This window comes from Nicotiana tomentosiformis, chromosome 1 (genome assembly GCF_000390325.3).
Source record: "Nicotiana tomentosiformis chromosome 1, ASM39032v3, whole genome shotgun sequence".
In the NCBI taxonomy this organism is placed as follows: domain Eukaryota; kingdom Viridiplantae; phylum Streptophyta; class Magnoliopsida; order Solanales; family Solanaceae; genus Nicotiana; species Nicotiana tomentosiformis.
Window position 1 is genome coordinate 12416885 of NC_090812.1, and position 72089 is coordinate 12488973.

At 40.4% G+C, this 72089-nt stretch overlaps 2 protein-coding genes and 1 non-coding gene across 5 annotated transcripts; 2 read left to right on the forward strand and 1 right to left on the reverse strand.

Annotated features, from left to right (window-relative positions):
- Window positions 1-249: 249 nt before the first annotated feature.
- Window positions 250-5344, forward strand: LOC104084747 (transcription factor UNE10). Of its 3 annotated transcripts, none has more exons than XM_009588696.4 (6): window positions 251-646; window positions 873-1527; window positions 1737-1838; window positions 1996-2061; window positions 4235-4627; window positions 4952-5344. In XM_009588696.4, the coding sequence occupies exons 1-6, from the start codon at window positions 546-548 to the stop codon at window positions 5036-5038; spliced, it is 1404 nt and encodes a 467-aa protein (XP_009586991.1). In that variant the 5' UTR covers window positions 251-545; the 3' UTR covers window positions 5039-5344. The 3 variants fall into 3 exon arrangements, with proteins under 3 accessions (XP_009586992.1, XP_009586991.1, XP_009586993.1); XM_009588698.4 differs by having other exon boundaries at window positions 251-504; XM_009588697.4 differs by lacking the exon at window positions 1996-2061 and having other exon boundaries at window positions 250-646.
- Window positions 5345-28151: 22807 nt separating this feature from the next.
- On the reverse strand, window positions 28152-29663 carry LOC138900517 (uncharacterized). The gene is made up of 2 exons (XM_070187448.1): window positions 28791-29663; window positions 28152-28700 (listed from the first exon to the last, which is right to left on the reverse strand). Exons 1-2 carry the CDS (start codon window positions 29661-29663, stop codon window positions 28152-28154), a joined length of 1422 nt encoding a protein of 473 aa, XP_070043549.1.
- A 620-nt stretch (window positions 29664-30283) lies between these two features.
- Window positions 30284-30390, forward strand: LOC117273853 (small nucleolar RNA R71). Its single transcript, XR_004503877.1, has one exon. It is a non-coding gene; the product is annotated as a small nucleolar RNA R71 (small nucleolar RNA).
- The last annotated feature ends 41699 nt before the right edge of the window (window positions 30391-72089 follow it).

The following is a 72089-nucleotide window of genomic DNA, read 5'->3' on the forward strand; positions in this document are numbered from 1 at the left end:
ATAACAATTAAACTGAATTATTTTAATGTCAAAGTGAATAATTTAAAATATGCAAGAGAATATGAACGCATAAAAGATACACTTGGTTGATAATATAGTTGAAGCATCTAATGATTGTGCAATATAACCTTTTTATGTGTGGTACTTTTCGCTTTTAACTAGCGAAATTCCTCCGCCCACAAAAATGACTTTAAACGATCCCTTCTATATATATATCTTCCAATCAGAAACCGTCTTTCCCATGGATCTCACTATCTCTCTCTTTCAACTTCACTGTCTTCTTATCTCTGTAGCCTATATTGCATTAAATTATATACTACCAGTTCTCTTCTTGTTTTTCATGTTAGAAAAGTCTCCTTCGTCCACACCCACATATATTGAATCTGACCTAAAGTTAGCCAACTGTCAACCCATTTAATTTTCTTATATCTACCCTCTATTATCTTCTTCCCCAAAACGGGAAAATTATATTGAAGCTAATTCTTCAACACCAAGAAAAATACTGTATTGTTATCAAGAAAACATTCCCTTTAATCAATTTCGAAATGAATCAATGTGTACCTAGTTGGGAACTTGACGACACTCCCACTCCTCCAAAGCTTCCTCTTCAAACCCAATCCAATTCCTTAGCCCCTGATGTCCCATCGTATGTACTCTTTTTTACTCTTTCACCATATATTTTTTTCAAGTTCAAGATTTTGATTCAGTTATATACAAAAGCTTGGTACAACGGGGCGCACCAACACCTTTTGTTTTCCAACTCTATCTGCATGAGCATAAATTTGATTTTTTAACAAATATATATACACACACACATATTATCAACTTAAATCATACTTTGGATTTACCGACTTAAAATTTTAAATTTGCAGATTGGATTATGAAGTAGCTGAGCTAACGTGGGAAAATGGGCAGCTAGCAATGCATGGATTAGGTCCTCCACGGGTGCCTAATAATAAGCCCATATCCAACTATGGAGGCACCCTTGAATCAATAGTGAACCAAGGCACCCGATCCGTCCCTCACCACCACCAGAAATCCGCTCTCGATGGGAGCGGACACGGTGGGGATGAGGTTGTCCCTTGGTTCAACTACCACCATGTCGTCGCCGACACTCCTCTAGTTCCCGGCTCGCTCACTATGGCCAAGGATGCCTTAGTGCCATGTTCCGCAAATTCCAACTATCACCGCCGACCACCATCCTCCGTGCAGGTGCCGGGGCTTGACGGCTCCACACATGTGGGGTCATGCAGTGGCGCCACTAACAACAGAGACTGGATGGCGGCGCCACTTGTGGGAACGGAGCCCACACACGAGGGGAGCAGCCGGGCAGATATGAGTGTAAGTGGAAGTGCAACGTGCGCGGGAGATAGCCGCCAATTGACAGTTGACACGTATGATAGAGAAATGGGTACAGGAATGTACACTTCTACATCTATGGGGTCACCGGAAAACACCAGCTCCGACAAGCAGTGCACCAATAGGACGGGGGACGACCATGATTCCGTTTGTCACAGCAGATCTAAGGCATAATATATGAGCTTCTCTTTGTGCATGCATATTATTCTCGTTGTGTTATTCTGCATGCTTTTCTAATTAATATCTTTTTTCATTCAATTCAACATGCATGATTCTATTTTATAACTTAATTTTATTATGATAATAGTTGAGATGAGATTATTTTTTTAGAGTTTTATCTATTTAATTAATCTTTGTGATTATTTATTAACCGACAGAGGGAGGTAGGTGATGAAGAGGATGAGAAAAAAGGATCTAAAAACTCCTCATCTTCCACAAAGAGGAAGAGGGCAGCTGCCATCCACAACCAGTCTGAACGAGTACGAATCTCTCTCTCTTTTGTCCTTTTTTTTTCTCTTCCGGTGGACCAAGGGTCCGTTGGGGGGGCGGGGGTGGGGGTGGGGGTGGGGTGGGGGCGATAAATAAAGGAAATAAAATACATATTTTGACTTGATATGTTTGTTTTTTTTTTTATAGAAAAGAAGAGACAAGATTAATCAAAGGATGAAGACACTGCAGAAGATGGTTCCAAATTCGAGTAAGGTAATGGAATTGAGAGTCTATTAATCTCTTTACGTGTGTTATTTTCTATTTCGTGCTGAAGAGAAAATTCTAGTAGATAGAAGTTCATTCTCATCTAATACCGTCGTTGGTCCGATATATAATCGTTTTGACTAAGTGAATTAATTTGTTTAGAGGTATTTGCTTGTATGGAAAAACTAAAAATAATTTATAGTAGTACTTTTTTGTTTTTTCCCCTCCGCCTATATGGTTTCAATTAATAGATTACTAATTAAGCAAATATTTTAGAGAGAAATAAAGTATAGTAGATAATTCGCTTAAAATATGGATTGACGGTAACATATACATCTTCTATCATAATTTATGTGATACATTTTTTTTAATATTAATTTTGTATAAAAAATTGATTTATTTTAAAAATAATTCAACTTTAAACTTTCTATTTTATTTTTAATGATATAATTTATAATAATAAAAATATCTATGCTTTAGATCATAAGATTTTAAAAAATAATTTTTAAAATTTTGTGTCAATCAAATATCTTCACATAAATTGGGACTAGGAATACACGATTTATATCACATAATTAGCATATTATTCCTTTCCCGTTCGGAACTCTAAATTTAAGAAACTTGCTCATTCTTGATGAAATTGCTTCCCTCAAACTTAACTTTGTTGGAAATAGTAACATGTTTGGCCAAGTAGCAAAAATCAACTTATTTTGAGAATTGTTTTTTCTGAAAAGTATTTTTGGTGAGAAGCAGTTCGTGATTGACTAATTAATTTGAAAATCACTTCTAAGCCAAGCTTTTAAAAACTGTTTTAAGTGTATTTTTCTCAAAAGTTCTTTTCAAAAAAGTATTTTTTGGAGAGAAGCTATTTTTTTCTGTTTCTCCAAAACTGCTTCTGATTCTCTTCAAAAGTATTTTTTTCCAAAAGTTTGGCCAAACACTTCAACCCTTTGTAAAAAAAAGTACTTTAAAAAAAAAATCTAGAATTGAAGAAACTTAACCAAAGTCAATTAGGTATAAATGGAGCTAATCATAATTCAAAATTATGTACAATGTGTAACTAAAAGTGAGCACGAATTCTTATAAATTTGCAGATATAGTATGTGTCCTGATCCTTTTTTTGTAAGTATCAATGGTAGGTAGAAATGTTAGTTTACCCCTTAGGGGAAAAAAGGAAATTCAAGCATCATTGGAAGTCAATCGAAACCAAAAAAATCAACTCTTTTTAATGGAAGTGTCAGTGAAGATTGGCTATAAGAGAGCAGCCTTTAGAAACAATACAAAAAGGTTGTAGTCGTAGCTAGTTCAATAGTGGAGGTTAATGAGCGAAAATAATGGGACTGGAGACAATTTAGTGGAAAGTGGTCCTAAAACTTTTTGGGCATTAAATATGAGTGTGAATATATGGGAAAGGACCCAAATTCTAATGATCTAAGTCCACATATATACTGTCCCGAAGGAGACAACTCGACAAATGTTTGTTAGTTGAGAAGACAATCTTGTTCTACCACATAGAAAATCTGAGGTAGGGACCTTAAACAACCCTCTTTAATTTGTGGTTATCTTGTTTCAACCATTTGTTTTGCTGAGCTTTCTACATTTATTCCTTTCCAAAATACATATGGCATCTTTGGCTAGCTAGAAATTTTTTTAAAATAAATTTTAAAAATAAATCTTTTTTTTTTCATATTATCTTACTTTTAATATTCTTGCACACTCTTTAAGAGACATAAGATATTCCGTTATAAGTCTATCCAACATGAATCTAAATTAATTGACTAATGATTTTCAAAGGGTGGTTGACAGGATAATTGAGACTTATTCGCTCCTAATTAGAGGTTTTGGTAATAAGAAAACATTTTGACAGGGAACATATTATTCACTTAGTGGTCTTGGTTACCAGGATTAAAATACTAATCTCTATAGAAAGTTTGGAAATACAGTTGGTATTTGATTACGGGTATTAACTAATACCGATATAAATACTATACTGATATAATTCTACTATTATTTATGAGATAATAACAGGATAATTTTGTTAGCAACCAAACGACACCTTAGTCGTATATCTATCTAACATAATCCAAATTAATTGACCAATGGAATTCCGGTAAAGGATAATTAAATTTTAAAAAAAAAAGAGAATTAATGTCATATTTGGATCTTTTTTATTTTATTGCAGACTGATAAAGCATCAATGCTAGATGAGGTGATAGAATATCTGAAGCAACTGCAATCTCAAGTGAATATGATGAGCAGAATGAACATGTCACCGGCCATGATGTTACCCTTGGCCATGCAACAACAGCTTCAGATGTCTATGATGGCTGCACCCATGGGCATGGGTATGGGTATGGGTATGGGTATGGGCATGGGTATGGGTGTTGCCGGAGTTTTGGATATCAACACCCTTAGCCGCCCCAATATCACCGGACTTCCTCCCTTTCTCCACCCTACCGCTGCCGCCGCCGCCGCCTTCATGCAGCCTATGACCTCCTGGGATGGCTCCACTGACCGTCTCAATGCTGCTGCTGTCCCCGATCCTTTAGCTGCCTTACTCGCTTGCCAATCACAGGTAAAACACTAAGGAATTTAACTGATATACACTGACCGCTTAAAAAAACTTTTAATCTTATACTATCAAAGTCACTTTAAAAAATAGTTATAGGTAGTTGTCGACAATAAATAGAGTTAATAATCTATAAAATAATGCAAATTACATGTTATAATGGATCAAATGTCATTAATTTTCTAAACACTTTTACACTATCAGTAGAGAAGTTAAATCTACTGCCAAAGTGTTTCATTGGATTTAAAAAAAAATTGGGACTTATAGTGGAGATTATTTCTGTTATATTAAGTGTTTTCCTTTTAAAGAATGGATTGTAAAAATTTGCAGCCAATGACCATGGATGCGTATAGTAGGATGGCAGCGTTGTACCAGCAATTCCAACAGCCAGCTGCAGGCTCTGGTCCTAAAAATTGATATATATTTGTCATTTTTGTAAAGTTTCAAGCTTCTCTTGATTAATCCTTACCACTGGATTTGCCTGTTATATTGAAAGTTTAAGGGACACTTGGACCTTTAGTTTTTGGAAATATCAGTTTAAAAGTTGAATTGGTTGTTGCTTCTATAAGCAGGAGAAGTATGTAATTAAATTGAGTTCTTGTTTTCCGTCATTTTCTCCGTTATTTACGGTTGAAAAATTGTATCATTAACTTATACTCAACTGCTAGTTAACATATGATAGCGAGTGTAATGTAAATTATAGATACCGGACTATTCCAATTACGTCAAACTTCCAAGTGTCTTTTCCATGCATGGATAGAGATTTTGTTGTAACTGGCTTCTTAATTACTTATTCTACTTTTAAAAAGTGCAAGAAAGACATCCCCATTTAGGTCATTACCTTAGGGCCCTTATTGCACACACCAAAAGAGGGGAAAAAGAGAAAAGGAAAGGACGGTTATATGTTGAAATGAAATCTTTTGTCAACTTTCTTTAAAGATTGTCGGTCAACTAGAGGGCGGGCTGGTTTTTTCTCAAGAGTTTTCTTCTAAAATTTAGATGTAAATATCTTTGAATATTTTCCCCACATAGTTAACAAAACAACTATTACTAAGATAACGATTAGATTAATATTCTAACTCGTTAAAAAAAATAGTTCAAATTACGACTTCTTAATCACTAAATTTTCCTTTTCGAGCAAATGTTTTGGATCGTTAGTATTTAGATAGCATATTAGATCTCTTTAGACGGTAGTCCACCAGCTTTATAAAATATCACCAAATATCTTGCCGTATTTCAATAGATTATTATTAGGTCTTTTATTCCGGTATTTTCCGTCATGTATTAAGGAAAAAGTGTTTACTTTAGGAGGTCCAACATTAAAAATAATATATATAAATTTTTAAATCCCAAAATATAAGAAAATAAATCTTTTAAGCCCCTAAATTCTTACACCCGACCGCATACTAATTACAACAGGCAGACGGCAAATAGCTAGCAAATGCTTTAGTGTATATGATCACTTTTTCTTTGTTTTTTTTTGTTTTGTTTTTCTAAAAGAAAAAAGAAGTTTATAATGATTAACTAGGTTAATTCTGACTAGTCATATCTACTACTATATATTTGTTTACCCGTAAAACGGTACAGTTGAATTTATACGTGGTTTCTAGACAAATGAATTAATTTGATCCTGAAATAATAAAATAATCGAAGAATTATGCAATACTTAGCTTTAGGATATAGACGAAACAGTAGAAGCAACAGTTCGGGAACAGAGTTTTCGGGCACAACAACAACGAAATCAAAAAGTAAGAAGATAAGATTGTATTGAGCTTTGTATAGAACGTAGCGTAAGCTTGCCAGAAAATTCGTGTCCTTTACAATGACAACTGAGCTCACTATTTATAGCTATGAAGGAGGTCCTAGGATCGTGCCCTTCTTTAATGTCAATTATGAGGGACATTGATGAAGATGTAACGGTGAACATAAATGCCAAATTTTCTGTAACGGGTAATTGCTCTTAATGCCATAGAATATTCTCTATTAAATGCTATCGGGCGAAGAGTATTGATCACATCTTTATGAGCGTTATTCTTTCCGGTAAAAAACGAAACAATTGCCTTCGGTCTTTGGCCATTTCCCGTCTTGGGTTCCACGTGTCCCCTTTTTTGACGGCCACACGTCATAGCATATTTTACCCTATACAGATAGTCCCCCTGCTTTTCGGTGACATAACTTTGTGTTACCGGGAAGTAGGTAGAAACACTCTTTTGGCGAAAATTACTATAATTCCCTCTGAAGGCTTCTGACGGTTGATTAGACACAAGTCTCTCCGTATTCAACTGTCTGTGGCCTTGATGTTAGCCTCAAATCTTCAAGGTCCGCCCGAGAAAACCTTTATGTCGAGGTAACCCAACTTAAAGAAGAACTTAAGCGTCGAGCGACTTCCCTCATTGTTGAGAAAACCTACGCTATGTACAACATGAGGAGAAAAACCTTGGAAGAAGCCAAAGCCGGTGTCATTGATTTTGATGCCGAAATTGCTAAGGCCCGTGAGCTTGAGTTAGCTGCTAAAAGTGGACTCCCAGCGAGGTCTGATACACCTGGTCCTTCTGGTTCCGGTTCCGAGTTCTCAGGAAGTGAAGAAGAATCAGAGGATGATGATGCTGAAGGCTAAACTATTGAAAATATTGAGCCATCGGTAGGTCCGTCTACTTCTCCTGGAAGCGGGGATACTTCTCTTCCTCCTGATTCCGGAGATACTGCAGTTTAGCTTTTCTTTTCTTTTTTCAATTCTTGTACTTGTTTCGTTTTGACATGTTTTTGTAAATAAAAATATCTTTTGCTCAAATATTGTTTGAGTCTTCCTTTCGTTTGAATATTCATGCAAGTCTTTAATCTTTGTATTTTCTTTCTTTTGCTTAAGAATTTTGCGCAAGCTTTTCTGTTTTGGGTTTTATTATGTGAAGCCTTGGGTGTATTCTTCTCGAAAGCTTTTTTGGCTCTGGGCATCAACCCTTTTTCGTGAGGGCTTTGATAAGTATTTGCGCAAGTTTACTTTTTGCGTCCTTTCGTATACGACTTCGGGTGTATCTTTCCCCGAAGGCATTTTGATTCTGGGCATAAATTCTTCGGGAACCAACCCTTTAACGTGAGGGTTTTTATAAGAGAGGTCCTTCTTATGTTTATGGTATTCTTGAAGAGAACGTCTTCTGTTCATTACGACACTAGCATTTGAAATACTTGTTTAACTTTCAAATGACAAAATTAATTCATCGTTCAAATAAGAAACAAGATAAAAACAAAAGGATTTCATTTTATTCCTTCTATTTTCAAAAATTACATAAGCATTTTCTATGCTGAAAAGAAATTGCCATTACTTGTGGCTAACTTGTACAACTTGTTTCTACAGGGCTGGCTGCGCAGTCCCTGGTCCCCATGATGCAATTATATTTTTGGTTTTTCATTTTTCGATCTACGTGGCAGTCATTGTTTGCCGTATCCTCATATCATTCCCCCTAGTGTTCGAATGCAAAGAGTGCGAATTGGAACACTGGAAGTCTTGTATCTTCGAAGATTCCACTAATGCATTGCTAGATAATCCTTAACTTGGTAACACACTTTCCTTCCCCTTAGGAATTTATGCTATCGAGTGAAGGACTATTTAACAACCCTCTAGTGGTTTGTGCTCGTGAATGATCAGGTAACCTTTGCTCAATAGCAAACTTAACTTCCCGGTGGGAATTTGCCATGGAGCAAAAGATTATCTAACCATTCCCGAGTGGATCTTTGCTTGTATGCCTTGCTATTAAATGTCTTATTGTTGTTGTCTTCGTAGTATGCTTTCAGTTGCTGCCTCGTTAAAAACCTTGCCAGAAAAACCCAATTGGGACAAAAACTGAATGAAGAGAAAAAGAGTGCAGCACATACTTTCTGATCGGATGATGTTCATGAGCAATAATATTTTTTAAGGTGTGCCACGTTCCAACTGCTGGGCAACTTTTCTCCATTTTGGTTTTCCAACTCGTATGAACCTTTCCCGGTGATAGCTAAAACCCGGTATGGGCCTTCTCACGTTAGACCTAGCTTCCCCACGTTGAGCTCCCGGGTGTTTTGAGTTACTTTTCTTAGGACCAAGTCTCCTACTTTGAAATAACGGAGGTTGGCTCTTTGATTATAATACCGCCTCATTCTCTGCTTTTGAGCTACCATTCTTACATGCGCCAAGTCCCTGCATTCATTGAGAAGTTCCAAGTTTACTAACATTGCTTCGTTGTTCGATTCTTCATCTGCCCGAAAATATCTCAAGGTGGGTTCCCCTACTTTCACCGGGATTAAAGCTTCTGCACCGTACACGAGGGAAAAAAGGGTTTCCCCTGTGCTCGACTTGGCCGTAGTTCGGTATGCCCATAGAACTCCGGGTAATTCCTCGGGCCAGTTACCCTTAGCCGCTTCCAACCTTTTCTTGAGGTTTTGAATAATCACTTTATTCGTCGACTCCGCTTGACCGTTTGCGCTCGGATGATAGGGTGAAGACGTGATCCTCTTTATTTTTAATTCTTGGAGGAACTTTGTATTTTTTGCGCCGATAAACTGTGACCCATTGTTGCATACTATCTCTTTTGGTATTCGTGAACCTGTAAATTATATTTTTTCACAAGAAATCCACCACTTCACGTTCTCCGATATTTTTATATGGGCCTACTTCCACCCACTTAGAAAAATAGTCAGTCAAAATTAAAAGAATCTTACCTTTCTGGGGGCCGGTGCCAGTGGTCCGACGATGTCCATCCCCCATTTCATGAACGGCCACGGGGACAGAACCGAATGTAAGGGTTCTGCCGGTTGATGCACCAATGGTGCATAGTGTTGATACTTATCACATTTTGTTACGAAGTCTTTGGCGTCTTGTTCCATGCGGGGCCAATGATATCATGCCCTTATCAACTTTAGCACTAAGGAATCTGTGCCCGAGTGGTTATCGCATATCACTTCGTGAACCTCTCTCCTAACATAGTTAGCTTCAGATGCCCTTAAGCATCGAGCCAACGGGCTTTGAAAAGATTTTCTATACAATTGGCCTCTCTTGAAGTTATATCGCGCTGCTTTAGCGCGCAGTACCCGGGATACTTTGGGGTCTTCAGGTGGCTTCTCGTGTTCGAGATAATCGATGATTTCATTCCTTTAGTCCTAGACTAGATTAGTCAAATTTACCTCATAGTGACCATATGTATCTAGGACTGAGTTCATCAGTTGTACTACCGTCCTGGACTCCGATCCCTTTTTTTTTCGTCAATGATCCCAAGTTTGCCAATGCGTCTGCTTCTGCGTTATCTTCCCTTGGGATATGAGTAATTGACCACTCCTGGAATCGCGCCAACAGATCCTGAACCTTTACCACGTATTGTTGCATGAGCTCCTCTTTGGTTTTGAAGATCCCGTAGGCATGATTTACCACCAGCTGTGAGTTGCATTTGATTTTGATGACCTCAGAGTCAAGTTCCCGGGCTAATTCGAGCCCTGAAATCAAAGCTCCATATTGTGCTTCATTGTTAGTTAAATGGACCATCCTAACGGCTTGCCTTAAGGTTTCCCCCGAAGGCATAATTAAGACTATACCGAGCCTGGACCTTTTTACGTTCGAAGCTCCGTCCATAAATAAGGTCCAAACCCCTGATGTCGATTCTGATACCATTACTGCCTCCTTAGTTACCAGAGGCAATAATCCCGGACTGAAATCGGCCACGAAGTCAACCAAAACTTGCGACTTAATTGCAGTCCTTGGTTTATATTCTATGTTGAATTCATTCATTTTGACGTCCCATTTGGCCAATCTACCCGAGAGCTCGGGTTTATGGAGGAAGTTCCGCAAAGAGAAAGTCGTCACCACGACTATCGGGTGGCATTGAAAGTAGGGCCTCAACTTCCGAGCGACGACTACGAGAGCTAAGGCCAGTTTCTCCAAATGTGGGTAATGAGTTTCTGCTCCCGTTAAAATTTTACTAACATAATAAATGGGAGATTGCGTACCTTCGTTCTCTCGGACTAAGATCGTACTTACCGCAACTTCTGAGACCGCAAGATAAACCAGCAATGTTTCACCTTCTTTTGGTTTTGAAAGCAATAAAGGGCTTGATAAGTATTTCTTTAAATCCCTCAAAGCATGCTGGCACTCCGAGGTCCATTCGAAATTATTTTTCTTTTTGAGCAGTGCGAAGAAACGATGACACTTTTTTGATGAACGGGAAATGAACCTGCTCAAAGCTGCCAATCTCCCCGTAAGCCTTTGGACTTCCTTCACATTTGATAGTTGGTCCGGGATGTCTTCTATGGCCTTGATCTTATCGGGGTTTACCTCAATTCCCCTTTGTGATACCAGAAATCCCTTAAACTTACCAGAGCTGACCCCGAACAAACATTTCTCGGGATTAAGTTTCATATTATGCTTTCTTATGATGTCGAAAGTTTCTTGCAGATGTTTAAGATGATCACCTGCATTTATAGACTTAACGAGCATATCTTCTATATAAACTTCCATAGTCTTTCCTATTTTATTTTCAAACATCCTGTTCACGAGCCGTTGATAAGTGGCTCCAGCTTTTTTCAACTCGAAGGGCATCACATTGTAGCAATATATATATCGAAATTCGTTACAAACGAAGTTTTTTTTAATCCTCCGTGTTCATCTTAATTTGGTTGTACCCGGAATAAGTATCGAGGAAACTAATTAACTCATGCCCGGCCATGGCATCAATCATTTGATCGATGTTTGGCAGTGGGAACTAGTCTTTCGGGCACGCCTTGTTAAGATCTTTATAATCTACACACATGTGAAACTTATTGTTCTTCTTAGGAACTACTACTACATTGGCTAGCCAGTCTAGATATCTTACCTCTCGGATCGAACCGATATTAAGTAAGCGGGTTACCTCTTCTTTGACGAATTTATTCTTGGCTTCGACAATTAGGCGTTTCTTTTGTATTACTGGAGGTATGTTGGGATCCAAGCTTAACTTGTGTACGGCTACCTCTGTCGGTATGTATGTCATATCCTCATGCGACCATGCAAAAAAATCGGCATTAGATTTAAGGAATTTAATAAAGTCGGACCTGGGTTCTGGGTGCAGTCCAGTCCCCAAGTGGAATTTCCTTTCTAGGAATTCTTCGAACATTGCCACTTACTCCAGCTCTTCCGCTGTGGACTTTGTTGCATCGGTCTCTTCTGGAACTTGGAAATATCTCGGCATCTGATAATATTTCGACGCCTCTGCCCCCGAGCTAACTTCATCTAGTTCGGGAGTAGGTGTTGGTCCATGTAATTGCTATACCACGTGTTCCTTTCCTTTGCTACTAGAGACCGAAATTGCATTCATCTCCCTTGCCGTCGGTTGATCACCCCTTATCTGCTTAATTCTTTCTGGTGTTGGAACCTTCAGCAATTAATGATACGTTGATGGTACAACTTTCATATCATGCAACCATGGCCTTCCCAGAATGATGTTGTATCCCATATCACCATCTACCACTTCAAAAAGAGTTATTTTCATTACTCCTTCAGCGTTCGTGAGTAATAAAATTTCTCCCCGGGTTGTCACACTTGCGAGGTTGAATCCGGCGAGGAGCTTTATGGCCGGAATAATGCTTCAGGTGAGTTTAGCTTGCTCTCATACTCTTTATTATATGATATTAGACGAACTTCTTAGATCCACTAGAACACGTTTAATCTTAAAATCTACTACATTTAAAGAAATTACCAGTGCGTCATTGTGTGATAGCAACAATCCGTCTGCGTCCTCGTCCGTAAAAGTGATATCATCTTCCCAAAGTCTTTTGCTATGCGTTATGTTACTTTTATCTTCTTTGCTGCTGAAAAGGTGACCCCGTTAACCTCGTTCCCTCTGAAGATCATGTTGATTGTTTGACGTAGGGGGTCTTCTCTTGCTTTCGAGGGTTCCGCTTTGTCACGATTACGACCATAATTGTTCTTACATCGGTTACTCAAGAATTCTCTAAGGTTACCATTCTTCAATAATGTTGCCACTTCTTCCCGGAGGTGTCGACAGTCCCCTATCCGATGGCCATTCGTCCCGTGGTATTCACACCATAAGTTGGGATCCCTCTGGCTGGGATCATATCTCATCGTTTTCGGGAACCGTGTTTCTTTGATGTTTCTCGTGGCCGATCCCTACTCCACTATCCCGTGACCCTGACACTTCTTTATCCTGCAGTGATCGATTATTTCTACCACGATCAGTCCTCCTGTCAACGGTGAACCTGTCCGCTGTCCGGAAACCTCTGATGCGGCCTTCGGTTTGTTCGTAGGGCAAAGACCGGTCCCTCATAGTCCATCTAATCGCGTCATAATCATCCTTTGATTTTTCTCTGTTCTTTTCTCGTTCTTTGGTCGACGATGGAAAACCAACCTGATCATCTTCGATCCTTATTTTTTTATTCGTACCGGTTGTGGACATCTGCCCAGGTTGTTGCTTGAAACTCAAGTAGGCTTATTTTTAATTTTCGGGATGCGTCTGAACTCCTCGAATTCAATCCCTTGGTGAGTGCTTCAGGAGTCCATTCATCCGGGATAGACGGGAGCAACATTCTCTTGTTCTTGAATCAGATAACGAACTCTCGTAGCAGCTCGGACTCTTCTTGCACAATCCTGAATATGTCAGCCTTTTGGGCATGTACTTTTCTAGCCCCTGCATGAGCCTTGATGAAATAATTCGCAAGCATTTCAAAGAAGTCTATGGAATACTTGGGTAATAATGAATACCACGTCAAGGCTCCCATCGCAAGGGTTTCTCCAAATTTCTTTAGCAACACAGATTCAATTTCGTGAGGAGCTAAATCATTTCCCTTTACCGCCATTGTGAAGGTGGTAATATGCTCCTGGGGGTCTGAAGTTCGGTCATACTTTGGCACTTCAGGCATTTTGAACCGCTTCGAGATTAACTCTTGTGCCGCACTTGGTTTGTATGGAAATTGAGTGTACTTTTCGAGTTCGCACCTTTCAGCACTGGTGGCGCGCCCGGGATCTGGTCCATGCGGACGTTCACTTCCCTCATAAACTGTAAAAGTTTATTCTTGAAAGGATCATTCTCGTTGTTGAGGCCGGATTCGCTCCCCCCTTGCCCATCGGTGCTAATTTCTCCTTTGGGAGTGTTGTTGTCGACCTTCTGACGTTGTTTGATTTGCGAGGACCCCGAGAGGAATCAGATCTCGTTTGTTTGCATTATTTGAAGCTCCCGATAGCCCCTGCTTCAACTCTGTCATAACCTTATCCTGTCACATGAGGTGGCCTAGAATGATCGTCTGTTACTCTTGCAAGACCCTTACCGCATCAACGACATGTTCCTCATTAGCATCATCGAGAGTTGTCTCCTGAACATGTCAGGGATATTTCCTGTCATGCACCGGTGTAGCGCCATTTCCCTCATTATGGGTGTCACTGATTGAGTCCTCGAAATGAGGTTGATCCCCTCGAATCTCGGGGTTGTGCATATTGTTAACAATGTTATCTGCCATTTCTTAAAATTTTTTCTAAGACAAAATAATCAAAACACGTTAGTTAAAAAGGCAATGACCAATTTAATTACACGGTTGTCTAGGTCCCACGATGAGCGCTAAACTATTTACCCGTAAAATGGTACAATTGAATTTATATGTGATTTCTAGACAAATGAATTAATTTGATCCTGAAATAATAAAATAATCAAAGAATTATGCAATACTTAGCCTTAGAATATAGATGAAACAGCAGAAGCAACAGTTCCGGGAACAGAGTTTCCGGGCACAACAACAACGAAATAAAAAAGTAAGAAGATTAGATTGTATTGAGCTTTGTATAGAATGTAGCGTAAGTTTGACAGAAATTTGTGTCCTTTACTGTCACGACCCTAAATCCATTAGTCATGATGGTACCTAACCCAACCCGCTAGGTAAGCCAATTAACCACTAACTAGTTCCAATAACAATTAATAAAGCGGTTAAGTAAAGAAATATTTGAATCTTATACATTCCCCAAGAACTGGTAGTACAAATCATGAGCTTTTAAGAATAGAATTTACAAAGCTGAAATGAAATAAATATATCGTCTGTTTGAAAAGTACATAAACAGAGTTTCATACACCTTAAGCTACCACGAACAAGAGACAGCTATAACTGGGACGCAGGTTCATCTTCAATCTAGCTCCCATCGAATACCGCAACATCAGCAACCAACATCTGCACATAAGGTGCAGAAGTATAGTATGAGTACAACCGACCACATGTACTCAATAAGTAACAAACTTAACCTTAGGTTGAAAGTAGTGATGAGCTAACACGAAGGCCGTGTCCAACACCAATATTCCACCACAGTTCATAACAGCATAGCACAAGTAATGAAAGAGGTATCTCAGAAATAAAATGCTCAGTTCGTTCACAGTTCCAGAAAAATAGGCATCTCTTTTCAAGTATCTGAGTGAAAACCCAAATCTTTTACAGAAAATGCCAAAATACGAGTATGTTTGAAAACTGTGATTTTTTCCAAAACTCCTTTCAATAATAAGTAAGATCTTTCATTTTCAGATAGCGTGAGGAAAGTACGTCTCTATGCCTACATGTCAAGATATATGTAAAATCATAAATGTCACCAACATCGGGTAGCAGAAGGAAATGCATCTCTATACATGTATCTCAAGTACGCATGTCAAATGCAATGCATCTCAATGATGAGGTCATGTACTCAGACTCTCAAAGTACTCAATCTCACTGTCTCGCATTCTCTCTCACTATGCTCAATGCTCAGCACACTCAATCACTCATCGTTGTATAATACTTGTTGCGGCGTGCAGCCCGATCCATTTATGACCATAAGGCCCCTTGCGGTATGCAACCCGATCCACATATATATAGTCGACTAAGCTCACTGGGGGGTGTGCTGACTCCGGAGGGGCTCCTTCAGCCCAAGCGCTATTTCGCCGCGGCGTGCAGCCCGATCCCATAACATATAAATAGTCATAAGGTTCTTTGTGGCGTGCAACCCAATCCATATATATATATACACACACACACACACACACACACACACACACACATCCCTAAGGCTCGTTGCGGCGTGAAACCCGATCCATATAAAATATAATCAATATAATATGTTGCGGTGTGCAGCCTGATCCCAAAATATCACTCTCACTCAGGCCCTCGGCCTCACTCAGTCATCAATCTCTCCAGTCTCACTCACGGACTCACAATGTCATGAAACTAGCCCGACAATAATGATATGATGTATCAATAAATAATATTTGAGACTGAGATATGGTATGAATGCATGGATATGACTGAGTTTGAAATATCAATGAAATCAGTGAGATGACAGTAAGAAACGTCCACTATGGGTCCAAACAGTATCAGCATAATTCCTAAACATGATATCTAGCATGATTGACAGCTTAACTACTTTATCACATGGTGAAAACATGGATATCAACAAAGTAGGACCACTATACAGTGCCATGGGAACCATAGAGTCTCAATTCACAAGGTGCACGCCCACACACCCATCACCTAGCATGTGCTTTACCTCAACACTAATCACATAACACATATTTCGGGCTCATACCCTCAACTCCAAGATTAGAAGCGTTACTTACTTCGAACAAGTCAATCCCAACACCGAGCAACCCAAGCGATGCCCCAAAATGCCATCCCATGCGTTCCGACCTCCGAACGACTCAAAACTAAACAAAAACAACTCAAATACATCAAACAATGCTAAAGGAACCAATCCAGATCGAAAAAGATCAAATCTTGAATCAAAACCCCAAAATCGGCCAAAGGTCCAACCCGGGACCGCACCTCAAAACCCGATAAAATTTATAAAATTCAACAACTCATTCAATTACGAGTCCAACCATACTAGTTTCACTCAAATCCGACTCCAATTCGATTTTCAAAACTCAAAAATTCATATTATGAATTTTTAGGCCAAAACCCCAAATTTTCTCTTTAAAATTCACAATCCAATTACCAAAAACGAAGGTAGATTCATGAAATATAACCAAAATCGAGTAGAAAATACTTACCCCAATCCTTGTGATGAAAATTACTCCAACAATCGCCTCAGTCCGAGTCCCACATCTCAAAATATGAAGAAAGAACCAAAACCTCGATTTATAGCTTCTGCGAGCATTTTTGCACCTGCGGCACATTAGCCGCTTCTACGACATAACCTCCACTTTTTGCTGAATCAGCTGAGGACTCGACCCTCGCACCTGCGGACAACATATCCGCTTCTGCGACATCGCAGGTGTGAGCCACCATCCGCACCTGTGAAATACCTCGCTCATGCGCTCCATCACCTCGCACTTGCGCATCCGTATATGCGCCCAAATTTCCGCTTCTGCGGTCTTCCTCACCCCGCACTATTTCCGCTCCTGCGACCCCTTCGTCACTTCTGCGACCCTCGCACCTGCGCAAACCAGTCGCAGATGCGGTCACACCAAACCAGCAATAGCAACATGAAGTAAAAAGGATCCGAACCTCGTCCAATCCTCATCCGAGCCACTCGGGACCCCGCCTGAATATACCAACAAGTCCAATAATATAACACGGACCTACTCGAGGCCTTAAATCATGCATAACAACATCGAAACGACGAATCGCACCTCAAATCGAAATCTATAAACTTTAAACTTTCAAATTCAATAACTCGTGCTGAAACATAGCAAATCAATCCGGAATGACTTCAAATTTTGTGCACAAGTCCCAAATAACATAACGAAGCTATTCCAATTCCCGGAATCACAATCCAAATCCGATATCAAAAAGTCCACTCCCGATCAAACTTTTCAAAATTTCAACTTTCGCCATTTCAAGCCAAATTCCACTACGGACCACCAAATCACAATCCGGATGCGTTGCTAAGTCCAAAATCATCCAATGGACCTACCGGAACCATCAAAATTTCAATCTGAGGTCAAATGCTAAAAAGGCAAACTTGGTCAACTCTTTCAAATTTAAAGCTCCCTAGTTGAGAATCATTCTTCTAAATCAGTCCCGAATAACCTGAAAGCCAAAATCGACGATTCACACAAGTCATAATACATTATACGGAGCTACTCACGCCCGTAAACTACCGAGCGAAGTGCAAATGCTCAAAACGACCGGTCGGGTCGTTATATTTACAATGAAAGAGGTCCTATGAAGCTATGAAGGAGGTCCTATGATCGTGCCCTTCTTTAATATCAATTATGAGAGGTATTGATGGAGATGTAACGGAGAACATAAATGTCAAATTCTCTGTAACGGGTAATTGCTCTTAATGCCATGAAATATTCTCTATTAAATATTATGGGACGAAGAGCATTTATCACATCTTTATGACCGTTATTATTTCTGGTGACAAACGAAACAATTGCCTTCGGTCTTTATCCATCCCCGTCTTGGATTCCGTGTCCCTTTTTTGGACGACCACGTGCCATAACATATTTTACCAATATAATATTTGACTTAAAGCTTTTAGATTATCACATGACATGAGATACATAAAACATGCAATGTTGGCTAAAAGTTATACGTAGAAATGATTGGAGTTTATGATATATCATGTCAAACTTAGGTTAAGGGCTAACCACAAGTTAAAGAGAAGGTGATCATTATATATCATCATGCATAGACGATAACCTTAGCTAGTCGCAACAAAAAAAAGAAAATAAATAAATAAAATAAACAGTAAGTAAAAACATAAAGGTCAAATTCCCATTAATAAAATCTTTGGTCTCTTTTCTCCTTCTTCCTATCCTAATTAAATAAAAAGTATCCCTTTGTATAACTGATAGCTTGTACTATCATATAAGTAAATTTTAAGATAGGATTCTCAAATTTTGCATTTCCCCTTCACCCTACTCCCCCCGTCCCCAGCATCTTCCCATGTGCCAGATTTTTCTTTTAAAATATAACTAATTATGCTGTAATTTAAATAAAAATAATTATATTAATAAAATAAAATTGTAAAACATGAAGAAAAAGTAAGGCATCAACCGACAGATGTTTGTTCCTCTACCTTTTTTGTGATTGATTCGGATCCGCAATTTCATGACTTGTCGCTTTGATGTAACTAGATAGGGATGGCAATGCTGGCCCAACACTTAATTACAAAAATATTTTCTTAATTGTATTACTCCTATTGTTTTGTAAAACCATTCATGTCAATTTAAATAATATATTTAAAAACAAAAACTTCATATGCATCTTCATTCAATTTAAATTATTGCATTTTCGAGTTAACCATATGATTTTAAACTTAATTTGTTGGAATTAAACATCAAGGAAAAAGGTGTAAAAAGGTTACCAATGTTTCATCAATTTGATTTTTCTTTGTGTTTGTGTGTTGTTTTTTTTCTCAGATTCTAATTCAAAAGTTACAATAAATCTTTTTTAACAAAATAATAAGTAGGCTTATTTGTAGCACAAAAATTCATAGACAACATAGTTTAGTAATTTCTTAGCGCGTTAAATTTAAGAGAAAAAAGATCCCTAATTTATTAAACTTCATCAACTTGTGAATAACCAAAGAGTTTGCACTTTCTTCGTTGATAATTCATTAATTAATAGTATAAAATAAGATGAGATGCCTTCCTTTAATATAAGGTAAAATATATGTCATTAGAAATGGACCCGAAAATGTAAAAACAAATATTTCTAAAGGAGTACCAATTCTATTCTTTCTTTTTATAAACTTTTTTCATTAAGTGCTAAATTAAAGACAGTTATTTGAGCAGTTACACTCTGAAATGTTTACTTACATTCAAAATAATCATAAAGTTTCAAATGGTAATGATATTACAGTTTGAACAGTAATACCATGTACCTTTTCTCCTTTTCTTATTAGCCTGTCTATTTTCTTTTTCCTGTACCCTGCAATTTAGCAACTTAACATAAATATAGTGGATAAGTTGTTTATATCACTTTAAATTTTTATCTTCTTTAGATTTGTAACATCAGTTTTTCTTAGTTAAAGAATGTAACTTATGATAAATTATAAACCTTAAATAGAGATTAGTGATTAGTTGAATTTTCTTTGGCTAACTGAATATAATTTTGATGAACTCAAAATACTTTTATTTCAAGAAAAATAAAATATTGCGATGTTTATTTTTATTAAACGGAAAAGGGCCAAAACTGCCCCTGAAGTATCGAAATTGGTACAAAAATGCCCTCCGTCCACCTATTTGAATAAAAATGCCCCTACCGTTATTTTGGCTCAACATTGCCCTTATTACTAACAGAAAATTCTGGAAGAAAAAAATATTTAATTAATATCCATGTGTCACCATTCCATTGGCCTAACTTAAACTTCAACTAAAATATAACTAAACTCACCCTTAACCCGTCCGAATATTGAATATAACAATCAAAATAAGAAAATAAATACTGAATAAATTATCTAAAAAAATTGTTAACTATTATTAGTACATCATATGAACCCAGTGTGTATGAAATATGACAATTGCATAATACCCATTAAACGGAGTAGAAGCGCTTACATATTAATTGAATAAATAGTGAAATAAATAAAAAAAATAAAAATAAACATCACAAAAATAAAAATAAAAAATTGAAAAACAAATCCTCAATTTTTCACGGAGGAATGACAAAAAATAGTGAAGAAACCCTCCCACAAATTTTAAATAAAGAAAATTATATAATAAAGAATACTCATTGCATAAACAAAAAGAATCTAAAATTTTTTGCATTAAGAAGAATATGACAATTCCTTCCCTCTTCCATAAAAATAATTCTAATAGAGAACTCAATTTTGAGTTTGCCTCATGAATAATAGTAGGCATACACTCGTAAGTAAATTCTCACTAATATAAAATAGCGAAGATAGAGAGAGAACGAGTTATGTTTTAAAATTGGGGCTGGTCAATATCTGGGCGGGTTACGAGTTGGGGTTTATGTTAGACCAATGAGACGGTGAAACATGGATATTACTTAATTTTTCTTTTTTATGAATTTTCTGTTAGTAATAAGGGCAATATTGAGCCAAAAAAATAACGGTAGGGGCATTTTTATTCAAATAGGTGGATGGGGGGCAATTTTGTACCAATTTCAATACTTGAGGGGCAGTTCTGACCCTTTTCCGTTTATTAAATTCCGTGTATACTTCATTTACTCCAATTGATGTGACACCCTTTCTCTTTTGTGTCTATATTTCCTAATAATTTAATTTTAAAATTCTCAGTTACTCTTCGTGTGATAATTAATAAACACACTAATGTTGTGGCTTGATCACGCCCAACTATACCTTGTAAAAAGGACTAAGCGGTCGCTACAAATATAACCCGATTCAAGTCCGGAGCCGAATCTCACAGGGAACTAACCTATTTACTACAACTTTAAATAATGCTAATGATAAGCTCAGACGACTTCCGGATGCAAAACTTTTATGAATAATCAGTGAAATTTATTTAGTTAAGGAAAACTGACAATAAAATTAGCAATAATCAAGACTAAAGTTGAATTCAAGGGTAAAAGGATCTAGGGCTATTGATTTCCCAAATTTTCGGATTAATTCTTAACTCTTTAGCTATAATCTCGCCGTAGTACTCTATGAGGATTATGAGTTCTGGGCAACCGTAATTATCTCTCGATCAATTACGATAATTTACTAGAAGCATTCTCTCGAACTACTCTAGTTAACAATTTATGCAACTCAGAATTATCCCACCAAAGCTTTGTTATTTCTAACCCCACTTTTAAATTCAAGTAATTAATCTCTTAACTTACACAAAAGTGGTGTTGTTCAAAAATAATCTAACCAAGTGTTCTTTCTCAAGCAACACAAGGTAACTAGACACGATTAATCAAGGGCCCTTTCAATTAACCACAATACAATACGTAGTTGAACAATCATAGAACAAACACAGCTCAATTATAACAAAATAGAGTCAAGACTTCATCCAACAATTGGTTTCATCAACCCTAGATAATAGATTTAGCTACTGATACTAATGAAAAATAAATCACTAAAATAATTCATAATCAACAAATAGAAGTATGAAGAAGAAGATGAAAATTCTTAGGAAATTATCCGTCTTCTCTCCCTTGTTCTTGCCTCTAAAATCTTCTAGAACCAGCTATCTCTGACTTCTGGGCGAGTTTAGGCTTCATATAGGTTTAGGTTAGTCGCCTAGGAAATTACATAATTAACCCTGCGTGTTTGGCTTTCGTCCGCCCGTCCACGGATTTCCACTGCATCACTACCTTGAGTTCGCGGACCAATTTGCGGCCGCGCACCTGGAGGGGTCGTCTCGCTTGCTTTTCTCGCTCCTTTTTGACCGGGCTAATCTTCGATTGGCCTTACACACTTCATGTTAACTCGAAAACATTCGTTAGTTCCCTCCTAGCTCGAAGTAGCTCCTGCAAAGCATCAAATTCTTAATTAGAGCATTTTATTATCTTTTAGCTTTCAAATATCAATAAAGTGCGGCTAAATTAGAGTGTAAATAGTGTCTAAATTGCATAAATATAGCCTACTATCAACACCCCACACTTAAACTATTGCTCGTCTCCGAGCAATCAAACCACACTCTAAGAGGCCTAACTTCACTGAGCGACTTCCCTACTCATCACACCAAGAATATTTCACATAAATTGAGGACATTAGTGCAACATCTACACCTCAAGAGTTGACTCCGTATAGCCACACAATGTTCTTAACCAGCTTACTTACTCTAATTCAGAGGTCCAGACTTACCTCTCCTTCATGAATCAAGTGCCTGCTCACAATAAAAGAGACTCATTTGACAATCAGTAAAATTCACACACACTGAGGAACTTTAAAAGTAACAGAATTCACTCACCCTCAGAAATGACATTCTTGTGCCACAGAAAACGTACCATAGGCTTGCCCGTAGTGTACTACTCTACTAATTGAGCTCATTCAGTGTAGGATCAAGTATGGCTTTATTTGGATGTAATGTAGGCTACAAGTTGGGTAGGATATATTTGCATATAATAGTGACTACACCTCCCTAAGCACTTTAATACATTTATTTTACAATCAAATTCACACCTAAGTTAAACCAATATTTTCATCTTTAACACCACATATACCACCCCCCACACTTCTTCTTTGAGCATAATCACCTTAAAAGCCACCAAAGAATTATTACCAATCAACATGATATACTATTAACAATGTTCTTCTTCTTCTTCTTTTTTTTCACAAGTGGCTTTTCCAACAAGATATACCTTTCTCCTTATTTTCCTAGTTCCACTCAAAAGCTCCACCAACTACCCCACACTTTATCCTTTGTAAATTCATAGTATTTCAAGTGCTTACGAGAGATAAAGGGTTCAAAACGATGGTCAATTCAAACAAGGGATAGGGCTTGTAATATAGTTGCCAAGGAAACAGGATTACAGGCTCAACGGAGTTAACTATGGTACATAGCAAATAGGTGGGTGGAGTATGTATATATATGGTTCAACAAAGAAATGCCTATATCACTTTTCAGACTAAACAAGACTACTATTTCGCTTTGCAGACACACAGGGCAAGTTCTAGGCGTTAAATGTCGTGCACAGAATATAACAAGCCTCACACACACATGTCACATGACTCATTCCAGATTAGATCATCAAATACTCAGATCAGGGTACTTAAGCCAAATTAAGAACATACATTTTAAGGCCTTCTTACAAGAGTCAACAAATGAGCCTAAGTATCACACTAAAGTAACCGTTATATTCAAGGCATTACAAAATTAAGGGATCCTATTCTAATTCTGCCCATAGCCCATAAGTTCCTAACTAAAAGTAAAAAGCTAACTACACCCGGTTCAAACAAAACCCTTGGAAAAGAACCGTGGCTTAAAGAAAAACCAAGGGGGAATTGATACACAGTAACAAAAGAAAATCTTTTTGGTTTTTTTTTCTTTCTTTCGACTTTAGTCCCTCAAGAAACCCGTCGAATGATATCCATCGTCGGGCCAAGTCGAAATTGATTTATACAAATAAACTACAAAACTATCTACATACAACATATAACAAAGTATCCCCCACCCCACACTTAAAAAGATGGCATGTCCCCATGTCATACAAATTAAATTAATGCGAGGTAAAGGAACTTCCCTGATGGATAAGTCTTGATTGGAGACAGTGCCACGGTCGAGATGACATGCTCTCCCCATCGCACACAGCCAGCCCATGATTTTCTTTTCTAACTTTTCATTTTGGGTGGCCAAAGCATCAACTCTAGCCCCCAACTCCGTGACGGAAGTGCGCAGTCCTGCCATGTCATGTTCTAAGGCTGTGATCTGTGTACTCCGTCTGACCTGGGATGGTCCTTCAGCCGCTGCAGCTTGTTCCTGTGGGGTAAGGCAGTTCAACCTCTTCCTGCCCTTTATCGCCCTCTTCCGACGCATTAGAATCGTCACTATGAGTTGACCCTAGTTCCACCGGGTCTTTTCCGATGGTCACTTTGTCTGCCCGGAACTTTGCTTCTATCTTTAGCTTGCCATCCGCATTTGGGTTCTCAGGCACCCTTGTTTCCCGGCATAATCTAGTGATCAGAGAGGGGAAAAAGAACCCATACCTCTTATGTGGTGAACGGACGAACAACTCAGACTGAATAACCTTGGCCACATCAAAGTCGTGGCCATTCACGAAGCACCAGATCAAAGCATCTCTCGGACCATTTACCTCCATGGTGTTGTGGGACAGCAGCAAGCGACTGTTGATGATGTACAACTAGTACTTTCCTTCAAAAGTGAGTGAGGCAGAGTGTAGCTTCGATCCCGGCACAACCCACACTACCTCTTTGTCTGGTGCACAGATAGTTCTAAAAAACCTATTTCATGTGATGGGTTCTCTCCTGTAAGTATCATAGAAATCCTCCTCCCCATTGAATTCACGCAATCGATACACTCTCCTGATGGCTTCTATCGAGGCATCCACCCTCGTGTGTCGCACCGTGCATATTCTATCCTCATGTTCGGGGCAGTTGGCATAGAACTCTCGGACAAGCATCAAGTTACCCTCCTCCGGCTCTTCGAAAAAGTTGTCCAACCTGTGCCTGATCAACTCCCGATACACATTAGGGCACTCATCCTGGAGGGGCGCCCTGTCAATACCCCTTTCCGGTACAGGTTTTTTAGTGGCCTTCAAATTGAAACGGTCTTGGGCAGCTCTGGAGACAAACATGGTATGATCAAACTGAGCTGCACTGGCCGTTGCCCGTGTCTGGGATGAACCTCTATGACCACTTGACGAGGCTCCGGTGGTGCGTCTCTTCTTTGAAGGTGTCATGGTACCTGGACACGCCCCATATCCGCGCCCAGATCCGCGGTCGCAGATGTTAGGCAGTGGGGAGCTTTAAATTCGCATCCAGATTTGTGGTCCTATCCGCGGTCGCGGATTCTGGGCAGAGGGGGACCAAAAATCTGCGCCCCAATCCGCGGTCCAATCCGCGGCCGCGAATGGGGGACCGAACACATGCCAAAATCCGCGTCCATATCCGCGGTCTAATTCGTGGTTGCGGATCTCTGCCTCCAACCAATTTTTGTCTTTGTCGCATATTTACCTATTCTCGGGTTAATTTCGACCCCTGAATCCTTTCGATGCACATAAATTTTGCCCTGCACACTAGTAGATCGGTCAAAGTCATTCAAAATCAATTACAACAACCAAAGCAAGAAAAATAATGGGTTGCCTCCCAAAAAACGCCTAAGTTATCGTCGCGGAACGACAATTTACAACAAACCATGGGTTTCCTCCCAGGAAGCGCCTGATTTAACGTCGCGACACGACGCATGCTTTCATTATCACTCCTCGTTCGCGTACTGGGGCTCTTCCAAAGTTATCACCAATCTATCCCCTTTCTCTTCGACCATTCCAAGGTAATGTTTCAACCTTTGCCCATTTACCGTGAACTTGTTTGTCCCATCTTCAGATTCAATCTCTACAGCTCCACTTGAGAACACTTGCACCACTCTGAAGGGTCCTGACCATCGGGACTTCAACTTACCCGAAAACAATCTCAATCTCGAGTTGTATAACAACACTAGATCTCTGGGGTTGAAGTTCTGATCTAAGATGTGCTTATCATGGAACATTTTCATCTTTTCTTTGTATAATCTAGCATTCTCAAATGCATGGAATCTGAATTCCTCGAGCTCATGTAACTTAGTGACTCTGCTGGTGCCTGCGGTCTCTATATCCAGATTCAACTGTCGCAGTGCCCAAAGTGCTTTATGTTCGAGCTCTACCGGAAGGTGGCATGCCTTTCCAAACACCAACTTGTACGGTGACATATCAATTGGAGTTTTGAATGCTGTACGGTACGCCCATAATGCATCATCCAGCTTCTTTGCCCAATCAGTCCTTGTTGCATTCACTGTCTTTTTCAGGACACTTTTAATTTCTCTATTGGACACTTCAACTTGTCCGCTCGTCTGTGGGTGGTATGATGTGGCTACTTTATGTAAAACTCCATACTTTTCCAACAGACGTGTGAACGCTTTATTGCAAAAATGGGTTCCACCATCACTAATTATAGCTCTCGGGGTGCCAAAACGTGTGAAGATGTTTTTCTTTAGGAAACTTGTTACCCCTTTTGCATCATTGGTTGGGAGAGCCACCGCTTCGACCCACTTTTAGACATAGTCAACCGCTACCAATATATATTTGTTACCATACGAGCTGACGAACGGCCCCATAAAGTCGATCCCCCACATGTCAAAAACCTCCACCTCTTGAATTGTGGTCATCGACATCTCGTGACGGTGAGATATATTGCCTGTCCTTTGGCATTCATCGCAACTTTTGACCCAAGCATGGGCATCCTTGAACAGGGTAGGCCAATACAATCCCGATTCCAACAATTTTGTTGTTGTCCGGATTCCTCCAAAGTGTCCACCATATGGTGAAGCATGGCAAGCCTGCAAAACAGAAGATTGATCTTTCTCGGGGATACACCTCTGGATCATGTTATCTACACATATTTTAAACAATAGAGGTTTGTCCCAAATAATAGGCTCGACAATCGCAGAAGAACTTTTTCTTTTGAATTGAGGAGAGTTCATAAGGTACAATACCGCTTGCTAAATAGTTAGCAATATCAGCATACCATGGCGTCTCCTCCATTGTCATAACAAGTAACTGTTCATCCGGGAATGTCTCTGTTATGTCTTCAACCTCCATTCTCTTTTCAGCTCCTTCCAATCTTGAGAGGTGGTCTGCCACTTGATTGTCCGTCCCCTTTCTGTCACGGATTTCCAGATTGAATTCTTGGAGTAAAAGAACCCAGCGAATCAAGCGTGGCTTTGACTCCTTCTTTGCTATCAAATACCTAATTGCTGCATGGTTAGTATAAACAATAACTTTTGAACCAATTAAGTACGACCTAAATTTGTCGAAGGCAAACACTACAGCCAGCATTTCCTTTTCCGTTACAGTGTAATTGAGTTGTGCACCGCTGAGCGTCTTGTTTGCATAGTAAATCGGGTACATCATCGTGTCTTTGCGTTTCCCCAAGACTGCTCCTATAGCATAATCACTGGCGTCGCACAGGAGCTCGAATGGTTGCTCCCATTTGGGTGCAACTATGATGGGTGCAGTCACCAATCTCTTCTTCAGCTCCTCAAAAACCAACCTGCAATCATTAGAAAATACAAAGGGCTAATCCTTTTCAAGCAACTTACATAAGGGGTTAGCAATTTTGGAAAAATCTGTAATGAATCGCCTATAGAACCCGGCATGCCCAAGGAAACTTCTCACTGCCTTTACCGAAGTGGGCGGTGGCAGATTCTAAATCATATTAACCTTGGCATGGTTGACTTCAATGCCCTTGCTGGACACTCGATGCCCCAACACTATTCCTTCTTGTACCATAAAATGGCACTTTTCCCAATTCAGCACCAGATTTGTCTCCACACATCTTTTGAGCACTCTTCTTAAGTTGTGAAGATAATCTTCAAATGAATCCCCCACCACGGAGAAATCATCCATAAACACCTCAATAATATCCTCCACCATGTCAGTGAAAATGGACAACATGCACCGCTAGAATGTAGCTGGTGCATTGCAAAAGTCCAAAGGGCATTCTCTGAAAGGCAAAGATGCCATATGGACAAGTGAAGGATGTTTTCTCTCTGTCTTCCGGGGCTATTGAGATCTGGTTATACCCCGAGTATCCATCCAAGAAACAGAAGTGGAACCGCCCAGCTAACCTGTCCAACATTTGGTCAATGAAAGGTAATGGGAAATGGTCCTTTCGAGTGGCTGTGTTCAGTTTCCGATAGTCCATGCAAATCCGCCACCCCGTGACTGTACGAGTCGAGATCAACTCGTTATTCTCATTTTGTACGACCATCATTCCTCCTTTTTTCGGCACACATTGGACAGAACTGACCCAGTTGCTGTCAGAGATGGGAAAGATGATACTCGCATCCAACCACTTGATCACTTCCTTCTTTACTACTTCCTTCATATTCGGGTTCATTCGTCATTGATGTTTCCTGGAAGGTTTGTGCCCCTCTTCCAGAAGAATCTTGTGCATGCAAAAGGCTGGGCTGATACCCTTTATGTCTGCCATGGTCTAACCAATGGTAGTCTTACCTTCTTGCAATACCTGCAATAGTTGCTCTACCTGCACAGCTAGCAAACTAGATGATATAATAACAGGCAAAGTAGAATTAGGCTCCAAGAAAGTGTACCTAAGGTGGGCTGGAAGCGGTTTCAAGTCCAGTTGTGGTGGCTCCTCTATTGATGGTTTTGCAGGCGATGTTTCTCTCTTTTCTAAGCGTAGGGGCTCGAACCGAGGTTCCCTTTTCCAGAATCCTTGATCTTCGAGAGCCATGACCCACTCTGCCAACCCTTCACCGTCCATCTCTTCCAAATTCATCAAGCAGGCATCTAGTGTATCCTTGACATTAAGGGTCTCATCCTCTTCTTGCAGTATCACATCCACGGCCTCCACTAGTGAGCAGTTTGCAAATTCATTGGGTCTCCTCATGGATTGTTGAACGTTGAATATTATTTCTTCATTGTTCAACCTCATTTTTAACTCTCCAGTCTCACAATCAATTAATGCTCTCCCAGTGGCTAAGAATGGCATTCCCAGAATGATGGGTATCTCTTCATCCACCTGACAGTCAAGAATAACAAAAGCTGTAGGAAATACAATTTTTCCCACTTGCATAAGCATATCATCAAAAATTCATGTCGGTCTTTTGACTGTGCGATCAGCCAGTTGCAACAACATTGAGGTCGGTCTAGCTCTACCAATGCCCAGTTTTGTATAGATTTCCAAGGGCATCAAGTTTATGCTGGCTCCCAAGTCACACAATGCTTTAGCAAAAGCATAACTCCCAATAGTGCATGGGATAGTGAAGCTACCTGGATCAGACACCTTTTGGGCCATAGGTCTTGTCACTACCACGCTGCAGGTCTGTGTCAGAGTTACAGTGGACATGTCCTGGAAGTTAAATTTCTGCGATATCAGGTCCTTCATCATGTTTGCATACCCTAGCATTTCCCTCAAAGCATCCATCAGTGGAATATTCAATTGAATCTGTCGAAGCATTTCCATGAATTTCCTGTATTGATCATCTTTCTTTTGTTTTGCCAATCTCTGAGGGAATGGTGTAGGAGTCAACCTCTGTCCACTACTTGATGTCTTTTCTTTGTTGGAAGCTTCTGGCACAAGAGGTGCCACCTGTTCTGAGACTTGTTCACCTTCCTTCGCCTTACCCTTGTCAACCTGTGCCTGTTCAACTACCACCTCGGTAAGCTCTGCTGACCCATCTGCCTCTAATGTAACTGGAGTAGTTGGTGTAGTTTCTCTCCGAGATTGAGCAACTTCTTGCTCTCTGTCTAAATCTCTTTCATTCCTGAGACTCACCGTCATTAGCTGATTTGGGTTTTGCTCCTTTGGGTTAATATTTGTATCTGCAGGCAATGTTCCTTGGGGGCGATTGTTCAAGGACATAGACAGCTGTCCCAGTTGAGTTTCAATGCCTTTGATTGCTGAATCATATGCTGCTAACTTTTCTTGCATCTTACCATTTGTTCCAATGAGTTGTTGCAGCATACCCCTGATTTCTATCATGTTGTTGTCCTGTTGTTGATGAGGTGGTTGGTAGGCCAACTGTTGCTGGTGCTGCTGATTATAGCCATGTTGCCTTTGATAAGGCACAACTTGACCTTGTGGTCATGCGCCTCCAGAATTAGGGTTGTGTTGTGGCAGGTTGGGTCTGTACTGCTGGTTTGGTGCTGGTCCCCATTGTTGCCCACCATGCCTCTGACCTCCAAACTTATTGACATAATACATGTCTTATCTGAAGCCCTAGTTGTCATTCTCTCCACTCCACGAGCACACATATGACTGGTTTATGCAAGGAGTGCACAATCCTCCATTTGTTGTATCAACAGTGTGCACTTGCTTTGTACCCATCTCATCAATTTTCTTTGTCAGTGCTCATCTGAGTCATGAGAGTGGCTATGTTCTCTGCATGGGAATTGTTTGGGTCAAGAGCAACAAAATGCACTATTGGTATAAGTGTCGTACCTCTAGTCATCCAGCCTGAATTTTGAGCCATCTTGTCTAGAAGAATCTTGCACTCTGTGAATGTCTTGCTCAAAAATGCACCCCCAGCCGAAGCATCTACATTGGCCTTCAAATTGTCTGCTAAACCCATGTAGAATCATTGTCCCAGCATCTGATCTGGAATGCCATGGTGTGGACACTTCACTAGCATACCCTTGAACCTCTCCCATGTTTCTTGCAAGGTCTCAGTTGGTTTCTGCCTGAACTGCAATATCTCATCAATCTGCCTTGCAGTCTTGTTGGGAGAATAAAACTTGTTTAAGAACTGTTTGACTAATTCTTCCCAAGTGGCAATGGAGTTTATTAGGAGCAAATTCAGCCAAGTTTGAGCCTCTCCAGTCACAGAGAATAAAAATAGTAATAGCTTGATGGCTTCAAGAGTCACATTCGGCTATCTTTGGGTCACACATATTGATAGGAAATTCTTCAGATGTTGTTGTGGGTCTTCAATGTATGACCCGGAGAACAGTCCCTTATTTTGCAACAGATGCAGCATGTTGTTGGCGATCTGGAATGTCTCCGCTTGTATCTGAGGTATAGCAATGGCGGTGGCCAGGTTATCAGCAGTTGGTTGTGCCCAATCATAAAGAGCATCTTCTGGCACAAGAGGTGCCACCACTCCATTGTTTGGGTCAACCCGATTATTCCGATTGTTTCCGTTGACATCGTCCACGCTGTCCATTTCAATTTCGAGTGTGTGTTTTTGTTGTAACTGTTTGTTCTTCTTGTTGGCTCGATTTAATGCCCTGAATGCTTTCCTCGAAGAGCTTCTAGGAATACACCTGAGTCACAGGAGAATTCAAACGTGAGGATTTCAATGGAAAAATTTAAACACCGTAAGAAATTAAATTAAACTAAGAATCCTAGCAATTCTTCTAAGTTGTAATAAATAACACCGTTAGTTCCCCGGCAACGGCGCCAAAATTTGATCACGCCCAACTATGCCTTGTAAAAAGGACTAAGTGGTGCACTGCAAATATAACCCGGTTCAAGTCCAAAGTCGAATCTCATAGGGAACTAACCTATTTACTATAACTTTAAATAATGCTAATGATAAGCTCAGACAACTTCCGAATGCAAGAGTTTTATGAATAATCAGTGAAATTTATTTAGCTAAGGAAAAATGACAATAAAATTAGCAATAATCAAGACTAAAATTGAATTCAAGGGTAAAAGGATCTAGGGCTATTGATTTTCCCAATTGCCGGATTAATTCTTAACTCTTTAGCTATAATCTCGCCGTACTCTATGAGGATTATGAGTTCCAGGCTACCGTAATTATCTGTCGGTCAATTACGATAATTTACTAGAAGTATTCTCTCGAACTACTCTAGTTAACAATTTATGCAACTCAGAATTATCCCACCAAAGCTTCGTTATTTCTAACCCCACTTTTAAATTCAAGTAATTAATCTCTTAACCTACCCAAAAGTGGTGTTGTTCAACAACAATCTAACCAAGTGTTCTATCTCAAGAAACACAAGGTAACTAGACACGATTAATCAAGGGCCCTTTCAATTAACCACAATACAATACGTAGTTGAACAATCATAGAACAAACACGGCTCAATTATAACAAAATAGAGTCAAGACTTCATCCAACAATTGGCTCCATCAACCCTAGATAATAGATTTAGCTACTCATACTAATGGAAAACAAATCACTAAAATAATTCATAATCAACAAATAGAAGTATGAAGAAGAAGATGAAAACTTTTAGGAAATTATCCGTCTTCTCTCCCTTTTCTTGCCTCTAAAATCTTCTAAAACCAACTATCTCTGACTTCTGGGCGAGTTTAGGCTTCATATAGGTTTAGGTTAGTCGCCTAGGAAATTACATAATTAACCCTGCGTGTTTGGCTTTCGTCCGCCCGTCCGTGGCCGCAGATTCGACCGCGGATCCGGCCGCGGATTTCCACTGCCTCACTGCCTTGAGTTCGCGGGTTTTTCGCTCCTTTTCGACCGGGCTAACCTTCAATTGGCCTTCCACACTCCATGTTGACTCCAAAACACTTGTTAGCTCCCTCCTAGCTCGGAGTAGCTCCTGCAAAGCATCAAATTCTTAATTAGAGCATTTTGTTATCTTTTAGCATTCAAATATCAATAAAGTGCGGTTAAATTAGAGTGTAAATAGTGTCTAAATTGCATAAATATAACCTACTATCATGACTCTTTTTGGACCTACAAATTTCAGAAGTCTTCTTTTCTTCCATACATAGATGATACTTACTTAATAAACAAATAAAAATCCAATTCAATCCAAACATTTATTAAGCCAGTTCAGTAGTATAATACATTGGTTAAGGTAATTAAACATTTCATTATTTCTAATTATATTTATTTCTTATGAAAAGATTATTTTGTAAATGCCACATAAATCTGTACACGTTATTCATGACTTGAATAAATAAACATAAAATTTAAGATGGAGCAAAAACTTTGTTGTGGTCTGTTAGCAAATCACTTAGGTTAGCTTTTGTAAAACTATATACCTAATCAAACTTAAAATATATAAATGACTACATCATATATTAGCCATTGCTAATAACCATATTAGCAACACGTGGCAGTAGCATATAGACATTAGTCTAATTTGTTGGAAAGTCTCTGACGTGTTGGTGTGCGAAATTAACTGAGTCCCCATATAGTCCAGCGCCGAAAAGTATTCTTAGGAAGACAGTGAACCGAATGAAGCTGTTATCTAGTCACGAAAGTCTGCTACTTACAGTACAATGTATGACACTTTTAACTACTAAGCTTCGTAATATCTCCAGACTGCCATCCAGTTGCCAAGCTAGCTATGTAGACCTCGTGCTAGCTTATTCTCCCTTATATAAGACTAGTGAGAGTATGCCCGGGCCATGCCCGAGCCCAAAAACTATCTAATATTGTTGTTAATGTTATTTTTAAATGTTACTCACTTTTGTATTTAAATTTGCCATGTTATTATTATATATGGTAATAGACTTATGCCTTTAGGAGCTGCTTATAACAGTCGATTATTTTTTTTTTTTTTGTAAATAAAAATTAAATATGTGAATAATCCGCATTTATATGTATATTTTTGGTTCTCTGATAAATGTTGGAGTGCAGTTTTAGTTTCATTATTAGAAGATACTCTTATGTTAGAGTTTATCTTAAGACGATCAATAGTTATTTCAAAATCACTTAAAATCATTAATAAGATAATTTGCATAAAGTATTTTGTTGCTCTATATATTATATCGTTAAACAAAACCAATGTCGTTTGCTTATTCGTGTGCTGTATTTATGCTTTTCCGTAACCTAGTAGCTGCGAAATTTCACTTCCCTTTTCAATCTTGTCTTTCCGATTCAGCTCCATATAGATTCCAATGTTTAGCTAAGAAAATCTTTTTCTATGTAAAAATTTGGTTATATGATTTTTGGACCTCACCTTATTGGATACTACTATTTAGGAGTGGTAATTAAAGGGTCATTTCGGATATGAACGGGACGAAAAAAGAATAATACAAAAATATGTTAAATTATATTGAATTGTTGTTGTTGTTGTTGTTATTTTACAAATGAATATGCTAAAGTTGGATAAATTTTAATTTACAATAAAGGTAATGATTAAGTTTACACAAATGAGTTTTTTTTGTATGCTATGAAGTTTATGTTGAAGTAGAAAATATTTACGTAAAGTACATATGCCAAAAGAGGCACTTTTGAATTGTGAGAGCATGTGTCACTTTCATGTGACATCAGCAGTTGTAGTGCCTTTTTGAGCATTGAAAGTAGGCTGCACTATTATCTAATTTACAAAATTGTACAACTGTATTTATTGTAAAAAAGGTGCAAAGTTAGGGGCAAACTGAGACATTGAAAAAAGTACTACAACTCAATCCATTACCTGTTCAAGGATGCAATGGAAATTAGAGTAAATAGTGCTGGTTTTTCGGTAAACAAAGCAGAAAATCAAGTCTCTACACCAGAAGGTGCAATACAGCTCAGCCAGAAAACATATAATTCCAAAACTACCCCTATGCTAGACAGACATGTTGACCGTGAACGGTGTGTATTCCCTCTTATTATAAGTAGAATACTAGAAACGATAGCTTGTGCTGCGCACAGGCCTAATAACAATATGCTTAGGAGTAGAGCTAGAGTGTTGATTACGGGTTTGATCGAATCATGTAATTTTGATTCAAATCATGTATTTGGATATGTATAAAATATTAGTTTAGACAGTAAATTAAAAAGATTAGAATCCATAACTATAAACTTCAAATTCTGATCTGCCTCCAAATATGCTAAATACTCGAGTATAATTTCTTTTTGTTATGGAAAAAACTTCTATTAAAGTCCATATTGAAAAGATCCTAAAGTTAATCTTATATTACTTGAAATCATTTAAAAGAAAAGAGTATCGTAATTTTATTGGTCCTTACTATCACGTTAAAATCAAATTGTAAATTAGCTTGCTTCATGATCGAGTTCACTAATTAGCATAAGTAAATTTTTTGCCTAACTTATATGTTGTTATTTAAAATGGCCGTGCATAGTTTCTCTCGTAATGACGTTTCCCGTTCAAAAAGTATCATTTAATATTTCAACATATATAATTAAGAAAATTATTTAACAGCAGTAATATAAAATTATTTAACTAAGTGGTCCTTTGTATCTTCATTTTGAGATTTATAAAATTCTACCTATTTAAGTTTTTTACACATTTGATCCTTTTTTAACTATTATTTAAAAGAATAACATCATTTATTGTTTATTCCATAAAGAGCACTTTTTTTTTCATTATTAGCATATATATTTATTTGTGAAGTGCCATCTTATTTTAAGATGTATTTTTAATGTATATTTTAAATATATTTTATATGTCAAGTACCATTTTAATTCAGGATGTATTTTTTATATATATGTTTTTTGTATATTGATATGCCATCTTAATTAAATTTAAGATATATTTTTTTATGTATATTTCACATGTCTAAGTGTTATCTTAATTGAAGATATATTTTTATGTATATTTTTTGTATATTTTATATGTGTTAATTCAATATTTTTTTTATATACGTTTTGTATATATTAACATATATTATTATTGAAGTAAGATCTTTATGTTAAGAAAGGAAGAAAGAAGGAAGAGAAAAACTTAAGAAAGATAATTAAAAAGAAAGTGAATGGAACAAATTTAGAAAATATATTGGTTTCAGCAGAAAATAAAATTAAGAAAATGAAGAGAAAGAAGGAAAGTTAATAGATAAAGAGAAAAAAATGCATGATTTTTGTACAAAGAATTATTGACTTTCCATTCAAATTACTTATATTTAGAGATTAATAATTAATATTCCTATTTTAATGGAAGTGTGTGCTACAAATATAAATATTTTCCTGCCATAACTGTAATATTGGATTTCATGCTACGAATTTACTATATTTTAAAAAATAATTATGACAGTTATGTAAAGTTCCCTTCTATTTACCAGAAAATCAATGGATATGTGCATTCCATTGTTGACCTTAACAATTCATCCTCTAACCATAGGAGCCTGAAGGAAATGAATAATAGGACAAGCATCTTTAGTTTTTCCATGTTCAAAACATACGGTGAACTCTATAGTAGTTACTTTGTCCTTTGGAGTCATGACCCAAAATTTTTACCTTCAGGATCGTGATGATATCTAACATTTTATTTGTTAGGCAAGCCAACGTTAAAATAATCTTAATTATTTTTAAGCAGATTTAATTAAATAGAAGTTAAATTACTGAAATAAAGTGCGGAATACCATAAATACAAAATTATCAAAATACATTCCCGAATTTAGTGTCACAAGTGCACGAACTACTAGAATAATACAAATAAAGGTCTGAATAAAATTCAAGCTGTTTGAAAGATAATACACAAGTGAGATAAAATAGAAAGGGACTTCAAAACTACAAACGATGTGCAGTTATACCTCAATTCTCTTCTAAATAGTTGAATCCGAGCACGTCTTTGATACGCTACTGGGACCAACTCCAAAATCCGCACAAGAAGTGCAGAGTGTAGTATCAGTACAACCGACCCCATGTACTAGTAAGTGCCGAGCCTAACCTCGACAAAGTAGTGACGAAGCTATGACAAGACACGTGCATAATCAACATGTACAAGTATATACAAATACAAAGTAACAATAATACAATAAATAATAATTTATCAATTGGGAGGGAACATGCTATGGGGAATGATATAATAATTTCAGCAGGAGAAGTGTTACTTAGCAGCCAATTAATTCATCAACAATAAAATGAGCAAATGATAATAAGAAAGTGGCACGACACCACCCTTTGTGCTTTTACTCTCATTTGGCACGGCATCACCCTTCATGCTTTTACACTCTCTGAAAATGACGCGACATCACCCTTCGTGCTTTTACACTCACAAATGGCACGGTAACACCCTTCGTGCTTTTACACTCACAAATGGCACGACAACACCCTTCGTTCTTTTATACTCTTCCTTACCATGACAATGATATTATGAATAATTAAAATGGCACGGCATCACCCTTCGTGCTTTTACACTCTTCCTTACCATGAAAATAATAATATAAATTCGGAAGAGTATTTAAATGCGGAGATATACACTTATCAATCAATTCAATACCAGAATACCGACTTCACCTCCCAAAATATTCAACAATAATTAAATAAATAATAATTTCACAACTAATGATCAAATAATCAATAATAAACTTAAGCAGGAATATCTTAATTAAATAGATAATTATTCACAATAAACAAATTCCACCTGCATGCTTTGACTCAACCACAACGCATTAGTACTCGTCACCTCACATATACATTGTACCCGCACATTAAATCATGTAGCAAATAGACAAATAAGTCCTACTCCCTCAAGCCAAGGTTAACCACAACACTTACCTCGGTTGCAACCAAATTCAAGAATCCAATAAACCTTTGCCTCGCGAATTCGTGTCCGAAATCTTCAAATCTAGTCTTAAATAAACCACTATACTCAATACAAATCGTGAAAATTAATTTCATATGAATTTACTAATTTTTCGGATTAAAATCCAAAATTCATCTCAAAAATCATCAGTGGGGCCCACGTCTCGAATCTCGAAAAAAACCGTACGAAATCCAAACACTCGTTCCGAGACGAGTCTAACCATACAAAAATTACCAAATTCCGATGTCAAATGGACTTTCAAATCTTAATTTTTTATTTTTGGAAAGTTTTACAAAAATTCCAATTTCTTCCATCGAAATCCGAAATAAATGATAAATATAGACATGGATTTATGAAATATAATCACTTTTGGTTATAGAACACTTACCCAATTCAAAGTCGTGAAAAATTCCCTTGGAATCGCCTAAATCCGAGACTCAAAAATGAGTAAAAATGGCTAACTTCCGATTTTATGGGTTCTGTCCAGGCCTTTCCGCATCTGTGGACGCTTGACCGCATCTGCGGTTTCTGCTTTTGCGGAAATGGGGCCGCTTCTGCGGGATGGGGCGCTTCTGCGGCTTCGCAGATGCGACAAAAGTTCCGCACCTGCGCACACTGCCCAACCCCTTCCCTTTCGCTTCTGCGAGGCAAAACTTGCTTCTGTGAGCTCGCATCTGCGGTCTAAAATCCGTAGGTGCGATTACACTAGAAGGCCAAAATTTTAGATTTTTTCTTAAGTCTAAATTTTGATCCGTTAACCATCTGGAATCCACCCGAGGCCCCCGGGACCTCAACCAAATATATCAACAAGTTCTAAAACATAACACAAACTTACTCGAGGTCTCAAATCACCTCAAACAACATCGAAATTACAATTCACACCTCGATTCGAACTTTTAAGTTTTCAAACTTTTCAATTTCCAAATCTTGTGCCGAAACATGTTAAATGAATCCGGAATGACTTCAAATTTGGCACCCAAGTCATAAATGACATAACGGAGCTATTCAAATTTTCATAATCAGATTCCGGCCCCGATATCAAAAAGTCAACTCTGTGGTCAAACTTGAAAATCTTTAGCCTTTAAATTTTTAGTTTCCGTTAAATGGTCATAACTTGAGCTAGGGACCTCCAAATTAAATTTCGGGCATACGCCCAAGTCCCAAATCACGATATGGACCTACCGGAACTGTCAAAACACTGATAAGGATCCGTTTGCTCAAAATGTTGACCAAAGTCAGCTCAGTTTAGTTTTAAAGCTCTATTTCACATTTTAATCAATTTTTCATATAAAAACTTTCCGAAAAATTATACGGATTGCGCACACAAGTCGAGAAATGATAAATAGTGCTTTTTGAGGTCTTAGAACACAGAATTAATTATTAAATTTAAAGATGACCTTTTGGGTTATCACATTCTCCACCTCTAAAACAAACGTTCGTCCTCGAACGGAATTAGAAAAAGTACCTGAGCTGGTGAGAATATGTGGATATTTACTCCGCATGTCCGACTCAGACTCCCAGGTAGATGCTTCTACCAGCTGACCTCTCCATTGTACCAGAACTGAAGGATAACTCTTAGACCTGACCTGCCGGGCTAGAATAGCTACCGGATCCTCCTCAGAAGTCAAATCCTTGTCCAATTGAACAGAGCTGAAATCTAACACATGGGATGGATCGCCATGATATTTTCGGAGCATAGACACATGGAACACCGGATGAACTGCTGATAAACTAGGTGGTAGTGCAAGCCTGTAGGTTACTTCACCCACCCTTTCAAGATTTTCGAAGGGTCCAATATACCTAGGGCTCAACTTGACCTTCTTTTCGAACCTCATTACACATTTCATAGGTGAAACTCGGAGCAATATTTTTTCCCCAACCATGAATGCAATATCACGAACTTTATGGTCGGCATAACTCTTTTGCCTAGATTGAGCTGTGCGAAGTCGATCCTGAATAACTTTGACTTTGTCCAAGGCATCCTGTACCAAATCAGTACCCAACACCCGAGCCTCTCCCGGTTTAAACTGGCCAACAGGAGAATGACACCGCCTTCCGTATAATGCCTCATATGGAACATCTGAATGCTCGAATGGTAGCTATTATTATAAGCAAACTCCGCAAGTGGCAATAACTGATCCCAAGAACCTCCAAAGTCTATAACACAGGCGCGAATTATATATTCCAATATCTGAATAGTGCACTCTGGTTGTCCGTCTGTCTGTGGATGAAATATTGTACTCAACTCAACCCGCATGCCTAACTCACGTTGTACAGCCCTCCAAAAGTGTGAGGTAAACTGTGTACCTCGATCTGAAATAATAGACACGGGCACACCGTGAAGGCGGACAATCTCACAGATGTAAATTTCAGCTAACCGCTCTGAAGAATAGGTAACTGCCACTGGAATGAAATGTGCTGACTTAGTCAACCTGTCCATAATGACCCAAACTGCGTCAAATTTTCTCTAAGTCCGGGGAATCCCAACAACAAAATCCATAGTGATACGCTCCGACTTCTACTCAGAAATTTCTAACTCCTGAAGCAAACCACCAGGTCTCTGATGCTCGTACTTAACTTGCTGACAATTCAGACACCGAGCTACATATACAGCTATATCCTTCTTCATTCTCCTCCACCAATAATGTTGCCGCAAATCTTGATACATTTTGGCGGCATCTGGATGAATAGAATACCTGGAACTGTGGGCCTCTTCTAGAATTAATTCACGAAGCCCCTCCACATTAGGCACACAAATACGACCATACATCCGCAGAACTCCATCTTCCCCCACAACCTGTTTGGCATCACCGTGCTGCACCGTGTCCTTGAGTACAAGTACATGAGGATCATCATACTGCCTCTCTCTGATGCGCTCATATAAAGAAAATCGAGCGACTGTGCAAGCTAAAACCCAACTAGGTTCTGAAACATCTAACCTCACAGACTGATTAGCCAAAGTCTGAACATCTGCAGCTAACGGTCTCTCACCAACCAGAATATACGCAAGACTGCCCATACTCACAGCCTTTCTACTCAAAGCATCAGCCACCACATTGGCTTTTCCGGGGTGATACAAAATAGTGATATCATAATCTTTCAACAACTCCACCCATCTTCTCTGCCTCAAATTGAGATCTATTTGCCTGAACAGATACTGCAGGCTATGATGATCAGTAAATACCTTACACGAGACACCGTAAAGGTAATGTTTCCAAATCTTCAAAGCGTGGACAATGGCTGCCAATTCTAAGTCATGAATAGGATAATTCTTCTCATGAACTTTCAACTGACGCGACCCATATGCAATTACCCTGCCATCTTGCATCAATACTACACCAAGCCCAACGCGAGATGCATCATAATACACCGTATAAGATCCTGAACCTGTGGGTAATACCAACACTGGCGCCGTAGTCAAAGCAGTCTTGAGCTTCTGAAAGCTTAACTCACACTCGTCTGACCATCTGAATGGGATACCTTTCTGGGTTAGTCTGGTCAATGGGCTTGCTATAGATGAAAACCCCTCCACGAATCGACGATAATAACCTGCCAAACCCAGAAAACTCTGGATCTCTGTAACTGACGTGGGTCTAGGCCAATTCTGAACAACCTCAATCTTCTTAGGATCCACTTTTATGCCTTCTGCCGATACAACATGCCCCAAAAAGGCAACTGAGTCTAACCAAAATTCACATTTTGAAAATTTGGCATATAACTGATTATTCTTCAAAGTTTGAAGCACACTCCGAAGATGCTGCTCATACTTTCCTCGACTGCTGGAGTCAATCAAGATATCATCAATGAATACAACCACAAAAGAATCCAAATAGGGTTTGAATACCCGATTCATTAAATCCATAAATGCTGTTGGGGCATTTGTCAACCCAAATGACATCACTAGGAATTCGTAATGCCCATGCCGAGTCTGAAAAGCTGTCTTAGGGACATCAGATGCTCTAATTTTCAACTGATGGTAACCAGACCTCAAGTCGATCTTTGAAAACACCTTGGCACCCTGAAGCTGGTCGAATAAGTCATCAATTCTTGGTAGTGGATACTTGTTCTTGATAGTAGCCTTGTTCAACTACCGATAATCTATACACATTCGCATTGAACCATCTTTCTTCTTTACAAATAATACGGGTGCACCCCAGGGTGAGACACTAGTCTAATGAATCCCTGATCAAGTAAGTTTTGTAACTGCTCCTTCAATTCTTTCAACTCTGGCGGGGCCATACGGTATGGTGGGATAGAAATGGGCTGAGTGCCCGGAGCTAAATCAATACAGAAGTCAATATCTCTGTCGGGTGACATCCCCGACAGATCTGCAGGAAATACATCTGGAAATTCACGGACAACTAGAACTGAATCCATAGAAGGAACTTTCGCACTGGGATCATGAATATAAGCCAAATAAGCTAGACACCCCTTCTCGACCATACGTCGAGCCTTAATATATGAAATAACCCTACTGGTGGAACGACCAAGAGTTCCTTTCCACTCTAATCGAGGTAACCCCGGCATGGCTAGGGTTACCGTCTTGGCATGAAAATCTAATATAGCGTGATAAGGTGACAGCCAATCCATACCCAAGATGACATCAAAATCTACCATATCAAGAAAGAAGATCCACACTAGTTTCAAGACTCCTAATAGTAACCATACACGAATGATAGACATGATCTGCCATGATAGAATCTCCCACCGAAGTGGACACACACACATGAGCACTTAGAGAATCTGAGGAATCACCAGATACGAAGCAAAATAAGAGGACACATAAGAATAAGTAGATCCTGGATCAAAGCATCTCTATGGCAAACTGGAACAATACATGTAATCACGGCATCAGATGATTCGGCCTCAGGCCTAGCTGGAAAAGCATAAAATTGGGGTTGGGCCCTACCATTCTGAACTGCGTCCCTGGGACGACCTCTAACTGGCTTGCCTCCACCTCTAACAGCCTGACCTCCACCTTTAACGGTCTGACCTCCACCTCTAGCTGCCTGACCCCTACCTCTAGATGGCTAAGCAGGCGGTGAAGCAATCGGTGATGGAATCATAGCATGAGAGCCCTGCTGCTGCATGCTGTCCTGAGACATGGGGCATAATCTAGCAATGTGCCTCGGATCACCACAAGTATGACAAGACCTCGGCTGCTGTGACTGCTGACTCGAATGGGCCGAATAACCGCTGTAGTGACTCTGGAGTGGTGGTGCACTAATAGGAGCTGAATGTGCACTAAATGTTGGCTGCCCAGAGTAAGGCATAATAGGACCGTGACTTCCTAAAGCACCGGGAGATGCCTGAAGTGCTGAATGAAACGGTCTGGGAGGATGACCCCTACCAAAAGTACCCCTGCCTCCAGATGAGGCACCACTGAAACCACCAAACTGACGAGGCCTCTTATCAGACCCCTGCACTTTCTCCTGTGCAAGAACCACCTCGATTCTCCTAGCAACATTAACAGCCGCCTGAAAAGAAATCTCATTTTCGGTCTCCTTGGCCATCTGAAGCCTAATAGGGTGAGTAAGTCCCTCAATAAACCTCCTCTCTCTCTCTCCCTCGGTAGGAAGTAAAAGGAGAGCATGGCGGGCTAGATCCATAAAACAGGATTCATACTGAGTAACAGTCATACTGCCCTGCTGTAGACGCTCAAATTGCCTGCGGTAATCCTCTCTCAATGTGATAGGGGAGAAACTTCTCTAGAAATAGCCATGAGAATTGTTCCCAGGTTAATGCAGGCAATCCAACTGGTCTGGTCAATATATAATCTCTCCACCACCTCTTGGTGGAACCCGTCATCTGAAATATAGCAAAATCGACCCTATTGGTCTCAACTATACCCATGTTCCGCAGTACCTCATAGCAGTGGTCAAGATAATCTTATGGGTCCTCAGAAGGTGTACCACTAAAGTGAACTGGAAAGAGCTTAGTAAACTTATCCAGTCTCAATAGGGCCTCAGAAGACATGACGGGCCTATCACCGGTATGCGCCGCAACAACTAGCTGAACTACCCCAACTGGCGGGGCTGCTGGAGCCTGATTCTGGGGAGCCATCTGCTCCGGAGCAGGAGTAGTGGGAGTTTGTGCTCCTCCCCCAGCCCGTGACACGGCTGGTGCCACTAGAAATGTACCATTCTGGGCCACGCCCTCCATAAGACTCACCAAACGGACTAGAGCATCCTGAAGCACTGAAGTAGCTATAAATCCTTCTGGGACCTAAACTGGTCCGACCGGTACAGTCTGAACGGGAACCTCCTCCTAAAGATCCACCTGAGGTTCTACAACAAGTGTTGTTGCTCGATCTCTAGACTGAGCTCTACCTCTGCCTCTGCCTCGGCCTCTAGCACGACCTCGACCTCTACCCCTGGTCATAGTTACCATCGGGGGCTCTGGTCCCTGTCCGTCGGTAGATGTATTATGTGTTCTCACCATCTGTGAGAGAATAAGAATAGAATGGTTCAATTATCGATGATAGAATAAGATCGCACGATAGAATAAGAAAGAAGTGATATTGTTCCTAAAATTTATAGCCTCAGAAAGATAAGTACAGACGTCTCTGTACCGATCCTTCAGACTCTACTAAGCTTGCTCGTGACTCGTGCGACCTATGTAACTTAGTGCTCTGATACCAACTGTCACGACCCAAAATTCCCACCTTCAGGATCGTGATGGCGCCTAACATTTCACTTGCTAGGCAAGCCAACGTTAAAATAATCTTAACTATTTTTAAGCAAATTTAATTAAATAGAAGTCAAATTACTGAAATAAAGTGTGGAAGACCATAAATACCGAATTATCAAAATACATCCCCGAATCTGGTGTCACAAGTGCACGAACTACTAGGATAATACAAATAAAGGTTTGAATAAAATTCAAGCTGTTTAAAAGATAATATTGTAACGACCCAACCAGTCGTTTTGAGTATTACAGCCCCATTCCCCCATTTACTGCTTAATTTATGCCTTACAATTATTTTATGACTTACCAGGTTAGTTGGTTTGGGTTCGAAAGGAATTCAGAGTGAAATGAGATACTTAGTCTCATAATTGAAAATTTTAAAGTTAGAAAAGTAATCGGATATGGACCTATGCGTAAACGACCTTGGAGTTGAATTTTTATGATTCCGATAGCTCCGTATGGTAATTTTGGACCTAGGAGCGTGTCCGGAAAATTATTTGGAGGTCCGTAGAGGAATTAGGCTTGAAATGTCGAAAGTTTGAATTTTTGAAAAGTTTGACCAGGGGGTTGACTTTTTGATATCGGGGTCGAAATCCGATTATGAAAATTTTGGTAGGTCTGTTATGTTATTTATGACTTGTGTACAAAAATTTGAGGTCAATCGGATGTGATTTGATAGGTTTGGGCGTTGTTTGTAGAAATGGAAAGTTTTAAAGTTCATTAGGCTTGAATCTATGTGTGATTCGTGTTTTTAGTGTTGTTGGATGTGATTTGAAGACTCGACTAAGTTCGTATGATGCTTTAGGACTTGTTGGTATATTTTGTTGAGGTCCCGAGGGGATCAGGTGAGTTTCAGATCCTTAACGGATCAAAATTTGGACTTAAACAACTGCTGAAATTTTCTGATGTCTGAATCTGATTTCCTTATACGCGATCGCGTGTATGCGCCTGCGATTGCGTAGGCTTAGTTAGTCAGTAGAGGTTTTGTGATTCGCGATCGCATGGGGATATCCGCGATCGCGTAAGGTTAATTGACGGCTGCTGATTTTTGTGCTTCACAATCGCGTGAAGCGGGATGCGATCGCGTAGCTTTGAGATTTTGTGACTCGCGAACGCGTGAAGAATGTCGCGTTCGCGTAGAGTAAGTGAAGCGGAGTAGAAGTCACGCGTTTTGTGCTTCGCGATCGCGTGGACTAGTCCGCGATCGCATAGGTCTGTGATGTTATGCATCTCGATCGCGTGGGAAAGTCCGCTATCGCGTAGAGCAAATGTCTGGGCAGAGAATTTAAGTTCTGAAAATGGGACTTCGTCCCATTTTCCATTTTTGACGGATTGGAGCTCGGGAAGAGGCAATATTCGTGAGTGTTTCAAGAAAAATAACGGGGTAAGTATTATTAACTCAATATTGGTTAAATTACCTAAATCCATGGTTGTTTTTATCATTTAATTAGTGAATTAAGTTGGAAAAGTTTGAAAACCCTCTTGGTTTAATTTGGAGATTTGATGGTCGAGTTGACATCAGATTTGAGTAAAATTTGTATGGTTGGACTCATGGTTGAATGAGCGTTCATATTTTGTAACTTTTGTTGGGTTCTGATACATGGGCCCCACAGATAATTTTTGAGCTAAATTTTAGATTTTTATGGAAAATTAGCATTTTCATATGGAATTAATTCCAATAAATTTTTATTGACTGAAACGAATTATTTGTGACTAGATTCGAGGCATTCGGAGGCCGATTTGCGAGGCAAAAAATATAGCAGAGTAAAGAATTTCACGCTTTGAGGTAAGTAACAGTTTTAAATCTGGTAGTGAGGGTATGGAACCTCAGAATTTGGAATCATGTGATTACTTTGGAGGTGACGCACATGCTAGGTGACGGGCGTGTGGGCGTGCACCAAGGGGATTGTGACTTGGTCCGTCCTGTGGAAACTGTAAAGCTGAAAAACTTGTTGATAGTTATGTGCTCTCTATGTGTTGTGGAAACTTGACTATAAGTCTTGCTAGAAACCATGTTTAGGCTATATGTTGATATTGTTGGGACCCATAGAGGTCGTGTACATGTTGAATTATTTGCTTAAATTGTTGTTTTGTACTCAGTCACAACTTACTTGATTATTTTATCTTAGTCTCTATTATTCATTATTGATGTATCATATCTTTGTTGTTTGGGCTGATTTTATGATTGTTGAGAGCCCAAGAGACTGGAGAACTTCATGATTGAGTGAGGCCAAGGGCCTGATTGTGAGATATTATACCACAACACGTGAGTTGGCAGTGCGGATCCTTATATTATACTATTGTACGTGAGTTGGCCGTGCAGATCCTTATATTATACTATAGCACGTGAGTTGTCCGTGCAGCACGTGAGTTGGCCGTACGGATCCAGATATTGATACTATAGCACGTGCGTTGTCCGTGCAACACGTGAGTTGGCCGTGCAGATCCAGATATTGATACTATGGCACGTGAGTTATCCATGCTGCACGTGAGTTGGTCGTGCAGATTATAGCGCTTGGGTTGTAGGAGCCCCTCCGGAGTTTGTACACCCCCAGTGAGTGCGTGTACCCATTGAGTGTGAGTGCTGAGGGCTGGGAGCCTAGTGAGTGATTATTGTCCTGAGAAGCTGTACTTGCTTTTCATTTGTTGTTGCACTTAGTTGCTATCTCTCATTGTTGTGAAATTTTCTGAATGATTTTATATCCGGAATACATGAACTTGAACTGTATAGAATTGATTTCACTTAAAATGCTGGATTTGAAAACATGTCTATTCTTTGCTGGAATTACTGAAAATGAACTATAACTGTGTAGCTCGTCACTATCTTCAGTTACTTATTTATTATTGTTACTTACTGAGTTGGTTGTACTCAATCTACACCCTGTACTTCGTGTGCAGATCCAGGTCTTTCTGGACATATCGGGTGTTTATTCTTTCACACAGTTGATTTTCTAGAGATTTTGAGGTAGTTGCCGTGTTTCGCAGACCTTGTCTCTTCTTCCCTATCTCCTTGTTTACTGTATTTGGTCTTAGACTATTATAGACCGTATTTTCAGACTTGTATTCATATTAGATGCTCATGTACTTAGTGACACCAGGTTTTGGAAGTGTTTGTATCGGAAATTGTGAGGCCTTTTATTAAACTCAAGTTATTATGTTTTTCAAACTTTAAGATATTGTGGTTTATTGAGATTGTCGTCTTGCCTAGTATCAAGATAGGCACCATCACGACAGGTTAGGATTTTGGGTCGTGACAAGTTGGTATCAGAGCCCTAGGTAACATAGGTCTCACAAGTCATGAGCAGGTTTAGTAGAGTCTTGCGGATAGGTATGGAGACGTCTGTACTTATCTTTGAGAGGCTGCCGAACCCTTAGGAAAATTTCACTTTCTTGTATTCTATCGTGCGGAATTGATTCAGCGTGAAACATAACTCTTTGAATTCCTTCCACGCATTTCGTATGCGTATATGAGCGCTCGGTATCAGCTGTGAATCGCCGGCTTGTGATTCTATGAACGAGGTTCAAGATGTGTATTCTATGTTTTGGTGATGGGCCAGTCTGGAGGACTTGAGGCTAGGTTTAGACCGTAGCTTAGGCTCGGTAGCTTCAGTTGTAACCTTTACATTTGGACTCATATGTCCGATAATATCTCTATGAGTGGAATTTGTGGCTTGATAAGCGGTGGAATGGCTTTGTGATAAGTATGATGTAACTGCGGGATATGTTAAGACGATTTGAATATGACAAGAAGTGTTTCCTTGAAATGTAAAGGAAGTCCATTAGGCGCTTTATTTTTGTTTTAATGTAACGTACAGTATCGAGTTGTGAGTGTATTGAAGAATCTTTCACGTTGTTAAATTGTGGGGCAAATTAAGTTCTCATGTCTTTTCAAACCAAACCAAACCAACTATATCGGCTTGGATTGGTTCGATTTTGTCGGTTTTTTCGGATTTCTCAGTTTTTTTGTTACATGAGTATTATTTCAATCTTACTTTGTTAATGTTGTAGATAAAGTTTTGATAAGTGAATATATGTTTAGTAAAATTTAAAAAAAAGACAAACTTACAATCTATTAATATATTCATATAGGAGTAGTTTTTTGTAACGAGTTGACTTGTCGTTCTAATAATTAGCATCTCGTTCAGCGACTTAAGGTCACGAGTAGCTTTGTGATATGTATTATGATTTGCGTGTATGGTCGAGTTTGATTTTCGGATGATTCTGGATTAAATTGAAAGAACAATTCTTATTTAAGAAGTTTAAAAGAAAAGAGTTGACTGAAGAGTTGACTTTTGAGCAAATGACTTCGGAATAGAATTTAGATGATTCCAACAGCTCCGTACGGTATTTTTGGACTTAAGAGCGTGTCCGAAAAATTATTTGGAAGTCCGTAGTTAAATTAGGCTTGAAATGGCTAGAATAGAAATTTAAGTTTGGAAGTTTAATCGGGGAGTTGACTTTTTGATATCAGGGCCGGAATACAATTCTGAAAATTTGAATACCTCCATTATGTCATTTATGACTTGTGTGCAAAATTTGAGGTCAATCGGACTTGATTTGATAGGTTTCGGCATCGATCGTAGTTGGAATTTCCTTAGTTCTAATAGGCTTGAATTGGAGTGCGATTCATATTTTTGATGTTGTTTGATGTGATTTGAGAGCCCGACTAAGTTTGTATCATGTTATAGGACTTGTTGGTACATTCAGACGGGGTCCCGAGTGGCTCGAATGAGTTTTGGGGTGAGTTTTGAGCGAGTCCGGGCATTTCGGCACTCTAATGTTGTTCTGGAGCTTTTGGAAGTGCGGGGGTACATTAATGAGTGCTGAGGCAAGGGAAAAAGTGCGGACCGCAGAAGAAAAGTGCAGACCACAGAGCAAAAGTGCGGACTGCACAATTCTGCCCGTGGCCGCACAAATTTGCTCGCGGCCGCACTCCAGGGGAGTTCGCAGGTTCGATGTTCTGACTTCGGAGGCTTATATCTTTTAATCTACAAGGAATTTGGATATGATGCAAATCAAAAGTTGTAGCCCTTTGAATCTAGTTTCCAGAACGGTAAACCAATCATCATTTGGACATTTGGAGAGAAAGTTATGGTCAATATACTGAAACCTGGTAGTGTAGAGCTGTAGAAGTGCAGACGCAAAATTTTGAGCGCGACCGTAGCATCCGGGATGTGCGACCGCACAAATAATTGTGCGGTCAGCACAATGGGGGTCAGATTTTGTACTATATGAATAAAGGTTTCATCTCATTTTTTATTTTTGGACTTTGGGAGCTCGGTTTGTGGCAATTTTTCGTGGGATGTTCAAGAAAATCATTGGGGCAAGTGATTCTAACTCGGATTTGGTTAATATATATGAATATATCATTGTTTTCATCATTTGATTAATATTTTGAGATGGAAATTTGGGAAAAATTGTAGAAAATTTATAAAAACGAAAATTCAAGATTTGGAGGACGATTTGTTATCGGAATTTGATAAATTTGGTATGGTTGAACTCGTATCGGAATGGGTATTTGGATTTTGTGAAAATTCTGTCGGGTTCTGAGAGGCGAGTCCTACGTTGACTTTGAATGACTTTTTAGAATGAAATTTTAAGTCAACGTTTTATTATCCGAAATTATTTTCGATGAATTTTAATGAAGTTATACAATTAATTTGGATAAATTTGAGCTTTCCGGAGGTCAATTCAAGCAAGGAGGCGATTTTGGAATATCGGTGTCACGACCCAATTTCCCCTCCGTATGACGTCGTGACGGCACCTAGTCTCTATGACTAGGTAAGCATAACATTTTGCGGAATAAATGAAATGAAAACATAAATTTAACAACTAACTGTAGCAATAACACTAAAACTGAGTACCATGCAACTTGGCATGTACAATAACCAACTTCTCAATATACTACACAGCATTTCCAAAACCCGAAACATCGTGAATCATAAACTACAGGAGGAAAATCTAGTGTTTCTATAAATCAGAGTCAATCAAAAGAAAATACAGAAGATAATGGACATAGGGAAGAGTAGAAGAGGACTACAAGGTCTGCGGACGCGACATATATACCTTGAAGTCTCCAAAGCTGCCCCGACTAACTGATAGTGCGGCTGATAAGAAGTACCTGGATATGCACACAAAAAATATGTGCAAAAGAGTAGCATGAATACACCACAATCGGTACCCAGTAAGTGCCAAGCCTAACCTCGGTCGAGTAGTGACGAGGTCGGGTCAGGACCCTACTGGTATATATATAATAACACAAGATAGAATGAAATACCGCAGTAAAATAAAGACTGAAATTTAACAAGAATGAGATAATAGAAGACAACAACTCAGTACATAGAGATAACAACAGGGGATTTCCCGAGATACCGTCTCGTAGTCCCAACGTAAATGTGCAGAACAGGGGGATCTCCCGGAATACCGTTTCGTAGTCCCAAAGTAAATATGCAGTACAGGCGGATCTCCCGAAATACCGTTCCGTAGTCCCAAAGTAAATATGCAGTACATGGGGAAATCCCGGAATACCATTCCGTAGTCCCAAAGTAAATATGCAATATATGGGGATCTCCAGAAATACCGTTTCGTAGTCCCAAAGTAAATATGCAGCCAAACAATAGAATTCAATAGTTACGGTACGAAATTCTACAGTTCAACCTAAGTACCAGTTAAGGAAAGACAGGTAAATTCACTAAACATGCTGCACGTAGTTCAAGTAAACAGTTAAGGCAAGTAGGCATGTTATTCTAGTCTAGCCGGATACCACGCATGCTGATGGAATCCAAATAAGAATAAAATCAGATTATTACTTAGTAGAAAAATCGGGTTCTTACACAATTAGCCCGTGTACGTACTCGTCACCTCACGTACACGACACTCATATATAAAAAACAGTACAAATCCTACGGGGAGTCCCCCCTCCCCCCTCCCCCACAAAGTTAGACAAGCCACTTACCTCGAACCAAGCTCAATCAATCGGTAAGAATGCCTTTTCCACGAATATCCAACTCTGAACGGCTTGCATCTAGCCAAAATAATTCGATACAGTCAACAAAAATTATACGAATCAATTTCATAAGAAAATACTACAACAACAACAATAACAACCCAGTAAAATCCCAATAATTGGGTTTGGGGAGGGTAGTGGGTATGCAGACCTTACCCCTACCCCGAAGGAGTAGAGAGGCTATTTCCAAAAGACCCTCGGCTCAAGAAAACAAAAAGCCAAAAGGACAAAAAGGAGATAATATTAATATCATCACAGCAATCATAGGAAAAATAAGAACATCGTGAAATCCAGAAGAAAGATACAAAGCAAAGGGAGACATTATTAGTATCACTGCAGCAATCATAAGAAAATAGGATCACCATGAAATCTAGAAGAAAGATGCAAAGAAAAAGCGATAGCTAGTAAATAGGACCTACACTGAAAAGCAAAATAGTAAAACACAACATTGCCACTAGCTATCTTAGACAAACCCCTACATGGCTAGTCCCACAATGGTACGAAGTAAGGCACGACTCAACTACCTCCTAACCGACAACCCTAATTCTCGACCTTCACATCTTCCTATCAAGTGTCATGTCCTCGAAAATCTGGAGCCTCGCCATATTCTGCCTGATCACCTCTCCCCAATAATTCTTAGGCCGCCCTCTACCTCTTCTCGTGCCCTCCATAACCAGCCGCTCACACCTCCGTACCGGAGTATCTGGGCTTCTCCTCTGAACATGTCCGAAACATCTAAGCCTCGCTTCCCCCATTTTGTCATCAATGGGAGCCACGTGCATCTTCGCCCAAATATCATCATTCCTAATCTTATCTATCCTAGTGTGCCCGCACATCCACCGCAACATCCTCATTTCTGCTACTTTCATCTTCTGGATATGTGAGTTATTAACGGGTCAACACTCAGCCCCATACATCATGGCCGGTTTAACCACCGCTCTATAGAACTTACCTTTGAGTATTGGTGGCACTCTCTTGTCACATAGGACTCCAGATGCTAACCTCCACTTTATCAATCCTACCCCAATATGGTGTGTCACATCCTCGTCGATCTTCCATCCCCCCTAGATAACCGAACCAAGGTACTTGAAGCTACCTCTACTCGGGATGACCTGCGTTTCAAGCCTCACACCCATGCCCATTTACCCTGGCTCAGCGCTGAACTTACACTCTAGGTATTCCGTCTTCGTCCTGCTCAGCTTGAAACCCTTAGACTCAAGAGCTTGTCTCCAAACCTCCAGCCTCTCGTTAACACCGGCTCATGACTCATCAATTAGAACTATGTCATCGGCGAATAGCATGTACCATGGCATATCCCCTTGAATATGGTGTGTTAACGCGTCCATCACCAGGGCGAATAAGAACGGACCGAGAGCAGAACCTTGGTGTAACCCTATTACAACCAGAAAATGCTCAGAGTCACCTCCTACTGTCCCAACCCGAGTCTTAGCCCCATCATAAATGTCCTTAATCGCCGTAATGTAGGGAACTGACATACCTTTTGCCTCCAGGCATCTATAGAGAACTTCTCTAGGAACCTTGTCATACGCTTTCTCTAGGTTAATAAACACCATGTGCAGATCCTTCTTCCTCTCTCTGTACAGTTCCACCAACCTTTTAACAAGGTGTATAGCTTCTGTAGTCGAACGACTTGGCATAAACCCGAACTGGTTGTCGGATACAGACATTGTCATCCTCACCCTCGCTTCAACCACCCTCTTCCATACTTTCATGGTATGACTCAGTAATTTCATACCCCTATAATTGTTACAACTCTGGATATCACCTTTGTTCTTATACAATGAAACCACCGTACTCCACCTCCACTCATCCAGCATCCTCTTCACCTTAAAAATAACATTAAACAACCTAGTCAACCACTCCAAACGTGCTCTCCCCACACACTTCCAAAATTCCACTAGAATCTCGTCTGGCCCGGTCGCTCTGCCCCTACTCATCTTACGCATAGCTCCCACGACCTCCTCAACCTCGATACGCCTGCAGTACCCAAAGTTACGGTAACTCTCGGAATGCTCCAATTCACCTAGCACAATATCCCGATCCCCTTCTTCATTCAGAAGTTTATGAAAGTAAGTTTGCCATCTCCTTTTAATCTGGGCATCTTCCATCAATACTCTACCATCTTCGTCCTTGATGCATCTCACTTGGTCCAAATCTCGAGCCTTCCTCTCTCTCAACTTGGCCAGCCAGAATAACTTCTTCTCCCACCCTTTTTCCCCAATTCCTCGTACATACGACCATAAGCCACAGTCTTAGCCTCCGTGACTGCCAGCTTAGCCTCCTTCCTAGCTGCCTTATACCTCTTCATGCATTCTCTCCTCTCCTCCTCACCTATGCTCCCCACTAACTTCAGGTACGCCACCTTCTTCGCTTCCACTTTACCTTGGACCACTTTATTCCACCACTAGTCTCCTTTGTGCCTACCAGAGACGCCCGTCGGGACCCCTAACACCTCTCTCGCAGCCTCCCTAATATAGTCTGCTATCGCTGACCACATAGTACTCGCGTCACCACTGCTCCTACAAGCTCCCATAGCCGACAACCGCCCCTCCAACTCTTGGGCTTTATCCTTAGCTAAGGCTCCCCACATGATTCTCGGTCTTCCTCGAGTAGACATTTTCCTCCTCTTTAACATAATACCAACGTCCATCACCAAGAGCCTATGCTGCGTCGCGAGTATCTTACCCGAAATCACCTTGAAATCCTTGCACAACCCTCTGTCACACCTCCTGAGGAGGAGATAGTCAATCTGAGTCTTCGCAACCGCATTTTGAAAAGTAACCAAATTCCCCTCCCTCTTCAAAAATCTAGAGTTCACAATCACCAACCCAAAAGCCTTAGCGAAGTCCAACAACGATGTACCTCCTCTGTTCCTCTCCCCAAAACCGAAGCCTCCGTGCACCTCGCCATAACCACCTGCAATCGACCCAATATGCCCATTGAAATCCCCTCCTATGAATAACTTCTCAGCAGGGGGAACCTAGCACACAATCTCATCTCACCCCTCCCAGAAGCGCCGTTTAACCTCCTCATCTAGGCCCACATACGACGCATAGGCGCTAACGACATTTAGGGTGCACTCTCCAACCACCAACTTAATAATCATCAATCTATCATTCACTCATCTAACCTCAACCACAGACTCTCTAAGTTCCCTATCCACCAAGATGCCAACTCCATTCTTACCTTTCTGGACTCCTGAGTACCAAAGTTTATACCTGTCTGTGTCCCTTGCCCTCGACCCTACCCACCTTGTCTCCTGGACACACGCTATATTGACCCTCCTCTTTTGGAGGATCTTCGCCAACTCTATAGACTTACCCGTCAATGTACCTATGTTCCATGACCCAATTCTCAACCTACAGACACCCTTGTTCCCTTTACCTCCCTTGCCTCCCGCCCCACCCCCTAAACCCTTCCCTACCTCCCGCCTCACCCCCTGTTCCCCCCATAAGAAAATACTACATTTTAAATAAAATAAATCTGAAATTAACTCAAAAATGCCCGTAGGGCCCATATCTCGAAATCCGGCGAGACTCAAAAAATCCGATAACCCATTCAATTACGAGTCCAACCATACCAGTTTCACCCAAATCCTACTCCGATTCGATACTGAAATCTCAAAAATTCATTTCTATGAATTTTCTAAAATTTTCCCAAATTTCAATCTCAAAACACTAATTAAATGGCGAAAACAAATGATGGATTCGGGTAATCTAACCATAATTGAGTTAAGAACACTTACCCCGATGTTTTTCCTTGAAAATCTATCAAACATCGCCTCTCCTCAAGCTCCAATTTGTCAAAAATGGCAAATGGGACGAAATCCCCTGTTTTAAAATTCTGCCACGGCAGCCCTCAGTCCTGCCTCAATCCTAGCCTCGATCTTGGACCTCGATCCTGACCCTCGACCCTGGCTTCGATTCTGGCCCTCGACCTTGGTCCTCGATCCTGGCCCTCGACCCTGGCTTCGATCCTGGCCTTTGACCCTGGGCTCGATTTTTGTGCTTCAATTTTCTGGGCTTTGATCCTGGGCTCGATTTCTGCATTTCCAGCAGAAGAAAATTTGCAGCAGCTGTTTTAGTCTAACTTTTGATCCGTTAACCATCTGAAACTCACCCGAGGCCCTCGGGACCTCAACTAAAAATACCAACAAGTCCTAAAACATCATACGAACTTATTTGAAATCTCAAATCACATCAAACAACGCTAAAATCACAATTCACACCCCAATTCAAGCTTAATGAAACTTAAGAATTTCCAACTTCTACATTCGATGTCGAAACCTATCAAATCAAGTCCGATTGACCTCAAATTTTGCACACAAGTCATAAATGACATAACAGAGCTATAAAAAGTTTCGGAACTGGATTCCAACCCCGATATCAAAAAGTCAACTCCACAGTCAAACTTCCAAACTTAAATTCCTATTTTAGCCATTTCAAGCCTAAATGAGCTACAGACCTCCAAAACACAATCCAGACACGCCCCTAAACCCAAAATCACCTAACGGAATTAACGGAATCCCATTCTGGAGTCGTCTTTATATAGTTCCGACTACGGTCTAAATCCTAAGGCTTAAACCTCCATTTAGGGACTAAGTGTCCCAAAACACTCCAAAAACCAAAACAAAACCTCCCGGCAAGTCACAATAGCAGGAATAGATATGGGAGAAGCAGTAAATAGGGGATCATGGCTATTACTCTCAAAACTACCGGCCGGGTCGTTACATCCCCTCCTCTTAAAATAATCGTTCGTCCTTGAACGGGCATGGAGACATACCTGAAATGGTGAAAAGATGAGAATGATGGCTGCGCATATCCTGCTCGGTCTCCCAAGTCGCCTCCTCGACCGGATGACCTCTCCACTGAACCTTCACGGAAGCAATGTCCTTTGACCTTATCTTTCGAACCTACCTGTCAGAAATAATCACTGGACAACATAAGATAGATCCTTGTCCAACTGAAATGAACTGAAGTCTAACACATGAGATGGATCGCCGTAATACTTCTGGAGCATGGAAACATGGAACACTGGATGAACTGCAGAGAGACTAGGTGGTAGGGAAAGTTTGTAAGCCACCTTCCCAACTCTCTCAAGAATCTCAAAAGGATTAATATTCCCAGGGCTCAACTTGTCCTTCTTTCCGAACCTCATAACACCCTTCATAGGTGAAACCCGGAGCAAAACCCGCTTATCAACCATGAATGCAACATCAAGAACCTTCTGGTCTGCATAACTCTTCTGTCTGGACTGGTCTATGCGAAGTCTATCCTAAATCACCTTAACCTTATCTAAGGCATCCTGAACCAAGTCTGTACCCAATAATCTAGCCTTGCCCGATTCAAACCATCCCACTGGAGACCGACACCGCCTACCATACATAGCCTCATATGGTGCCATCTGAATGCTGGACTGATAACTATTGTTGTAAGCAAATTCCGCAAGTGGCAAGATATGGTCCTAAGCACCCCCAAAATCTAACACACAAGCGCAGAGCATATCCTCAGTATCTGAATAGTGCGCTCGGAGTGTCCGTCCGTCTGAGGGTGAAATGTTGTGCTCAACTCAATCCGAGTACCCAATTCCTGCCGTACAGCCCTCCAGAACCGTGATGTAAACAACGTACCCCGATCAGAGATGATAGATACCGGTACGCCATGATGCCTGGCAATCTCACAGATGTAAATTCGGGCCAACTGCTCGGAAGAGTAGGTAGTCATCACAGGAATGAAATGAGCCGACTTGCTCAGCCTATCCACAATCACCCAAACTGCATCAAACCTCCACTGAGTCCGTAGGAGCCCAAAAACGAAATCCATAGTGATTCGCTCCCATTTCTACTCCGGAATGTCCAACTTCTGAAGCAATCCACCTGCTGGCAATTTAGGCATCGGGCCACATACTCTACTATGTTCTTCTTCATACTCCTCCACTAGTAATGTTGTCTCAAGTCCTGATACATCTTTGCGGCACCCGGATGAATAGAGTACCGTGAACTGTGAGCCTCTTGGAGAATCAACTCACACAAACCATCTACATTGGGCACACATAGCCTGCCCTGCATCCTCAATGCACCATTATCTCCAATAGTGACATCTCTAGCATCACCTCGCCAAACCCTGTCTTGAAGGACTAGCAGATGAGGGTCATTATACTGACACTCCCTGATACGATCATAAAGAGAAAACCGAGAGATCACACAAACCAATACTCGACTCGGCTCAAAAATATCCAATTTCACAAACTAGCTGGCTAAGGCCTGAACATCCAACGCCAATGGCCTCTCTGCTGCTGGTAGATATGCTAAACTCCCCAAACTCTCCGCCTTACGACTCAAGGCATCGGCCACCCCATTGGACTTCCCGGGATGATAGAGAATTGTGATATCATAATCCTTAAGTAACTCCAACCATCTCCTCTGACGCAAATTAAGATCCTTCTGCTTGAACAGATGCTGCAAACTCCGGTGATCAGTTTAAATCTCACAAGGAACACTGTACAAATAATGCCGCCAAATCTTCAAGGCATGAACAATAGCTGCTAATTCCAGGTCGTGGAAAGGATAGTTCTTTTCGTGCACCTTCAGCTGTCTAGACGCATAGGCAATCACCCTACCATCCTGTATCAACACCGCACCGAGACCAATCCGCGATGAATCATAATATACAGTGTAAGACCCTGAACCTGTAGGCAACACCAATATCAGGGTTGTAGTCAAAGTTGTCTTGAGCTTTTGGAAGCTCTCCTCACATTCCTCGGTCCACCTGAACGGAGCACCCTTCTGGGTCAATTTGGTCATAGGTGCAGCAATAGAAGAGAAACCCTCTACAAATCGACGGTAATACCTCGCCAAATCAAGAAAACTCTGGATCTCTATAGCTGAGGACGGTCTGGGCTAACTCTGCATTGCTTCAATCTTCTTCGGGTCTACCTTGATCCCCTCACTCGATACTATATGACCCAAGAATGCCACTGAGTCTAGCCAAAACTGACACTTTGAAAATTTTGCATATAACTTCTTTTCCCTTAAAGTATGAAGCGCAGTCCTCAGGTGTTGCTCATGATCCTCCCGACTCCAGGAGTATACCAGAATGTCGTCAATAAACACAATGATGAATGAGTCAAGATAAGGCCAGAACACACTGTTCATAAAGTGCATAAAATCTACCGGGGCATTGGTTAGCCCAAAAGACATAACAAGAAACTCATAGTGACCATACCAAGTCCTGAAAGTAGTCTTCGAGATATCTGGCTCCCGATTCTTCAACTGATGATAACCTGAAAGCAAGTCAATCTTGGAAAACACTATGGCACCCTGTAACTGATCAAATAGGTCATCAATATGAGGCAAATGATACCGATTCTTCACTGTGACTTTGTTCAACTGGCGGTAATCAATACACATCTGCATAGAACCATCCTTCTTCTTCATAAATAAGATAGGAGCACCCCAAGGTGACACACTGGGCCGAATGAAACCTTTATCAAGCAACTCCTGTAACTGCTCCTTCAACTTCTTCAATTCAGGATGAGCCATACGATATGGAGAAATAGAGATAGACTGAGTGCCCGACAATAAATCAATGCCAAAATCAATATCTCTGTCAGGCGGCATGCCCGGAAGATTAGCTGGAAACACATCTGGAAAGTCCCTCACTACTGGAACTGACTCAACTGTAGGGGTATCAATACTGACATCTCTCACATAAGCTAGATACGTGTCACACCCCTTCTCAACTATTCATTGAGCTTTAAGAAATGAAATAACTCTGATGGGAGTATACTCTAAGGTACCTCTCCACTCTAATCGTGAAAGTCCTGGCATAGCGAGCGTCACGGTCTTAGCGTGACAATCAAGAATAACATAATGGGGCGACAACCAGTCCATGCCCAAAATAATATCAAAGCCACTATGTTGAGCAATAATAAATCGGCTCTGGTCTCAAAACCACTATGAGCAATCAAACACGACCAATACACGCGGTCCACAACAAGAGAATCTCCCACATGAGTAGACAAATAAATAGGGGAACTCAAAGAATCCCGAGATACGCCCAAATATGGGGTAAAATAAGAGTACACATAGGAATATGTAGAGCCTGGGTCAAATAATACCGACGCATCTCTATAATAGACTGGAACAATGACAGAATCAGAAGCAACTTCCTCTATATGAGCAAGAAGGGCATAATATCTGGCCTGGCCTGGCCTCCCCCTCTAGGGAGACCACTACCTCCCCGACCTCTACCTCGGGCTGGCTGAGCAGGTGGGGTGGCAACTGGTGCTATAATCATAGCCTGAGGACCCGTTGGAGCACGCTGTGGCTGAGAAGTCTGTGAAGGTGCACCCCTCCTAAATCTGGGGAAATCCCTCACCATATGGCGAGTGTCGCCACACTCAAAACAAGCTCTGGGAGGGCGTGGCTGCTGTGACTGGCTCTGGCCAGATCTGCTGCACTGGCCGCTAGGAACACCCCGTGCAGGAGGCACACTTGATACTAGCGATGCATAATAAGGCTCCTGGGGCCTAGAAGGGGCTTGGACATCACTGGCGGCTGGAAGAGCTGAATGAATGAGGCGACTCACATAACCCCTACCATGGTGAGCTGCTGGGAAACGAGCACCATAATAAGAACCAGTTTCTCGAGACCTCTTGGCCTCCATCTCCTCTCTATCCCGTGCAAGCATGCCCTCCAATCTCCTGGCAATACTCATAACCTACTGATAAGAAATATCCATCTCCAACTCCCTAGCCATACTAATCCGGATACTGGGGTAGAGTCCCTCAATAAACCATCGAAGCATCTCTCGAACTGTGGCAACCAAGGCCGGTGCATGTCGGGCCAAATCACTGAAACAGACTGCATACTCTGATACAGTCATGGATCGCTGGCGCAGCTGCTCAAACTCTGCACGCCATGAGTCCCTGAGGCTCCGAGGGAAATACTCTCTCTAAAACATATCCGAGAACTGAGTTTATGTAAGTGAAACTGCCTCATCCGGACTACTCAGCTCATAAGCACGCCACCACTGATAGGCTACTCCTCTAAGCTAGAATGTAGTAAAAGAAACCTCGCTCGTCTCCGCTATGCCCATAATACGGAAAATACGATAGCACTCCTCTAGAAAACCCTAAGCATCATCTGTAGCTAATCCGCTGAAGGTAGGTGGGTGGTACTTCTTGTACCTCTCAAGTCTGAGCTGCTCCACCTCAGAAGCTGCTGCCTTAACCTCGGGCTGAGCTGGAGCTACCGGCTACATTGGTAAAATCTCTGGAACCTGGTTGACCTGAACACGATACTCTGGAGTACCGACAATGGGAGTTTGTGCTCCTCCCCCGGCCTGAGATGTGGCAGGAGCAAGTGGGATCAATCCAGCTTGAGCTAAGGTGCTGAACATGCTCATAAACTGGGCTAGAGTCTCCTGGAGGGATGGTGCAGAAACAGGTACCTTAGGTGTCTTCCCTCCAGCTGGAGCTACTATAGGCTCCTCTATAGCAGCTCGTGCGGGTGCCCTAGATGCATCATGTGGACGTCCTCGGCCTCTACCCCGACCCCGGCCTCTCACGGATCTAGCAGGGGGCGCGGGTGCCTGGTCATCAGATCTGCTTGTACGTGTCCTCACCATCTGTGAGAGAATAGAATACAAAAGTTTAGAATTTTTGAAGTCAACAATTTTTCGCATGACAAGGAATCAAAGTAGTGAAATTTTCCTAACAGTTCCATAGCCTTCCGAAGATAAGTACAGATGTCTCTGTACCGATCCGCGATGCTCTAATAAACCGGCTTGTGACTCACGACACTTATGAACCTAGAGCTCTGATACCAACTTGTCACGACCTAATTTTCCCTCCGTATGACGTCGTGACGGCACCTAGTCTCTATGACTAGGTAAGCCTAATATTTTGGGGATTAAACATGTTGCACGTAGTTCAAGTAAACAGTTAAGCCAAGTAGGCATGTTATTCTAGTCTAGCCGGATACCACACATGCTAATGGAACTTAAATAAGAAGGACATCAGGTTATTACATAGTAGAAAAATCAAGTTTTTACACAATTAGCCCGTGTACGTACTCGTTACCTCACGTACACGGCGCTCAATATCAAAAACAGTACAAATCCTACGGGGAGTTCCCCCACACAAAGTTAGGCAAGTCACTTACCTCGAACCAAGCTAAGTCAATCGGTAAGAATGCCTTTTCCACGAATATCCGACTCTAAATGGCTCGAATCTAGCCAAAATAATTCGATACAGTCCACAAAAATTATACGAATCAATTTCATAAGAAAATACTATATTTATCAATAAACAAAATCCGAAATTAACTCAAAAATTGCCTGTGGGCCCCACATCTTGGAATCTGGCAAAACTCACAAAATTCGACAACCCATTCAGTTACGATTCCAACCATACCAGTTTCACCCAAATCCGACTTCGAATCGATACTGAAATTACAAAAATTTGTTTCTATGAATTTTCTAAAATTTTCCCAAATTTCAATATCAAAACACTAATTAAATTTGAAAACAAATGATAGATTCGGGTAATCAAACCATAATTGAGTTAAGAATACTTAACCCAATGTTTTTCCTTGAAAATCTATCAAAAATCGCCTCTTCTCAAGCTCCAATTTGTCAAAAATGGCAAATGGGACGAAGTCCCCTATTTTAAAATTCTGCCCATGCAGCCCTCGGTCCTGCCTTGATCCTGGCCCTCGATCATGGCCCTCGACCCTGGCTTCGATCCTGGCCTTCGATACTGGCCCTCGACCCTAGTCCTCAATCTTGGCCCTCGACCTTGGCTTCGATCCTCGCCTTCGACCCTAGGCTCGATTTCTGGGCTTCGATTTTATGGGCTTGATTTCTGCATTTCTAGCAGAAGAAAATTTGCAGTAGCTGGTTTATTCCAACTTTTGATCCGTTAACCATCCAAAACTCACCCGAGGCCCTCGGGACCTCAACCAAAAATACCAACAAGTCCTAAAACATTATACAAACTTATTTGAAACCTCAAATCACATCAAACAACGCTAAAATCACAATTCACACCCCAATTCAAGCTTAATGAAACTTAAGAATTTCCAACTTCTACATTCGATGTCAAAACCTATCAAATCAAGTCCGATTGACCTCAAATCTTGCACACAAGTCATAAATGATATAACAGAGCTATAAAAATTTTCAAAACTGGATTCTGACCCCGATATTGAAAAGTCAACTCCCCGGTCAAACTTCCAAACTTAAATTCCTATTTTAGCCATTTCAAGCCTAAATGAGCTATAGACCTCCAAAACACAATCCGGACACGCCCCTAAACCCAAAATCACCTAAAGGAGATAATGGAACCGACGAAATTCCATTTTGATTGTCTTCACACAGTTCCGACTACGGTCTAAATCCTAAGGCTTAAACCTCCATTTAGGGACTAAGTGTCCCAAAACACTCCAAAAACCAAAACGAAACCTCCTAACAAGTCACAATAGTAGGAATAGATATGGGAGAAGCAGCAAATAGGGGATCGGGGCAATTACTCTCAAAACGACCGGTCGGGTCGTTACAATCGGCATAACTTCAAAAAGGTAAGTATCTTGCCTAACCTTGAGTGGGGGAATTACCCCTTAGGCATCGAGTCTTATGTGCCATTTGTGAAATGTGAATAGCCGTGTATATTTATGACAATTTGATGTGGTTATTACTTGTATATTTATGTGAATTCCGTGAGTTTGGTGATTTGATATTTCCTGAAAATAAGTATATTATGGATTTTTCATCTGTAAATAATTAATGAAATAAGTTTAAGCTGAGGCGTTATATAATTATCAAGAATTTGGATTAATGAAGGCGTTTCCCTATACTGAGTATTTTCCATCTCTGTTGATGTTTTGAGGTTTTATACACATTGTGTGGAGTCTTGGGCTATTTGTTGTGAAATTAATTGATTTTGTTATATCTTTGAAATTGGTTGTGGCCGTTGGGCAAATTGTGATATGAATTGATTTGGTTATATTGTCGTGGTAATATTCCGTGTAAATTGTTATGTTATTATTTTGAGGATATAAGGGTGGCATTCTACTGTTGATATTATGTGGGTATAAGGGTGGCATTTCGCTATTGTTATGTGTTAGGATATTGTCTGGGCGTAGTGATAAATGTGGCTATAGGAGAGATAAAGGGTGGGTATATGAGCGATAAGAGTGGCTATAGGAGAGATAAGGGTGGTTATATGAGCGATAAGGGTAGTTATTGATATTGTCAGGGAGGAGGAATAATAGAGGCTATTATAGGAGTGATGTGACTATAGGAGAGATAAGGGTGGCTATAAGAGCGATAAGGGTGGCTATTGATATTGTCAGGGCGGAGGGATAAGGGAGGCTATTATAGGAGTGATAAGGGTGGCTATAAGAGAGATAAGGGTGGCTATAGGAGCGATAAGGGTGGCTTTTGATATTGTCAGGGCGGAGGGATAAGGAAGACTATTATAGGAGTGATAAGGGTGGCTATTGTCAGGGATGATATGTGATGATGTGGAGTTATTGTGTTGGTAATTTTCATGTAATCTTAGGATTTTCCTTGTGTTTATTTTTATATCTTTTCCAACTTGTCTTGTTATTTTGGTAAACTTGATAATAGCCTGATCTATGTTGAAATTATGAGCCTGTGGTTATTGTCGGGCATGTAATGTTATATGGGATCAGGTTGCATGCCGCAACAGATAGAAAACGTGGGCACGAGGTGCCGGAGAAAATATGATGGTTTTATTATTGGTACGTGAACTGTCCGTGCAGATGTGATATGAAAAGTGGGCACGAGGTGCCGGGAGAAATATGATGATTTAATTATGGGCACGGAGTGCCGTGAAAATATAAAAGTGGGCTGAGACCCGTGTTTACGAATATGAAATGAGGTGTCACATGGTGACGTGTAATTGAAAGAATTATATCTAAAATATTTATTTGGAAGGATTTTTATTCAAAAAGTATTATTTGAAAGAATTGTATTCGAAAGATATTTATTGAAGGAATTTTATTTGAAAGAGATTTATTTGAAAGAATTATATTTGAAAGATATTTATTTGAAGGGAGTATATTCGAAATATATTTATTGGAAAGTATTATATCCGGAAGATTATTATTTGAGAAGCATATAGGTGAAAGATTTATATTTGAAGGACTAGATTAAGGTTGTACTTGTATTTATTATTTGTTGAACAATATTAATAGTGTTCCGGTTGCCCTGCTGTGTATATCACTGGTTGATTAGTGTTTCCATTATTGTTATTTATTTCCTATTATTCTTATATACTATATTGCACAGGTTATTAGACTAGTGAGCGTCTTGACTGTACCTCGTCACTACTCCACTGAGGTTAGTCTTGATACTTACTGGGTACCGATTGTGGTGTACTCATACTACACTTCTGCATATTTTTGTGCAGAGCCAGGTATTAGAGATATCAGACTCGGACAGAGTTAAAACGAGATCGCAAGGATTCAAGGTAGAGCTGCTTGGTCGTCACAGTCCCTTGGAGTCTTTTTATTTTATGGTACTATTAATTATTAATCAAATAGTATTGAGCATTTGATCCTTGAGAGCATTCCATGTATTCAGTTAGAGTTTGTGACTCAGTATTACCAGTCTTGGGAGGTTGTTGTAATTATTTCCGTTGTTAGTTTCTATAAACAAAAATGGCTTGAATTGTTGTTATAGTCGGCTTACCTTGTCTTAGAGATTAAATGCCATCACGACGCTTGTGGTAAGATTTTGGGTCGTGACAAGTTGGTATCAGAGCTCTAAGTTCATAGGTTCTACGAGTCACGAACGAGTCTAGTAGAGTCTTGCGGATCGGTACAGAGACGTCTGTACTTATCTTCGAGATGCTACAGAACTGTTAGGAAATTTTTACGTCTTTCATTCCTTTCGTGCGGATTTATTGATTGTGGAATTTGAGCCTTTGTATCTCTATTCTCTCACAGATGGTGAGGACACGTATTATCGGGTCAGCTGAGCAGGCACCCGCACATATTGCTAGGGCCGCAAGAGGCCGGGGCCGGGGCCGGGGCCGGGGTAGAGGTTGAGATAGAGGCCGAGGAAGGGCATGTGGCGTGTCTAGATCACCTGTCAGAGCAGCAGTTGAGGAGCCACCAGTAGCTCCAGTTGGGGGACAGGTACCAGAAGCACCTGTTGTTTCCCCGGACTTCAGGAGACTTTAGCACAGTTCTTGAATATATTTGGTACATTAACTCAGGCGGGATTGATCTCTGTTGCACCAAATATTGCACAGATTGGGGGAGTAACTCAGACTCCTACCGCCCGTACTCCAGAGCAGCGAATTCACATTGGTCTGGTTCCGGATGTAGTACCGGTACAACCTGAGGTCAGGCCAGAGGCATCAGAAGAAGAACAAAAGAGACTTGAGAGGTTTAAAAGTTATAATACGCCTACTTTCAGTGGCACAACTTCAGAGGATGCCCAAGGATTTCTAGAAAAGTGTCACCGTATTCTCCGCACCATAAGTATTGTGGAAGTGAGCGGAGTTGCCTATACTACATTTCAGCTGCCAGGCACAACGTATCAGTGGTGGCAAGTTTATGAAGAAGGTAGACCAGCCGATGCAATACCACCAACTTGGGCTCAATTTTCATAAATGTTTTTGAAAGTGTTTGTTCCCTAGACTCTCCGATATGTGTGGCGTACAGAGTTTGAACGGTTGCGTCAGGGCACTATGACAGTGTCAGAATATGCCATCAGGTTCAGTGAGTTAGCCTGTTATGCACCTATCTTGGTTCCTACAGTCAGAGAGCGAGTTCGCAGATTCATTGAGGGGCTCAATTATGATCTTAAAATATGCATGGCTCGAGAGTTGCAAACTGATACTCCATTTCAGGAAGTAGTGGAGATTGCGAGGAGGATTGAGGGTATTCTAGGTGAGGAAAGAGAGTCTAAGGAGGCCAAAAGGTCTCGAATGTTACATCTCGCATTTTCGTACGTAAAGGTTTCGTCTTCAGTTAATCGACGTAGACTCGGGAATGAGATTATCTTGAGTTTAAAGTATTTATGCTATTTATAACAAGTGATAAGTAAGTGCCATGAAGGGTAAAGGGTACACGAATTAAGGAAAATGAGTTTCGATTGAAGATTGTTGATTTGGGATAAAATACGGTGTGAGCTATAATACCCGGTATTTATGGACTCGTACCATACAAGGTACCATATAACCGTGATAGTATGATGTATAAAGTATATTAAAAATGAGTAGTATTTTAAGTAATTTAAGATAATTTTTAATTATGTGGGTAATTGGTTAATTATCGGGTAGCAGGATATTACCTAATTAATTAATTGGTTATAGGAAAAGATTAAGACCCCTCCCCCACCCCACGTGGCAGTAAGACACTAACCAAACAAATGACTCTTGGTCATTTGTGATTAGGTGGCAACCTAATATATTAATTTCAAGACACTTCATTTCTAGGATTTTGAATACAAACAACTTTTCATTCTCAACCACTACAATCAGATTCCTACAATTCCTTACACAACACTACAATCAAGAACGTGAGCTTTAGTACATTAGCAACACAATTTCTTACAAATTCCTACAATTTCTACAAGTTCCTACAAAGACACTACAACGTGATTTCTTCAACCAACGAGATTTCTTAGCATAGTAGCAACATGAAATTTTGCGGTTCTAAAGGAGTACGGTGCAACCTTTTTCAAGAATATCATATGAATTTTTCCCTACTCCAGGTATGTTAAGGCTATCCCTTCTTTCTTTTGGCATGGTCCAAATGATACAAATGAAACGAGCAAAATACGCAACTTCCATAAATGACTCTATTCATAGAAATACTAGGGGTGTCTATATTTTTGATTCCCCATGTGAATTATTATTATATCTTCTGTTCATGGGTCTAAAAAAATTACGTATTTGATAAAATTTATCCGATAGGCATATTATTTTTATGACATTCCGAGAAATCTTATTGACGTATTTCTTATGCATTTCATGCACTTATACATGTATATTGACCCATGACCAGATGGTGTTATATACGCATATAAATATATGTACTTATATGTGTATAGGATACGTGGAAAGGCTACGGCGTTATATACGCACCACCACCTGACCAGTTGGTATATGTTGATGATTTTGCCCACAGTGGCCGAGATGATATGATGGGATGCCATCAGAGGCTTGATGATATTATGTACACCTATACCTATGCATGACATGACATATATACGCAAGTGCATGACATTATAAATATTTCAGGATTACAAAGTTATTCAGACTTATAGGTGGATTTCTTTATTCCATGTTTCATCTATGTATTTTATGTACTGATTTTTATGCCTTACATACTCAGTACATTATTCGTACTGATGCCCTATTTCCCGAGGCATGCGTTTCATGCCCGCAGGTGCAGGTATGCAAGATGACAGTCCCCCTTCTTAGGATTCTTGATCAGCGAGAGTTGGCGTGCTCCACTTGATCTGTAGCTGCTTTTGATTTTGGTATGATATGCTTGTATACATTTATGGGTATGACGTGGCCCATTCCCGTCCTTGTACATTTGTATTTTCTATTAGAGGTCTATAGACAGTTAGGTATAGTCGGATAGTATATGGCCTTGTCGGCTTCCAGTTTTGGGTATATAGTTGTCTATAGCAGCCTTACCGGCTTGCCCACTGTATTTCGCACCTATATGTACATATGCTTTTTTGGCAGGTTTCCTTCATGTATGTTATTCTCGTAATTTAGTAGATGTTATTCAGGTTTATATCTTAGACGAATGCTTAGGGGTGTTCAACAGGTAGGACCCGGGCACCCGTCGCGGCCCATCGGTTTGGGTCGTGACAAAAGTCGTATCAGAGCAGTTCTTTCCTAAGGTTGTCTACAGACCGTGTCTAGTAGAGTCTTGTTTATGGGTATGTTGTGCACCACACTTATAGACATGAGGCTACAAGATATATAGGATTTTATCCTCTCTTTTTATCTTTAGATCGTGCGATATAAGAATTCATGTCCCTAACGATATGTTACATTTTCAGCAATATGAGACTACTAGTCAAGCGCCACGAGTTACTAGGGCTCGGGGAGAGTCTCATAGTGAGATTCCATTTCAGACTTCACATACCCCGCCCTCTCCAAAAGGGCCCCGAGGAGCACCAGCTCCGGCGCTCGCTCATGTACATTCATCCCCTCTGTCAAATGCACCGGGTCAGGAGATGAGAGATGTTATTCAGCTGTTAACTCGATTAGTAGCCGCACATGCTCGGCGTCAGGAAGTAGGTATTGGTCATGTAGATAGGTCCGCCAGTGCGAGGGTTCGTGATTTCATTAATTTGGACCCTACGGTATTCATTGGGGCAGATCCAAATGAGGACCCTCAGGTAATTATCGATAGAATGCAGAGGACTTTGAGGGTAATGAAGGCCACTGTGACTTAGTCAGTTGAGCTAGCATCCTATAGACTCCAAGACGTTGCAGTTAATTGGTACGAGTCTTGGGAATTGGCCAGATGTGAGGATGCCCCTCCAGCGGTATGGAAGGAGTTTATAGAAGCTTTTCTTCGTCATTATCTGCCACTAGAGCTTAGACGGGCCAGAGTTGATAGGTTCTTGACCCTTCGGCAGGGTAACATGAGTGTTCGGGAGTACAGTCTTCAGTTTTATTCGTTGGCTAGGTATGCTCCCACTATTGTATCTAAGATGGAGGATCGGGTTCACCGGTTCGTGATGGGGTTAGAGCCGTACTTGCTTAACAATTGTATGTCGGTCTCACTTCAGGCAAACATGGATATTTCTTGTATTCAGGCATACACTCAGGGTGTAGAAGAGCGTAAGAAGAAGCAGAGGGCCGATCGTGAGCATGATAGGGCCCAGAATAAGAGAGCGAGGTCTTCGGGTCCTTCTGGTGAGTTTCGAGGTGGTCAGAGACAACAATACCCGAGGTATCCAGCCCAGCCATCGGCTAGCGCACCTCCTCAGTTTGGCGGTAAGAGATTTGATCGTTCTACATATTTAGGGCTTGGTCAGAATTCCAGGGCCTCAGGTTCTCAGTATAAGGGTGAGTTAAGTCAGATGAGCCGCCCTTGCCACGATGTGCTCAGTGTGGTAAGCAGCATGCCGGGCAGTGCCGTATGAGGTTGGGTGTTTGTTATACTTGTGGTTATCTGGGCCACGTTATGAGGGATTGTCTGATGAGAGGTGATGCAAGCATAGCTCAGCCAACAGGATCTGTAGCTAGTTCGTCATCATCAGTATGCCCCCCTGGGCAAGGATCACAAGCACCAATAAGTCGTGGTAGAGGCAGAGGCGGAGCATTTAGCTCGAGCGGTCCTCAAAACCGCATTTATGTGTTGGCAGGAAGACAGGATCAGGAGTCATTATCTGATGTTGTTACATGTATATTATCAGTCTTCTCATATGATGTATATGCACTGATTGACCCAGGTTCCACCTTATCATATGTTACTCCGTTGGTTGCTAGTAAGTTTAGAATAAAACCTGAATTGGTTAAACCTTTTGAGATGTCTACACCTGTTGGGGACTCAGTAATAGCTAAGCGAGTATATAGAGGTTGTATAATAGTAGCTCATAGTCGATCTACCATAGCGGACCAAATCGAGTTAGATATGGTAGAATTTGATGTTATAATAGGTATGTATTGGTTGGCTTCTTGTCATGCTAACGTTGATTGTAGATCGAAGATAGTCCGATTTCAATTTCCAGGGAAGCCTGTTTTGGAATGGAAAGGTAACACGACATCGCCGAGAGGTAAATTTATTTCCTATCTCAAGGCAAGGAAGATGATCAGAAAAGGTTATATTTATCACTTAGTTCGGGTTCGGGATGTGGAAGTAAAGTCACCAACCATTCAGTCCATCCCTGTGGTTATTGAGTTTCCTGATATTTTTCCCAATGAGCTTCTAGGTCTTTCACCAGAGCGAGAAATTGAGTTTGCTATTGACCTACTACCAGATACTCATCCAATATTTATTCCTCCCTATAGCATGGCCCCCGCAGAGCTGAAAGAGTTGAAGGAACAACTAAAGGATTTACTTGCGAAAGGCTTTATCAGACCTAGTACATCACCGTGTGGAGCACCTGTGTTATTTGTGAGGAAAAAAGATGGTTCCTTACGGATGTGTATTGATTATAGACAGTTGAATAAGGTGACGATCAAGAATAAGTACCCTCTCCCGAGGATTGATGATTTATTTGATCAGTTGCAAGGTGCCAAGTGTTTCTCAAAGATAGACTTGAGGTCCAGGTACCATCAGGTAAGGGTTAAGGAGAAAGATATTCCGAAGACAGTATTCAGGACCAGATACAAGCACTTTGAGTTTCGTGTTATGTCGTTCGGTTTGACCAATGCCCCAGCAGTATTCATGGATTTGATGAACCGTGTGTTTAGGCCCCTTTTAGATCTGTTCGTAATTGTAACGACGATATATTAGTGTGTGCTCGTTAAGAGGCTGAGCATGCAGATCATTTGCGTACTGTGCTCAGAGTTCTACAAAAAGGGAAGTTGTATGCAAAAGTTTCTAAATGTGAATTCTGGTTGAACTCTGTAGCTTTCCTTAGGCAGATCATTTCGAGTGAAGATATCCGGGTTGATACACAAAAGATTGAGGCAGTAAAAACTTAGCCTAAACCTGCAACACCGACGAAGGTTCATAGTTTTCTCGGTTTGGCAGGTTATTACAGGAGATTTGTAGAGGGATTTTCTTCCCTTTCGGCACCTTTGACAAAGTTGACTCAGAAGGGAGCAAAGTTTCAATGGACTGATGCTTGCAAACAGAGTTTTCAAGCATTAAATGATAGATTAACTTCAGCACCGGTTCTAACGCTCCCAGAAGGGACCGATGGTTATGTTATCTACTGTGATGCCTCGGGCATTGGATTGGATTGTGTACTGATGTAGCATAGTAAGGTTGTAGCTTATGCTTCTAGACAACTAAGAAAACACGAGAAGAATTACCCAACCCATTATTTAGAGTTAGCCGTAGTGATTCATGTACTAAAGATGTGGAGGCACTACTTGTATGGCATTCATGTTGATATCTATACGGATCATAAGAGCCTCCAGTATATCTTCAAGCAATAGGAATTGAATTTAGGTCAAAGGAGATGGTTGGAGCTACTTAAAGACGATGACGTTAATATTTTATACCATCCGGGGAAGGCGAACGTGGTAGCCGACGCCCTCAGCCGTAGATCTATGTGTAGCCTAACATATTTACAGCCAGAAAAGAGGGAATAGCCCATGAGATTCATCAGTTAGCTAGTCTTGGAGTTCGGTTACTGGACTCAAGTGATATTAGAATTACTATTCAGGATACGACAACATCCTCTTTAGTAACTGAAGTGAAGGAACGCCAGTACGAGAATCCTGTGTTAATTCATTATAGGGATACCACCCCTCAGAAGGAGAAAACTCCAATTGAAATTACAGGAGATGGGATCCTCAGATATCGAGGACGATTATGTGTCCCTAATGTTGCAGGGCTGCGTCGGCAGGTTATGGGAGAAACTCACTATTCTAGTTATTCTATCCATCCAGGAGCAACAAAGATGTATCATGATATCAGGGAAGTATATTGGTGGGACGGAATGAAAAAAGATATAGCGGAGTTTGTTGCTCAGTGCCCTAACTGTCAGCAGGTTAAGATTTAGCATCAAAAACCCGGTGGATTATTGCAGGCTATGGAGATTCTAACTTGGAAATGGGAAGTAGTTAATATGGATTTTATCGTAGGCTTACATCGTACCCAGCGTAAGTTTGATTCAATATGGGTGATTGTTGATAGGCTTACAAAGTCAGCCCATTTTCTGACCGTTACGACTACATATTCCGCAGAGGATTATGCAAGGCTTTATATTAAGGAGATAGTACGACTGCATGATGTCCCTGTATCTATTATCTCGGATAGAGGAGCTCAGCTTACAACTAATTTCTGGAGGTCCTTCCAAAAAGGATTGGGGACTCAGGTAAGTCTTAGTACAACATTTCATCCCCAGACAGACGGACAGACTGAGCGTACTATTCAGACACTTGAGGATATGTTACGAGCTTGTGTGATAGACTTCAAGGGTAGCTGGGATGATCATCTGCCACTTATTGAGTTCGCATATAATAATAGCTATCATTCCAGTATTCATATGGCTCCATACGAAGCTCTTTACAGACGGAAGTGTAGGTCGCCTATAGGGTGGTTCGATGTTGAGGAAACTACATTGGTAGGACCAGAATTGGTACATCAGGCAATCG

Excerpts from the sequence above, each read along its gene's own strand:
- LOC104084747 (XM_009588696.4), top strand. The coding sequence starts at position 546 with ATGAATCAATGTGTACCTAGTTGGGAACTTGACGACACTCCCACTCCT. Across the intron at positions 647-872 it reads TTAGCCCCTGATGTCCCATC|ATTGGATTATGAAGTAGCTG; the intron begins GTATGTACTCTT and ends TTAAATTTGCAG. Across the intron at positions 4,628-4,951 it reads TACTCGCTTGCCAATCACAG|CCAATGACCATGGATGCGTA; the intron begins GTAAAACACTAA and ends AAAAATTTGCAG.
- LOC138900517 (XM_070187448.1), bottom strand. The coding sequence starts at position 29,663 with ATGATAGAAATCAGGGGTATGCTGCAACAACTCATTGGAACAAATGGT. Across the intron at positions 28,701-28,790 it reads TGCAACTGGCTGATCGCACA|GTGGATGAAGAGATACCCAT; the intron begins GTCAAAAGACCG and ends CTTGACTGTCAG.